Below are 72,089 nucleotides of genomic sequence, written 5' to 3'. Positions count from 1 at the left end.
TTGGTAATACTTGCGTAGGTGTTCTCCATTCCAATAGCGTGGAATGAGATCTCCATTTAAGCGTGCAAGTTTGTAGGTGCCCGGATGAAGGACTTCTTCAATCTGGTAAGGTCCTTCCCAGTTTGGTCTGAGTACTCCAGCAGTGGGGTCGCGGGTATTTAAGAAAACTCGTCATAGCACTAGGTCACCGACGTTGAATTTCCTTTCTTTTACCTTTGAGTTAAAGTACCGGGCGACCTTTTGCTGGTATGCAGCAACTCGGAGTTGGGCTTTTTCTCGTATTTCTTCAATTGAGTCTAGGGACTCCATCATCAGTTGGCTATTTTGGCTCTGGTCGTATGTAATGCGTCGATGTGAGGGAGGATCTATTTCGACAGGTAACATGGCTTCATATCCGTAGGCTAAGGAAAACGGGGTATGACCTGTCGCTGTTCGATGAGAAGTTCTATACGACCAGAGGACTTTGGGCAGCTGCTCTGGCCATGCTCCCTTAGCGTCTTCAAGCCTTTTCTTCAGGGTGTCTTTAAGTGTTTTATTTACTGCTTCGACCTGCCTGTTTTCTTGTGGATTTGCGACTGAAGAAAAGCTCTTAATAATCTCATGCCTTTCGCAGAAGTCTGTGAATAAATCACTGTCAAATTGGGTTCCGTTGTCTAAGACAATCTTTCGAGGCAAACCATATCGGCAAACAATGTTCTTGATAACGAAGTCAAGAACTTTCTTGGTCGTTATGGTTGCGAGTGGCTCAGCTTCAGCCCATTTGGTGAAGTAGTCGACTGCTACAACTGCGTACTTCACTCCGCCTTTTCCCGTTGGCAGGGATCCAATTAAGTCTATACCCCAGACTGCAAAAGGCCAAGGACTCTGCATCTGTTTTAATTCGTTTGGAGCTGCGCGTGGGATTTTGGAAAATCTCTGACACTTATCGCATTTCCGCACAAATTCCATCGAATCCTCATTCATAGTCGGCCAGAAATAGCCCTGCCTCAGAATCTTTTTTGACAAGCTCTGCCCCCCAGCGTGGTCCTCACAGAAGCCTTCATGTACCTCTCTCATGAGTTCTTTAGCCTTTTCTGGCGTAATACATCTGAGCAGTGGCATGGAGTATCCCCTTCGATATAGGACACCATCGACCAGTATGTACCTAGCAGCCTGCCTTTGAAGAGTTCTGGCTTTGTTTCTATCTGCTGGTAATACACCATTTGTGAGATACTTCAAATAAGGTGCCATCCATGTATCTTCCATTCGGATTTCCATACTAGTTTCATTTGCTCGTATGCTTGGCTCGCTCAATCTTTCCACTGGCACAATATTCAAAGTGTCAGCATATTTCGCACTCGCGAGTTTGGCTAAGGCATCTGCGTTTGAATTCTGATCCCGAGGTATTTGCTGGAGGGTATACTTCTCAAACTAAGCCAACAGATCTTTTGTTTTGTCTAGATAAGCCACCATTTTGAGGCCCTGTGCTTGATATTCTCCAAGAACTTGATTCACTACCAGCTGTGAATCACTGTAAATATCCAGCACTTTTATATTCATGTCTTTTGCCAATCTTAATCCAGCGAGGAGTGCTTCGTATTCGGCTTCATTATTTGACGCGGTGAAGTCGAACCTAATGGCGCAGTGAAATCGATGCCCTTCTGGCATTATCAAGATCACTCCTGCTCCTGCATGAGATTCGTTTGATGACCCATCTGTGAATAATTTCCACGAAGGAGCTTCATCTTGAGGCTCAGGCGCACTAGGCTTTTCACACTGCTCGCTATCTGGGAGTTCGGTGAACTCTGCAATAAGATCAGCCAAGACTTGTCCCTTTACTGCTACTCGCGGTGAATATGTAATATCGAACTGCCCCAGTTCGACTGCCCATTTTAACAAACGCGCAGCCGCCTCTGGTTTTTGGAGGACTTGCCGAAGGGGCTGGTCAATTAAGACTGTAATGGGATGGGCTTGGAAGTAAGGACGTAGCTTCCTCGAGGCCAAGATTAAACAGTATGCTAACCTCTCGATGGGAGGGTACCTCAGCTCTGCTCCAATTAACCTCTTACTTACATAGTAAACCGCTTTTTGTACGCCTTCTTCCTCTCGTACTAGTACCGCGCTAGCAGTAACTCCAGTGATCGCCAGGTAAATGAACAGAGTTTCTCCTTCGATGGGCTTTGATAAAATAGGAGGTTAGGCCATATGGGCTTTTAAGGCCTGAAAAACTTGCTCGCAGTATCCTGTCCATTCAAACTTATTGTTGCCCCTAAGTAGATTGAAGAAAGGGACACACTTATTCGTTGACTTTGAAATAAATCTACTTAGGGCTGCAATCTTCCCAGTTAAACTTTGTACATCTTTGACCTTCTCTGGCGATTTCATGTCGATCAGGGCTTTTATCTTGTCGGGATTGGCCTCGATTCCTCTTGAATTAACAATGAACCCCAAAAATTCCCTGATCCTACTCCGAAGGAACATTTGAGAGGATTTAGTTTCATCTGGTATTTGTTTAATACATCGAAACACTATTGCAAATCCTTCACATGTCCTTCTGCCTTTTTTGACTTTACCAGCATGTCGTCCACGTACACCTCCATGTTTACTCCGATCAATTCTTTAAACATGTGGTTAACTAACCGCTGGTAAGTCGCACCCGCGTTTTTCAGTCAGAAGGGCATTACTTTATAACAGTATAATCCCGTATCGGTCCGAAAGCTGGTGTAATCCTCGTCAGGGGGATGCATGCTGATTTGATTGTAACCTGAGTATGCATCCATGAAAGAGAGGATCTCGTGTCCTGCAGTAGCATCGACTAGCTGGTCGATCCTTGGGAGTGGGAAGCAATCCTTCGCGCAGGCTTTATTGAGGTCTGTGAAATCCACACAGGTTCGCCATTTGCCGTTAGGCTTGGGAACCAGCACTAGATTGGAAACCCACGATGGATAAAACGCCACCCTGATGAACTCATTCTCCTTTAATCTCTGAACTTCTTCTTTTAAGGCCCTCGACCGATCCTTATCGAGCAGCCTTCTTTTCTGTTGCACGGGTGGAAAACTTTTGTCTATGTTCAGGACATGGCTGATAACTGCAGGATCTATCCCAGCCATGTCTTTGTGCGACCAGGCAAAGACTTCCTGGTTTCTTTGCAAAAAATCCACCAGTGCATGCTTCGTGGTTGGTTCTAAGTTTTTCCCGACCTTCACGACTCTGGTCGGGTCTTTCTCGTCAAGCTGGACCTCTTCCAGGTCCTCGACGGGTCCAACGTTTTCTTCAAAATCCCCAAAGCGAGGATCTAAATCTCTATCCTCACTTTGGGCAACACCCTATTTGGTGACTTCATCACCGGATTGGGCTTGTGTATCAACTGCCATCTGCAACCTATCTGGCGGAGTGCTCTTTGACGTTCCCTTCTTCGCCTTCGTGACCGAAGCGTTGTAGCACTCCCTAGCCTCCCTCTAGTTTCCCAACACGCGTCATACCCCTGCGTCTGTCGGGAATTTCATGGCCAAGTGCCACATAGAGGTGACGGCCCGTAGATCAACCAGTATAGGCCTCCCAATGACGGCATTGTACGGCAAAGGACAATCGACCACTATAAAAGTAGCGAGTAATGTCCTGGTGGCAAGCGATGTACCTGCTGTCACTAGTAGTCTGATTGACCCTATGGGGGCGAGTCCCTCACCAGAGAAGTCGTATATAGTTTGGTTGCAGGGCTCTAGGTCCTTAACGGACAACTTCATGTGTTTCAGCGAAGACTTATATAGGATGTTCACTGAACATCCTGTATCGACTAGCACTCTCTTCACCATCATGTTGCCCATTTGGATATCTACGACCAACAGATCGGAATGTGGGAACCGGACATGTTGGGCATCGCTATCAGAGAAGGTTATTTCGCCCTCTTCTGACCGAGCCTTTTTCGGTGCGCGGTCATCCACAGTCATCATCTCGATGTCCTGGTCGTGGCGCAGAGTCTGAATGTATTGTTCTCTGGCCTTTCCGCTGTTTCCGCGAGGTGCGGGCCTCCACAGATGGTTAACAATGTGCCAGTCACGGGACCAGGCTGCAAAGGTGGCGAGCGTTGGCGTGCGGGCACTTGCTCGTTGCCACCTGGAGCTTCTCATTGGGAATTTCCCGAGGCCCGTATATATCTTGTCAAGTGTCCTTGTCTAATGAGGAACTCGATCTCATCCTTCAGCTAGTTGCAGTCGTTGGTATCATGTTCGTAGTCGTTATGATAACGACAGAACTTGGTAGTGTCTCTTCTCGAAATATCCTTTCGAATGGGAGCAGGTTTCTTATCAGGCACACTAGAACTCGTGGCCTGATAAACCTCCCCCCGAGACTCAATGAGGGCAGTATAGTTAGTAACCGAGGTTCATAATGATTACCCTTGGCTCGTTTATTGTCAGAAGTGGAAGGCTCATTGTGTGGCTGTTTCCCCCCATTCTTGCCATTGCCGTTGCCTTTGCCGTTGGGCTTGGACCCATTGGCAGCTTTGGCGGGCTTGGCAGTTTTCTTATCCTTGCTTGAGGGCTTTCCATCGTTGGCGATGGCATCTTCGAGCTTGATATAGCGATCAGCCCGTTCCAAGAATTCCTGGGTAGTTCCAACCCCATGTTTTCGGAGGCTTTTCCAGAGAGGAGTGCGGCGCTTAACTCCTGCGGTAATGGCCATCATTTTGCCTTCGTCTCCCACTGTTTTTGCTCCAGCAGCTGCTCGCATAAAGCGCTGGATGTAGTCCTTCAGTGGTTCTCCATCCTGCTGGCGTATTTCAACTAGCTGGTTTGCCTCAGTCGAGTGCACACGACCCGCGTAGAACTGTCCGTAAAACTCTTTTACGAACATTTCCCAGGAAACTATACTTGCAGGAGGGAATTTAAAAAACCACTCCTGTGCGGCATCAGAAAGTGTTGCAGGGAAGATCCTGCACCGAGCGTCTTCAGACACTTTCTGAATGTCCATTTGTATCTCAAATTTGTTAACATGAGATACCGGGTCACCATACCCATCAAAGTTCGGAGGCGTAGGCATTTTAAACTTGCTAGGAGTTTCTGCCATAGCTATCCTCTGGAAGAAAGGAGTGCCTTTCCTCCTATCGTGGTCGATGTAAGATGTTCTTCCCCCGACCAGCTGTTGCACTGCCTGGTTGAGGGCATCTATCTGGGCCTGCACATCGCCAGGAATCGTCGTGGCCTCTGGTGCCAGGGGGACATATTCGCCATGCCGCTCGCGGCGATCATTAAGGACATCTCTCAAATCCTCGTCTCTTCTCCGCTGCTCGCTAGCTCCGAGCCGGTTAAAGACGTTATTTTGCCTGGGCTACCCCCCAGCGTCCCGTCTGTCGGGTTGGTCATCTTGAGGTGGCTGGCTCATGTTTCCACCTCTTTCTTCATTCCTCCGACCGACATTCCCTCTGCCTGAGTCGGCCTCATTGTAATCATTGCCGTCTCTGAATCTTGATTGGCTATGATGGGATCGGCTGTTCCCTCGATTGCCTTCCCGGGATGAAACGTCCCGAGCGTTAGAGGGTGGTCTACGTTGGTCGTTAGGTCCCCGTGCATTATCATGCCGTGGGGGGCCTTGGACCGCAGAGCCTAACTCTGAGTTCCTTCTGTTACCAGGAGGATGCTATCCTCTGCTCGGAAGGTTCGGCTCGTCGCCCCTATGGCGTCTAGGACTGCGAGGCTGCTGCCCGGTCCTATTCTGCCTTTGCTGCGGGGGATTGCCACGACCAACGTGGGATGGAGGCTGTGCCTCAGGGTCCAGTGGGATATCGTCATGGGGCACCTGTGGCTGGTCGGGCCTTTGTGGGCTCGAGGGTTGAATAGGTGGGCTAGGATTAGGAACCCTTTGTGTTGGTCCATTCGTAGGTTGATCAAGCTACGAGGCAAGTGCAGCCTGATTCCTAGCCAATTGTAAGGCTGCCTCGAGGGCTGCCATGGCCTCCCTCTGGCAACGGTCCATCTCCGCTTGCCTTTCACTCAGCTCCAGGTGCTGTCGCTCAATTTCTTGTTGCTGTCGCGCCATGATTTCGGCAGCACTTTCTTGGCTGGCCCTTAGATTGGCCAGTTCCTCGTGCAATGCCCCTAGGGTATTCTTCAGCGTTGCGTCGTCCATTTCTTCCTCATCAAATTCCAAATGTGGCTCATCCTCAGTCATGTTTGGAGGAGGAGGAGGCGGATGAGATGGTGCAGCGCCGGCCGCCTGTCCAGTTTTCCTAGTAGTTTTCGCCATTGATCTTTTCAAGGATGCTATTATATTTCTCTCAATGAAAGCACCAGAATGTTGACCCTGATTTTGGCCAACTGACACGGAGTCAAATTTGCTTAATGTGGACAAACACGTTAAAAAGAATGTGATGATGAAATAATAAAGAACACAAGAATTTATAGTGGTTCGGCCCCAGAATCTGGTAATGACCTACGTCCACTTGAATTGTTATTGATATATGATTCAAAGGAGTGATCAAAGAATTAGGGTTCAATGAGTTTCACTAACCTCTGAAGAACAATACAACTTATCAAATAATATTACTCTAGTCTTCAATAATCCGAAGGCCAAATGCCCCTTCCTTGAGCTATCTTTCTCTATTTATAGGCTCAAGGGGGATTACATTAATTTGTTACAGATATTCTTTCCTAAATAATCGGATATTCAGGAAATCATGGGAGTCAATTTCGGGATTGACCAAGATCTTTATAAAAGTCTCATGAGGCATGCGGAACTTGCGACCATACTGGTCGCAGGTAAGCTTCGGCTGCCTGCTGCTTGTAATTTGTCTTCTGGTCGATACCCTAGCAGAATTCGCCAAGTGTCAGCCATGTGTCTGGGAATTACTTGCCACGTCATTCATGCCTATTTTTTGGATAACAGTGGGATACACTGGCAAATCAATGGATTTGGGTGCAAATGTAACATTTTCATATTCTTCTGTGAGGGCCACCAAAGTGATGTACAATTGAAGGACAAATCCTTCATACTACACGTTTACCATGTCAAAAAAATTAAAAAATAAGAAATTTTAAGATATCAATTTTGAGTCAGAGTTTGAACCCTCAATTTTGTTATATTATCTGGTATAAAATCTTACAAACTCTTGTGTTTCGGATGGAACCAATAATAACTGTTTTTTATTAAATTTTATTATTGTTCATTCATATAAGCTTAACTAAAGAAGTGGTTTGTTTTGACTTCAAAAATTAAAATGCAAACATTACCACTATTAAAAGTTAAAGAGACGAATGCCTTGCCATTATAATTTCCAAGAAGTTCCATATTATCATCACATAACCCCAATCTGGGCCATTTCTTCAACTATAGGCATTGTAGGAGTCAAAGGAGGTCACCTATATTGTTAGTTTTTGTTGATGACCTCAATTCAAATATTGTGACATTCTTCTTTATGCTCATTATCCCTCCCAGATTTGTGAAGGAAAAATATGTGCAGGAAAGAGTAAATTGTTTGTAAACAAATACTAAAGTAATAAAGTTTTAAATTTGATGGTTGCGCCTACGAAATATAGTTAATTTAATGGTAAATGAAAGTAGTGCCAAAATTGTACAAGGCAGGCAGATGGTGGTTAAGTTCAATTAATTCTTCCTCTTTCTCTTACCCAACTTGGACCAGTATTTGTCTCTAGCCTTTTTCGTTGATAGCATGGGAGGTTGCGCCTACGAAGCTTTTGGAGGATAACAAGACCGTTCTTTTAAGTCAGGGGATTTCTCAACGCTACTTAAACAAGCTTTATAATAAGTCGCTGCGTTATCTTTCACTCCCAATCGAAGCCTATTGGACTCACAAGTCAAGATATCGATTGCAATGTTGAGTCTAGCAGCATCCTCAACTTTCTACAAAATCATAACAAGGCGCTTAAAAACTAAAATCTAAAACCGCTATTTTAGGACTTATTTAATAAAGCATTTATAAAATATTAATTAACTAGTAAAAACTTACATAGGACTTCGGGGGTGATTTCCCATCCACAATCCACTCCATAAACTTCATGACAAAAACACCACAGTCATGACCATTATCTTGCTGAGGTACTTGACCAGAGGGCACTACACTAAAAAGGGAAAAAACGGGACCACCAACACGAGCACTACCCATGGTCGTATGAAGCAACACGTCAAACTTCTTTAACTATATCAAAGAAGTATATATAGATTTAATATAATGAAAAACAACATGTCACAAGACTATTAGTATACTCAGGAGACACCCATACCAGTTCGCTTAGTATATGTGTCCTGACCCGTGTCCTATATCGACCAGACACTGAGTCCTACACGCTTGCACAACCTTTCTGGTAGTGTATAACGGCTAGTATCCAATGATTGTTTTCGACATCCTTCATTGGCACTAGGATCTAACAAGAAGACAATAAAACTCAATTAGCTAACTCACTTTGAGAAGGCACTAAGTGGTAAAATAAATCTAATATAACTACCTTCTGCACTTTCTTGAGCAGCATATCAAGATTTACATTGGTACCAAGAAAGCCAGTGTTGCCGGTGTCCCAAAAATATGTACCATTATGATATCGCTATTTCAAGTTATTTTATTGAAATAAATTTTTAAATTCAAAACAAAAAAATGGAATATTGAACCCAGGAAATTCAAATTTGTATTACAACATATCAGGCCAGGCCAATAGGTTGGGAAAATCAAAGTTTGAGCATCGTCATCTATTATACCATCAGGGTTGTCTCTATATCTTAATACACACCCAAAAGCATCAATAATCTGCAAAGCATTATGAAGTGTCAAATATTTTTCTCAACTTCTTCATATTGAAGAAAAAAATATTTGGGCAATGTGCTACAAGATCATAATTTTGTTACTTCAACAAATGTGAACTTTAAATAGAACAGTATTTACCTTCATGTCCACCTCAGCTTCAGGTCTAAGGCTTCTGAAGTACCACCGCTCCAACTGTCCCATTACATTATCGACCAACACGTCTCTGAAAATTATTGACTTCATTAATGAACAAAAGTGTCCTAACATGATTGAAACAAAGGAAAAATGGTGATGCCAATAGCCAAAAAAATTATTCACATAAGAATTTATCACCTACCGCAACGACAAACTAAAGTCAAATAGGAAAAGCCCAAGTTTGAACTTGGACTGTGGTAGGGCTACTTTCAAATTGAATGCACCAATCTGCCTGCCTTTGTTATACTTAAGAATCATATCCTGAAATGATTTGTCCATTTTGCAAAGCTCTTTGTCTCTCCTTAAAATAGTAGGATCGATCTTCACGTTGTCATCGTCCTCTATTTTGTGAATAACAGGAGTGTCTGTGGTACCATACACACTGGCTTCGTATGGAATGACATCTTCTGGTACAACTTCAAAATTCAAAATACCCAAGTCCTCTTTCTCCTTCTCCTTCACTTCCATGCGAAATTTAGAAGCATCATCTTCCAAACCAATCTCATTCTCAACATCTATCTTCTCATTCCCTGAACATGATAGTACACCATCAACGTTGTGGATATCATTGTAAGGCCCAACATCAACATTGTACTTGTCTGAGGGTAAAACAGTTGGTTCATAATCATTGAAATCATTTTCTATTGCCCCTTTTTCCCCTCTCGATATTAGAAATTGAACCCTTTCTATAAGAATCTTCAAACTCATTTGGACGACCTATGCCGCACTCCAAAAGCATGGGGTCAATTGTCATCTTGCTCAACTTTGTTTTCTCATGCAAGTAAATGGTTGGCTCGATTGGGTCTTTAGTCAACTTCCCAAACTGCACACACTTAGCGGCCTCTTCCTTGCTAATATGGGGGGAAGCATTCCCGGGAACCATTGAACTTATCGCAGTATTGAAACTTTGATGTAATCGTTCGAATCCTTTGTCGAAATACAATTTCATCTCCTCTTTAAAATTGTCAATTTGAATGACGTGATGATTTGGAGTACTCAAACTTTGTTGTAAGCGTTGAAATCCCATGTCCAGTTCAATCTTCATCTCCTCTTTAAATTTATCCATTTAATTCTCCTTAGCAATCAATTTCTTCTCCAAAGATTCAACCATTACACACAAAGACGATATCGTGGCGGGTAACTTCAATTGATCGACCCCTTCTTGCAATTCTAACATGGGGATCTGAAAAAAAATTACATAATATTATTAACTCCGACATATTATAGACTTTGCCATCATAACAACGAAGAAAAAAATGACTAAATTTTATCCCATGCTTACTGTATTCGACTCAAACCCCCCTTCCTCTTCAACCCAGTCAAGCAAAGCCTTGGTATCATCATCACACCAAACACTTATAGGGCATAGGGACCTATCTACATACCCTTCCTTCCAAATAATATGGTGACAGTAAAATACCTACAAAATGCACAGACATACAAAATTATTATGCACCATTCACCAATGCCAACATTATTGCAAAAAACTAAAAAGAAAAAGTACCTGTAAAAAATAGACGCATCCTCCAACGAACTTCGATGCTTTTCCATGATACCGTCTTATGCTTTTCCATAGATGCGTATATGCCATTGACGCCCAATTAACACGACAAACAGCGGCAATGTCAGTTAGGGACATTATAGGACCCTCAACCTCTCGAGCAACATGTAGAGACGTATTAGGCAGCAAAAAAACACTAACCAAAAATAACAAAAATTGTCGAACAAAGGACATGTCGGCCAATTCACGAAGCCTCAATTTCTCCTCCAACAAACTAACAGTATTCTTCTCACCTTTCTTATAAAAAGGTTGTTCAACAGGGTTACCATGTCTTTGTAAATCTTCGACACTATCATTAACACCCATGGTAGCACTAAAAACTTTACTGTCCAGTTTGAAGTGCTTCCCACGAACATCCAAAGATCCATCATCTACGTTGAACCTACTCAACAACCAAAATATAAGATTTCTTCTCAAGTTACAATCTTTCATCCCTAATAGTGCCCCGAATCCCAATTCAAGAAAAAAAATTACCCGAATAAATTCCAAACATCAGAAGTTTCATAAATACCCAAACTCAAGATTCATGCAAATATCTTAACTAGTAATTACAAAAAGAGGATTTTTGCCAAAAAAACAAAACAACACCGAGAGAGATAACAACTTACCAGTAACAGAACAACTCTTTTCTCCAACTCCGACACTGCTAAAGGCGAAACTCACGTAGCCGAACACTTTAAACAGTAGGTAACCACGCTCCACTCACAACCCACTCCAACGATTTAGCAATGGCAGAAAGAACCAGAACGTTACTCAGTAAAACTCAGTTGAAGAGGAAGAAGTTTTTTTTTTTTTTATCTTGTTTGCTTAAACAAATTAAAAACAAACTAAAGGGTAAATGGCAATCGATACCCGGTTAAAGGGGGTCCCTAAGGGTATATGTGTATTTTTGTATCATTCAATCAACAAATTTAAATCCAACCATTCACTCTAAAAACTAGCATATCCTATGGCTCACAACAATTGTTGGACTAAGTCCTGAAAATAGCAACTGAGGGACTAAAAAACTTTCCTTTAATAGAGCAGTCATAGGTAAAGACATAAAGAGGATATGTAAATACATTTTTACTAGTAAAAAAACAAAAAAAAAAAGAATATCTTGATAAACAGTGTTTTAGTGAATATAAAGAAAAATATACGGAGGAAGTAAGAAAATATCAAAAGAAAGGAATAACGTGAATAGAAGGAAAATATGACTAATTTTATTAAGAAAATAAAAAAAAGATTAGTCAAATATTATTGGTGCAATATGAAAGTGACTTTCCATGGTTGATGGGAGAAAAGGCTTAAGATATTTTTCCCCCCTAATTAATGTATACTTTTTTAATAAGGATAATGTCATGTGACTACTGAACAAAAATAGTATACATGTATTCTTACAAGGGTTTTCATGTTGTTAAATAAAATTGAGACATCACTTAGAACAGTTGACTTCTAATAGCTAAAATTATCAAATTTAGCTCAAAATCATCACAATTATATTTTATTGGACGAGCTTAATCACTTCTCTATCTTAGTTCACTATAATTTTAACTTCACATGTAACTAAGGTTTGTCTCTCTTTCAAATATTTTTTATTGTTATTTTAGTCTTTTTTATTATTTTTTTTCTAAATTAATTAATTATTTATTTTTTTATCTCATTTTTCTATTATTTTAATTAATAAAAATATTTAAAAATATAATATTTAAATAATATAGAGAAAAAATATAAAAAAATTAATGTATGGTATAATGTAAAAATTTGAAGTAAAATAAAAAAAATAAAATTTTAGTAAGATAATTTGAAAAATAAAGTAGACATAAGTAATTGTTTTTAAAAAACTCGAGAGTATGTATCATATTTACTCCACAAAAACTCATATCAAAACATCCTATAGTGAATTGATTGAATAAAATAGATAATAAAATGAAATATATGGTAAAAAAACATGAAATTTCATCTCAAAATTAATAGATAAAATTATACATAATCTTATAAATTATATAATATTCACACAAATTTTTTATGTAGATATTTTCACAATAAATATAAAAAAACACGATAATTATCCCCACTATTAGCTCATAATTGTTAAAATTATATAACTTACTAAAAATTCAGAAATTGTAGGCTTGTAAATTTAATTTTTACTATTTGGTAAAAAATTTCCTACACATATACTAAAGTGTCAATCCATATACTCGCTTACAAACTATGCTACATTAACCCATATACACCTTTTTTTTTTTAAAAAAAAAATTACCCATATATACTTTTTTATTTATTTTAAATTTACCCATACATATATTTTTTTTAATAGTACAGTGTAAAACATATCGTGTTTATGTCGAACTTTTTGCTCATCCTGGTTTGTAATTACCCCCAAAAAAAAGTTGAAATCAATTTGTTAAAAAAATAAAAAGTCTTTAAAAAAAGTGATACAAAACAAAATAAAATAAAATAAAAATGAAGAAGGGCGTATGGGAATGAGAATAGAACCGAGAGCAGGGAATCATGTGTACGTCTTCTTTCTCCAGCTCCTCGCTTTTTATCCTCCATGTTGGACCCTTGGGCTTGTGAACCATACTTGGACTCGTAAGTCTTCATCGTCGAAACCTCTCCTCTCTCTCTCTAAACGACTTCAATTCCATTTCTCTCTCTACCACCGTACAGATTTTAGTCCCTTTAGGGTTTGGAGATTCATGATCGATATGGGCTCCGAGGGATCGAGGGTTGTCGGTGAGTTTTCCAAGACCTAGATTTCTTCTTCGGTGTGTTTCATTTGCTTTTTAATTTCTTCCCTTGTAATTCTCTGGATTCTATTATCTATATTGCTGGATGTGAATTTTCGATTAATATAGTTGTGGATTGTCCGCCGGTCTAGGTTTTCTTTTCCTGATTTTTGACTGTTGGTTAGCTTTTTTTGTTATGCGATTTTTTGCTTTTGGGAAATACCTGTATATTGAGCTCTGTTTTTGGTTGGTTAGGTGGTTGCATTTGTGATTGGGTGTCTGAAATATTATCGTTGATCATGATCATCAATTTCTGGCATTTTATTTGATTGTCAATTTTTTAGGGCACATAGAGATATATTTCCATGGATAAGCTGAAATGGGTATCAAGTATTCAGTGTTGTATGAATGTAATACTGTATTAAAAGTTGATTGTATGTTTACTGATAAATAATATTGGAAATTTAATGCCTCGATGTTACATGTTTAATTTTTGTTTATCTCGATGTTACTAGGAAAATGAATGTTCTGTAATATCACGAAATCTATTTATAATTGTCTGAATTCGCAACATTTCTTTTTCTGTCACTGGTCAATGCGATTTTAGAATGATTTTTCTTCAACCACTTATGTGATATTAGTGAGTGAAGTCTGCAAAATGCGACAATTGTGTTGCGTTTGGCGACAATCATTCGTGAAGTTGAACTGGTTTGAACTTTGAAGTTGATTTGGTGAATGCAGTCATAATGTATATCTGAGGATCTGCAATCCTGATTTGTAATTAACATAAACTGTAAGTGTTTTAGGATGTTTCACTCAATTGTTAATTAGTAGTGGTTTGACTTGAATAGTTTGTGTCAGGTGAAATCTTGCTTTCATAGTGTGGTTTTACGTGTAGATTTTTTCAATGTGGTCCGCGTCAGCCTTCACTGTGCTCTCTAATTTTAATTATGTAAGTTATTATACAATACTAGAGTAATTTAGAGAAAGAAACTCAAGTGTTGTATCCGATTAATGTTGTGTAAATGAAGTATGATACATCAATTTGGGGTTAAATATTTGAGCATACTCTTTCGGTATTGTTTAACCAAATATGTTGTTGCTTTACTTCACACACTATTTGAAGTTGTTTCTTTCGTACAGTATATTAGCTTTGTATCTTTTTTCAAAGTTAGTTGCTCCTCTCCTCCCATGAACAACTTGCTTAAAAAGTTCCTTGATTGTCACACACACCTTAATTCATACAGCTGATGAAATTCTGCAATATATATAAGCAGGATCATGTCATTCTTGCTATTATTATTTTAGATTTGTCTGATTTTATGATCACTCTCAACTTTTTGCTTAAATTTAAGCTATGCTGAATTGCCTTGTAATTTTCTTCTGGATTCTTACAAATTCCTTCCTTCATATTCCCTGTTGCTAAACTATGTCAAGTCATTTCATTTTGTGATTAGTATCATCTACGTTCTCATCCATTCTACAATTCTGAACATTCCAACTAAAATTCCCACTGCATACATTTTATGTTCATTCCAAGTAAATAATGTTGAGAAATTACCTATATAATCTGAGAGAGAAAAAACCACTCACAACAACTCTTCAGAGAAAATCCATGTATATAATGTTATTTGGTTTCATTTTATTCATAGGGAGGTGAATATAATCATGAAAATTCTGATTTTATGCTTCATTATGTACTCAAACAGAGCTGGTACTCATATCCTTTTTATTGCACAAAATGACTGTCGTGCAGCTTGTTCTGCATGATAACAAATTGAAAGCAAAGCACCCACTTTTTCACGAATTAATTGAGAATTTCATAGATTTGTTAGTTCACAAGATGAGAACTATGGTTGAATATGGTGCTCTGTGTGTGAAGAGTTCTTTTTCAGAGAGGGTAATTTTATCTTGTGGTTGACTTCTTCCGAAATGAAACCTATATCTTGTGGCCAAAATAATTGTATACACTATAGCAAAGGAAAATAAGGATTGGCTTAATTTTATGTATGTTTCATAATTCTACCCTTACATTGATAATCATATTTCGTTGTGATCTTTTATGTCTAATGGTCTTCATATTTTGCAATTTTATAACGTGTGAACAATACATAACTAGGTGTATAGTGGGTTGAAGATTGTTTGTTAATAGTCATGCATTGATATAGCATTTATGTTGATACCTCTCCCCCTTCTTCTGTTTACTTTCAGCACAAATTATGCACCTTAAACTCCTTCATAGAGATCTGGTTTAATTTATAACATCAAATTAGAGCCAGATTTTCTCTAATTAGTTTTTGGCTAATATAATATAGTGGAAATTCATTTCAGAAGTTTTTCAAAATTAAAAAATGAAATAAAGAAGGTCCTTCTGTTTTTAATGAGGGTGGTAGATGTATTCAAACTTATAGGTGTCTCCGTTACCTTTGGATATCATTAAATATTTATTATTTGAGTGAACTAAGTTGTTTTTAGTTAATGGACAATGAAACTAGCTTGTTCATTTGTTCAGCAGGCTTCAAAGGAAGATAACTTGCAAGATGTTTTAGTATTATTTATATGCAGAATCTTTAGTATCTGTTGAACTTTCTTTTTCTTGCAGTTCCTAGAAATTTCAGATTGCTGGAAGAGCTTGAGAGAGGTGAAAAAGGAATTGGCGATGGAACTGTTAGTTATGGAATGGATGATGCTGATGATATATTCATGCAATCATGGACTGGAACTATTATTGGACCCCCAAATGTATGTTCCAAAAATTACACTTTTCTTTCCTCCGGATTTCTTATGTGAAATCTGGTTTTGCTGCGTTTCTTCTAGTTATTGCATATTTCATGTCCCTTATCATCCTTCTCTTCAAACCAGTTTACCTTGTGCAGTAACAGAGAGGCTTATTGCTTTGACATTAGAGTGATTGTATGCTTTCTTTGAAGCAAGTATCTGGAAAAGTAATAGTAATGTTAGAAGCAAAGTAAATTATGTTCTTACAGACTAGATGAAATTGGAAGATATATATTTTTTTGGCTCAAGATTAAAGATGAATTTCATCTATATTTGAAACCAGAACTTGTTGCATGGACATGATTAAGAGTGACACTTGACAGGACAGACAAATATTAAGAGATTATTTATAGTTGGTTCTTACTAATTATTCTTTGGAGGATTTCTTTAAAAATAATAATAAATTATTCACTAGAGATTGCAATCACAGGGACAAATTGCAAGTATTTTGTTACTTTATGTTTGTCTTATCTATATATGGTTTTGTGTTATTCACATCACCACTGTTTCTGAAGGAGAAACTCACTGTTTCTTAATCATGCTTCTTGCTAGACTGTACACGAAGGAAGAATCTATCAATTGAAACTGTTCTGTGGAAAGGAATATCCTGATAATCCACCAACTGTCAGGTTCCAAACACGGATAAACATGACCTGTGTCAACCAAGAAAGTGGGATGGTATGTGATATTATATACAGTCAGACATATATCTCTAGTGGTTTGTTCAAAATAAGCTCATGTATGTACAAATAACCAGGTTGAACCAAGTCTTTTCCCCATGCTTGCTAATTGGCAAAGAGAGTACACAATGGAGGACATTTTGACACAGCTGAAGAAAGATATGATGTCGCCACAAAACCGAAAGCTAGCTCAGCCACCAGAAGGTTCGTTTCAGCTTTTCTTCTTTTTTTTTCTTTCCACATCCTTTCTCTTCATGGTGTATTAGTTCTATATAGACCTTGATGAAAACAATGGCTCCACAGCCCATTTGACCAATTTGTCTTGGATTTTTATTTATTTATATTCATGGTATGCATACATGTAAACCTTCGTGGAATCTGTGGTTACATGGCGTAGTAAAAAAAATACTCATCTGAAGATGGTTTCTTGCAAAGGTGGACTAATATAATTAAATTGAGTGGTAACTATGGGTTATCAAACAGCACAATGCCCCTATCTAATGTGGATTTAGAACACTTCGAAACTATCCCCTGTAGAACTATTACTGCTGCCAAGAGCATGGATTATCATCATAGTACATACCCTTCATGTTATATTTGCTTGTTTTCAACAAGATTGTAGGTATACGAGCTCTGTGGACTAAGATGCAATGAAAAACATCTATGTTTGCTAGTTTATGTGATGTGGATCTTCTTGACATCTGTCTGTTTTTCCTATGGAAGAGAGGGAAAGCTGTCAACAATTTACTCTCTAATGATCAAACCTATTCATATTTCTTGTTTCTTTGTCAGGTAATGAGGAGGGAAGAATCGATCAAAAAGGGTTGGTGATGAAATGTTGCATCATCTAAAGGTGAGGAGAACGGATTCGGATGATACTGTATATAAATATATAAACTGGATAAAACCAGTTCACGAGCATTTTATGTGCCAATGTCTTTAAATGTAATTAAGGATAATTTGCATTTGGAACCTTGAGCCGTTTGAGACATCACTCTCTCCAATTCTCACCTATCGTGTTCTTCATAATTTAGTTATTACTGCTTGTGTCTAGAACCTTGCCTTTCCAATTCAGAGACCTTATCTAGATGTTTAAATGGAATCTATTCTGTGTTGCGGGTATTTTTCATATACAAATGTCTATCTATATATATATATATATATATATAAGTACTATGTTGTATTGCATATATTAATTTCTTATAAAATTGAGATAACTTGATGGCTTCACCTTGTGGCGTTTACATACAAGTCTCCAACTTTTTTATATTTTGGCATTTAAATCTCTGAAGTTCTATTTTTAATGATAATAATTTTGAAAAACCACGTACATAATACCATGGAAGTCACTATGTTCTCATTGTTTTGCCTCGGTTAAGAAAAAGAAAAGGATAGTTTTCCACTATTTTATTATTCAAGTAACGAATCATATGTGAAAGGTTGGTGAAATTCTAGAATCATTTTTCTCCTTCAAGCTATCATAAAGGAGGCGTTTGAATAATTTTGTTTTCTGTTTGTTGTAATGGGACAGAATAGAATAGATGTTGGAGATTTCTCGTATAATATCAACATCTTAAGATATTTGATAGGATGATTCTTATCCTAGTGGCAAAGCCTAAACTACGAGTTTATTTTTAGGAGAGAAGGACAAATTTCCTATTTGTTCTGTTTTAAATTTCTTATTTCTGATTTGTCTTTGTTTGCAGTATCTTCATATTATATTGTCATAATCTAGAAAAATTCAAAAAAAGAAGACCAAAACAATTGGAGGTTAAAAATGTAATTGCCCCCAATAAGTCCAAATGGACTTGAAACAATTTCAATAAAGCTAACAGTAGTACTGTACCATAAAATGGATGGGAAATTTAATGGACCCCATTAAATGACGATGCTATCACATGTATACGTTACATATTTGTTTCCAAAAATATCTCTGTCACCATTTAAAGTTAGCGTTGTTGACATTTTTAGTTTTTTTTTTTATAGTTTTCTTTAATGATTCAAATATTAAACAAATGAAAAATTTTACTTAAAACACGAATATATACATTTTCGAACAAATTTGGGTATTATATTTTAGATTTTTGCGGTTTTTTTTTTTTCAGATCTAAAATTTTGAAATTTGCTTGATGGTTGTTTGATGAGACCTTCAAAATCAATATTTTCATAAAAATATTAACTTTTCTCAATGGTTGCTCGATGCGATCTTGCAAGAATTGTATCAAGCTTCATCAAGCAACCATCGAACAATTATCGAGCAACTATCGAGCAGCGTCTATTTTTTTCATGAAAATCTTGATTTTGAAGGCTCCATCAAACTGGCATTGAACCACCATCGAGCAACTATCGAGAATAATAAATTTTTTCATGAAATCTGTAGAAAATTGAACTTTCTTGATGGTTGCTCGATGAGGCCTTCAAAATCAATATTTTCATGAAAAAATCGACTTTTCTCGATGGTTGCTCGATAATTCACAATGGTGCTCGATACGATTTTTGTTAGAGACGTAGTTTTTCACTCGGTTGTCTGTTTGGGGTGATTTTTTTTTATTTTTGGTCTTTTTCAAGATCTACATGTTAGAGATGTTCATACACACATTTGTGAAGTTTAAAATATTAAAACATACCAAAACATGTCTTAAACATGAGGTATGTTTGCATTTTTGTATTTTTTTTTCAACCTTTACATTTCTCAAATGTGTAGATCTAAAAAAAATACCATAATTAAAAAAAATCGCCTCAAACGGAAACCCGAGTGAAAAATTACGTCTTTTGCAAGAATAACATCGAGCATCATAGGACAACCATTGAGCATTATTGAGCAACCATCGAGAAAATTTGATTTTTTTCATGAAAGTCTTGAATCTGAAGGCCTCATCGAGCTGGCATCGAGCAACCAACGAGCAATGTCGAATTTCTGTAGATTTCAGTGTTTCAAATCTGACAAAAAAATCGCAAAAAACCCAAAAATCATGCCCAGGTCTTTTCGAAATGCAGTATTTAGTATTTTTAGTGAAAGAAATATCACTATATTTGAGAAAAAAATTACTACCCATATATTTATACTCCAAGAATTCTCAAATGTATTTATTTTGGTTTTATGCCCTTATAAATCAATGTCGAACATGTAACACGATTTTATATTTTCAGTAAAAGTAGTAGAAATCATTTAATTTGACAACCTTATTGCTTGCTTGTTTTATTACATGATTATTGGAATAATACAAACATTTATAAAATCTCGAACATATAAATAGTTATAATTATAGTGATTAAATCAGTGGATTATGATTGTAATTATATGTTCAAATGAACGAGTCCTAAGATTAGATCAGTGCATTGGGTTTTCATTGATCTGGTAATCTACTCTACTTACACATTCGGGGTGTTATGTCCTATTCAAGACATTGACCAAGTAGACAAGATCGAATGTTTTGGATTAGGACCGATATTGATTATTGATAGATGAATAAGTATCGCTTTTATCGAATCTAATCATTGTCACAAAGTTGACCATAGGTCAAGTCGATCTTAATTCTTAGTGGTAATATTTTGCTAATTATATTATTTAAATCTTTTAACTTGTTCGTTACCAACTTACCCTACGGTCTAGCCCATTCTTACATCTTGAAGATTTAGTAGTGTAATTGAATGAGAGTATTATTCATAGATATGAAATCTATAACTTCTGTATGAGAAGTGAAAAGATGATTTCCATAATTTTTTGTTCAAAAGGTTAAAGATTTAGATCTCATTTCTGTGTTTAAGTTCACGGAAATAATACTTATAAGCTTAGCGGGTGTTAAGGATAAAATACTGATGAGGGGTAAAACGGTAATTTGCACCTAGCTCGTTAGTATGTCATCGATAGAAGATTGACTGGTTGTAATGGTTATAACAATGAATAACATATTTGTGGTTTTGAAAATACGTTCCATGAATTCAAGAGTTCGATCTTGAGTTTATAGTGGAGTCACGATGAATTAATAAAGTTGTGAAATTATTGTTAAATAAATTCACGGTAACTTATTGGAGTTTGATTTCATGGATCCATGGTCTCCGCATCACCTTTGAGTAAATCATCTAAAATATCTCAATTAATTGATTTAATTATCAATTAGAATTTCTAAAGTTGACTAGGTCAATTTTGAATTTTTTTACAGAAATATTAGATTTAGATAATAAAAGAGAATCTTTGGGCAAATGTATTAATATCGATAAAGTGTCAATATAAATATAATATTAAATCAAGTTTCAAATTATAATTAGTTAATTTGAATAAAGATTTAATTAATTAATTAAGAGATAAATAAATAATTTTTTTTTAAAAATAGACCTAATTGTGATTAAATTTAAAACAAAAAGATTGAGCCCAAATCCATTTTTGGGAACCCAATGCTTTTATTTTTTGTTTATTATTTTAAATTAAAATTTAAATAAAGCCCATTAAATAGCCTATATAAGAAATGATATCTAGGATTTTCATGAGTTAGTCTCAGTTGATTCATTGGGTAAGTGAAAACCTAGACAATCTAATCCTTTCTCGGCCACTCACTCTTTCTTTCTTCTTTTCTAAATATCTATCTTATATGTTGAGAACCAGCCCATACTAGTTCTATTTGATCAAAGGCTTGGTGAAAAAGACTGTGTTGCTGATCTAGTTCAATCTCTTGATAATACTCTGCTACAAAAAGGAATCATGGGTTAGAGAGATTGAAGTAAGGAGTTGTTCCAGTTCCGCTGCGTATATATAAGTTTCTGTACTTTATACTGTTTTGTATGAATTTCATAGGAGCATGTTCTAGGAATTTACATGTTTGTTTGACAATATGTAAATTATATGAAAATAAATAAATATATTGTGATATGTATATCCTAGATGGCGTGGTGGTGGCTAACGTGGGAGAAGAGAGGTGTGATGGTGGCTACTGTGATAGTGAACTGAGAGAGAGAAGAGAGAAGAGAAAATGAGAGGGGTATTTTAGGAAAGTTAGAAAAGTTTAGCATTATTTTTTAATTTACATAATGCCTAGCATCATTTTTAATTAGCAAGAGCTATTAGGCATCGAAAGTGAAATAATGCCTAGTGAAAATAAGATGTGACACATACTAAACTTTGTATTTAAATTTATTCATAATTTGAAAATGAGTAATAAAATGTGCACAAAAAATATATACTAAAATAGTATTGGTCTTTTTTTAGTGATGGTGCTGTTGTTGTTGCACTGTTTGTGGAGAGATTTGCCACTCATCGAAGGAAGAATTGTATATAATATTAGGTGTGATCAACATATTTAGTGCTATTAATATATATATATATATATATATTGTGACTTTGAGGAGATATAAATCTAGTAACTTAAGGTTATAAGATTTTTAATTTACTATGTTAATGTGCAAGAGGGATACATATTATTATTTTCAATTTAAAGAGATAAGCTCGAACTCTAAATAGTGGCCGAGTTAAACTTTACATTCTCATCCTTTTGAGATTAAACTTGATAAATCCCAAATAATATTACATTTAGTGAGAGTGGAAATAACTTCTTTCCGACAAAGCCTTTATAAACTTATACAAGCATTAATCATCTTATCTTTTCTTTTGTTTTCTTTGTATATATTTTTGGTTGTATTTCAAACTAATAAGTTTAGTATTATATTATATCTACTTTCCTAATTTGTAAAATACGTAGCACCATTGTAAAAGACAGGTGTCAAAGACAAGTTATAGTAATGTCTAACACGTATATTCATACATACATACATACGCGGACACCAACACGCCCAGACTGTTCGCCACGTGAAAGCAACGTTTATAGCCACATTGACCTTAGTTTGCTTCATTTAATATTGTCCACACATATAAACAAATAAATAAATCAATCAATAAAATCGAAGATCATTGTTTCACTTAGAAGTAATAATAATAATAATAATAATAATAATAATAATAATAATAAATCCTTGAACTGAGTGCAACCACGTATGAGATACCATGCATATCCTAATTTTTGTAATAAAATTAGTTTGGTCACAATATTATAACTTTAATGAGATTTTATTATATATTCTATTTTAGATCACACGATTTCAAAAAAAAAAAAAAAAGCATAAATTAAATTGTTATGTAGTGAGAAATATATCGAGGGATAAAATAAACAGACCCTGAGCCTAGATAATAATATTGCACATTTTTTTTAATATTATACTTAGTCACAACAAGATATATTTATCTTTTTGAAGTTATTTTGTACTGCAATTTTGATATATTTTTACAAAATAATCTCTATCTAGAATTTCAATTAGCTGTATAAATTTTTTTGACTGACTGTTTATAGTTTCGGAAATCATTTTATAAAAAGTTATTAAAATTATACTATAATATAAAATAACTTCAAAAAGTAAATGATTTTGCGAAAAAACCATATATATTTAGCACATTATTAATACACTTTAATAATAATAACAATAAATGAGGGGAGAAACTATTTATTTAATGTTTTTGGGTGAGTAACAGAGTTGTGTGTTGATAGTATTTATTATATTATTAATTAGGATGGTGAGAAAGAGGTGGGGAAGAGAATGTGAAGATATGAAATAAGATGGGATTGGTGTGTCAGATAAAAAAAAAAAAGATGAGATTGGTGCGGTGTGGTGTGGGGCCTACCAGTGAATCACTTTTGTTTTAGTAAAGTACAGCAGGTCGGCCGTTTCATTTGGCGCGTTGCGTGCTGCATTACCATCTTATCTTCTAAATATCCCACCCAAACCGGGATTTTTTATTTTTTCTTCTTCCTTCTTTTTACTTCTTTTTTGCTTTTTTATAAAAAAATTATATTTTTTTATATCCTTTATTTTGTTATATTACTAATTTATTTTTATATTTTAATAAATTATTTTTCAAATTATATTTTGTAAAATAATTTAAATAGACGTTTATATTTAATTTCAGTCAAATTTTTTTTAATCAAAAATAATTTATCAAATTAACAAGAACAAAAACATAATAATTTTGTCTAATAATTGTATTGTCATATTCAATTTTTTTTGTTCATCAAAATTAATTTTAATATTATCTATTTGAATTGTTTTTATAAAATACATGATCCAAAACATAATTTTCTAAAATATAGAGTACGAATTAAAACAAAGAATCCAAAAAAATATAAACTATTTTTTAAATATAAAGAATGAAAATAAATATTTTAACAAAAAATAACACTAATTAGAATTTTGATCCTAAAGATGTTTTATTTGCAGTGAGATTTATTCGGTTTGTAAAATGAAGGCTTATAGAAGATCATAGAATGTAAGACACTCTTTTTTTTTTGGATAAAGTTAGTAACACACTTTTTTAAATACTATATACAAAAAACGTGCAATGTGCACTTTGCTTAGTTTTATTTATTAAATTTATTAATTATTTTTATTAAATTTATATTAATGTCATATAAATTTCAAATAAACATTTTATTTTAATTAAATAATTTATTTATTTTTGTATAAGTTTATGTTTGTTCTAGTTTTTAAATTTGTGAGTGACAACAAGAAATTATACATTATATGTTTAATGTAATATTAAATATTATACTTGAATTTTAAATTTAAGTTTCTTGTTAGTTTTAAGAAAAAAAAACAATTGTTGCTAATTGACAGTAGTTTATATTATATGTTTAATATGATATTATTCTTATAAGTGAATTAAAGTTTAATTAAATTTTATTTAAGTTATAAAACATATAAATTTATTATTTTTAAGTAATTATTATTGTAAAATATCTAAAAAATATCATATTTTAATTTGTTTAATTGTTTATTATTTTAAAATAATTATCATTGTAAAATATATAAAAAAATATCCTATTTGAATTTGTTTAATTATTTATTATTTTAAAATAATTATCATTGTAAAATATCTCAAAAATATCCTATTTTAATATAATTATCATTGTAAAATATCTAAAAAATATCCTATTTTTATTTTTTATTTTATTTAAGTTTAAGTGATGTTTACAAACTACAGTTAAATATAAGAATATTCCGTTAAAATTAACATTAAAAAAATAAAAAAACCGTTAAAATAAAAAAAATTCTTTATCTACACACTTATTATATAGAAGAGATAAAGAATGAAAATAAATATTTTAACAAAAAAAAAACACTAATTAGAATTTTGATCCTAAAGATGTTTTATTTGCAGTGAGATTTATTCGGTTTGTAAAATGAAGGCCTATAGAAGATCATAGAATGTAAGACACTTTCTTTTTTTTTGTTTTTGGATAAAGTTAGTAACACACAATTTGGTATTTATACCAATATATTTTTCCAAAATTATGTTACACGCACATAGATATTTTTCTTTTGAAGTATCTCAGTAATAAATTAGACTTGTGAACGTAAATTTTGTTAGTCAAACCACGAAAAAGTTTATTGTCTTTTGTGATTGGCTATTATTATCCAAAGAGAAAACTATTATTATTTAGTCCGTGATTTATTATATATGTCATATTAATGTGTATACATAACTTGTATGTATCCCTATATATATGGTATATTCTCTACATTTGTTTGATTTAATAATTAGAATATTAAGGAGAGAGTATAGTATAGTATAGTATAGTATGAAATAGCAGAATCAATGTGAGATCGAATTGAGCATATGAAAAGTATGAACGGCAAAGAATGGAAATATATGATTCTTAAGAAAGCAAAATGATAATAGAGAAAATTTTGTGGGTGGAAAAGCAATAATAATAATTAATCTTTGGTCGACATAAATTGAGTCTTTCTCTCTCTTGTTCTCTTTTTTCCTCTCGTAACTTATTTATATTTCAAAAGGTAGGGAATTATTTGGTATCTTATATTTTTGTAAAATATTATTTTGGTATCTGTGTTTACAATAATACTCATTTGGTATTCTACATTTTAAAATCATATATATTTAGTATTTTAAATTCAAATTTAATTAATAAAATTTTACTAAGTTAATTAAATTACCCTCAATCACGCGAGCTACATATTATATATAAGTACTGACCAGTTTGATTATATTGAAAAAAAATTATCAATTAGGATACAAAATATTTATGTTTTCAAAATACACAATACAATATAAATATTATTGAAAAACAGGAGGGGCCAGAAATATACTTTAAAAAACAAAAAATAACAAAAGAGTAAATTCCCTGTTACAAATCTAAAAAAGCAAATTAAGCAAAGCAAAGCCTATTCTCTTATATTAATTAACTCTATGGAAAACGACAAAAGAGAAAGAGAGGGAGGGTTCCATAATCCATAAATAAATAAATAAATAGGATGACAGTATGGTTTGGGTGGAACCCTCATATAAACAGAATATAATATAATATGCGTTGCTTCAAGAAACGCCGCACATGCATGAATACGTTTCCATTAATTAAAACGGCAATGTTTACAAAGCCATGTTTACTTTCTATATAAAAACTATAAACTCCCAATGAATTGGGATTTTGGCCAGGTCATCGTTGCCTAATATATTAATATAATTACAAATGCATCATTATTTAATTTTATTTAGAAGATTTATTAATTATTTTTATTAAGTTTATATAATTATTATATCAATTTTAAATATTTTAAAATAATTTCTTTCTTTCAGCTAAAGATTGTTATCTTATGATGATATGAGAATAAAAAAAAATTAAATTAAAATATTATTTATAATTTTTTTTAAAATAATAAAGTTAAGAAAACTAAGAAATCGTTAACACATTAACATTATTTATTTGAGATATTCAGTTAAAAAAAACTATTAAAAAATAAATAAAAATTCTTTGAGTTGTAGAACTTAAATGTCAAAAAGCATCATTCTTAAAATAAAAGCAACATTAGAATAGGCCGCGTGGATTATCTATGTTTCCAAATCTTGTAAATTTTATAAATATATATGGACAATATTTTTTTATAAGAGCTACATTTTAATCTTTATTGGTAGAACTTTCAGTATTTTTTGACCCGTGAATAGTTTTCAGCACAATTTTTTTTATGACCGTGTATGTTGTAACTATTTAAAGCATCTGTAAATTTTCAGAAAATTCCGAATAATTTATAGTACTAAAAACTAAGTTAAATCATGTTGTTTTCCACGCGTATAAAAAAAATTAGTCACGCGTGCAACAACATGTTTAAACTTAATTTTCGGTATTGTAAACTATTCATAATTTTATGAAAATTTACAAAATGCTCTAAATAGTTACAATATACACGGTCATAAAAAAAAGTTCCGCCGAATAGCCCTGAAACTGCTATGAAACAAATTCCCCTATATATTTATATTAATTTATTATCACATTGTCCCATCTTTCAATGCCTTTATAATCTAGATAGGAACGCCCTCCAAACCCATTAAACCAATCCTTCACTAAATATTCTTCTATAGAGAACTTATTCTTTCCTATTCCACTTACTCATTAGCCTCCCAAATCTCTCAACCTCTCCAAAAAAAAATAAAAAAGAAAGGAAATTATGGCTTCCATTTCTCCTAGTAATAATATGCAACAAGGTCAGTTGCAATTTTCTTTTCTTCTTTTTCTTTCTTTTTTTTTTCTGAGTTTATAATTTGTTGTAACTGATATGTATATATATGTGTATATATACAGAAGAAAGTAAGAAGTTTGTGCCAAGTAACGAGTTTGTTCTGCAAAAACATGTTGCATTCTTCGACCGGAATGGCGACGGCGTCATTTATCCTTGGGAAACTTTCAGAGGTCTTTTTTTTAAACTTATTAATATTTTTATTTTATTTTTCTTCATAATAGATATATATTGCTTTAGGCTAATTCTTCGGTGCACCTCACCAAAAAAGCACTTTAGTGCACCTGATTTAGTTTTTGACTTTGAAAAGTATTTTTGGTGTAAATTTTTGTTATATTATAAATATTTATAACATCTTATAAATTAGTTTTGGCCCGATTGAGATGTGGAAGATGATTTGTTTAAACTTTATATTCGATGAGAATTTTTTTTAAATTTTACATAATATTTTAAATAACTTTAATGTATACCATCAATAAATTTTTTTTTATCAAAAATACTTTCTGAACCAAAAATATTAAAAAAGTGTATGGGTGTACTACTTTTTGGGAGTGCTCGGAAGAATTCTCCTATATCTTTTATTTATAATTGAAGTTGAATTTGTATAAATTAAAACACAGGATTTCGTGCAATTGGGAGTGGCATAGCTTTGTCTACTTTTGGAGCAATATTCATCAATTTGGGTCTTAGTGGCAAAACTCGCCCAGTAAAGCTCTCTCTCACTCTCTTTGATCATTTTCAGCTGAGATCATTATTTCCTTTGATTTATTTGACTAAAACATATTAGTATTTTCATATCAAGATTATTTAACTGATATGATGATTTGGTTATTATTAATACAGGGAAAAACATTTCCTCATTTACTCTTTCCAATCGAGATAAAAAATATACAACGTGCTAAACATGGGAGTGACAGTGGTGTATACGACGACGAAGGAAGGTAATAAATAATTACATCATAAAATTCTTATTATGCTAAATTTATAATTAATAGATTTACCCAGGTTTAGATATTGGATTTTAGTTGAGGAAACAAATTAAAGGATTTTGTTTTCTCTGTTTTTGGGTTCGAACAAAAAAAAATTGACAATTATTAGTTAAATCTTAGATGTAATATAATTTTATAAAATTTAGAATAATTACAAATAAATTTAAACTATATATATAAAAATATATTATAAAATTTTAGAAAAATTTCTCCATTCTTTTCCTACCGTTTTTCTTATTGAATTTTTTTCTCGGTAAAATATAATATTCAAACCAGACTTAAGTTTCTTTAGAATAAATTTATTATTCTTTGCTTTAAAAAAAAGCACGACTCTTGTACCAACGTGTTATTCCGAAATATATAAATATTCTAATTTCAAACAGAGATTATTTTTTTTTAATTGGTGCATGCATCTTATTACTGAGAACAATTTCATGAATCAAATAGAAATATATTTTGCTTGGCCCTTGGAATGTTATGAAAAAACAATGCCAAATCTAATCAAGATATTAGTCAAGATATTTTTACTTAGTGATTTATAGCTCTTTTAATCAAAGATTATTATTAATTTATTCTTAAGAAATCACAACATATATTTTGTTTTTCAAATCAAGGTTCGTTCCTTCAAAGTTTGAAGAGCTATTTGCAAAGCACGCACATACATATCCGGACGCAATGAATGGAAAAGAAGTAAGAGAACTATTAAGGGCCAATAGAACTGGCACTTTCTTGAATGGATGGTAGGCTTTTACTATTTATTATTCATTTCAACTTTTAATATTTTAACCTATATATATATATATATATATGGGATTTTTGTGGGACCTATGGAACATGTTTTTTTTGTTTTTGACACGACTTAATTTGTTTATATGACTGGTGTATGACAAGAATTATGAGGTTACATCTAAAAATTAATTGGTGATTAATAATTTTATACATGTTTTTATTAATGGTTCAATATTTTTATATATGGGACACAATAGCCTGTTAGGCAATTGGTTCATTCAATATTCTTATATTTATTTCATGTGGGACACAATAGTCCATCAGGGAATTGACTTTTGATATCATAATAAGAATCATGAGACTTCATCTAAAAATCAATTGGTGATTAATAGAGTTATACGTGTTCATATTAATGATTCAATATTCTTACACTTATTCTATGTGGGGTACAATAATCTAATAGTGTATATTGTAATCAAAGTTATATAGTGGACTTTTCATAAATTTTTCATTTAGAGATATCTATATAATTACAATATATATTGTCATATAAATCAAGGTTACAACTTAATTATGTGCGGAAAAATAAAAAAAAATTACAAAAGCGATTTTCTATATATATAAGTATAATTAGTTAATTAAAAAATTGTGAAAATTTATTAAATATTGCAGGGTGGGTGCAATGGCTGAATGGCTTGTACTATATCATGTTGCTAAGGACAAGAGGGGATTGCTCACAAAGGACACAGTTAGAGCTGTTTATGATGGAAGCTTGTTCGAACGGTTGGAGAAAGAGCATTCTTCTTCCAAAAAGAAAGAGTAATAATTTTCTTAATATGTAACAATAATAATAACTATTATGTGTATCGAACTTTTTTTAATTTTTGCTATTGATATATATATATATATTTATACCTATACGTGTTAAAAAATCAGAATAATAATTATGTAATATATTTTTTTTTTCTGTCTTAATTTCCTTTATGCAGTTCTTCTGCCTAACGAAAGGGATGCATGTTGGTTGGGTGTGATGTAATCTGCTAGCTAATTAAGCTACTGCATTTATTTATTTATTTATTAATTATGGTGTTGATTTGATTTTAATTATAATGTAATTTGTAATTGGTTTTAATATATGGGTGTCGACTGTTGGTGTTCGATTCAATTTTAGTTTCATTACATGTAAATGCAAGTCCTTAAAGGGCATTATATTGTATTATTTTTTAAAGTTAATTACAAAGTATATTTAATTACCTATATGTTGAGTCGTGCCAAAACTTAGTTTCTTTATGACTACTTCGGAATTATTTTTTGACAATTCATTGTTAAATAGTTAATATGCACACCAAATAATATAATAGAAGAATTTACTGGATGATATTTTCTAAATATGTTGTTTTTATGTTGATATATATACTAGATTAATTATTATATTTTCTAAAAAGAACAAATAAACTTTGAGCAAATAACCAAAAATTTAATGGGTATTAGAAAATTTAGTTGCAGGTCCAGTAGGTAGTTTTAGCTGAATAATTATTGTGTTAATAGCTGAAAAATTAACTAATAATATGACCAAAAATTAACATATTATTGTGTTAATAATATGTTCTTGATAATTAGAATAGATGCATAAAAAAGGATATGATTTAGTATATTTTAAGTGACATAACTAAAATATCAAAAAGAAGATGCTTAAAATGGAACACTTTTTTTTTTTTTTTAAAACATCATTTTTGTAGTGTAAATTATTAAATTTAGCTTCTGAAAAAAATTAATGATGACAAATGAACTCATTTAAATTGACAACTCTTTTGTATTTTATTTTACACATAAACTGCTAATTAATGTTTGGTGTACGTTATTAAATAATTAATAAACTTTAATTATTTTTAGATCAACAATTCTAGTTCCAAAATTCAACATTACTTGCATATCAATTATATTTTACTTGATCTCATAGTAATACTCTATATATAAAAAGAACTTCTATTTTATTATATAGAAAATTTGTCTTGAGTAAGTTATAAATAAGAATAACTTCTAAAATATAATTAGTTATATATTTTTTAAGTCTCGTATTAAAAAAATATATCTCTATATAGTAATAATTATGTATAAATATATATTATTTTATTTATTTGTACTCAAATGAGAAAATGAAATATTTATTTCACATTTGAATTACTCGAATCACTTTTAAATATGTAATATGATTTTTTTTTCACCAATACATCTATTTAGTTATATTCTCTCAATTAGAATACAATTAATTTAAGGAGTTTTTATTATTATTGTTGTTAAAGTTAATCTTTTTAGGTGATTGTAATTCTTTTTTACCAATACTTCTATTTAGTTATATCATCTCAATTATAATACAACTAGAAACTATAACCGCGCTCTGCGCAGTCTTTTGTAATTATTAAAACATATATATCTTAAAATATTTTTTGGGAGACTGTGGGGTGATGATTCATTTTGACCATACTCGTACAACATCTTCTTTATATAGACACGTGAAGACATCTTGACCATAATTTTTTATTTCATGATGGTGTTCACTGTTATTGTATAGCGAACCTCCTGTAGATTTTTGAAAAATTCTAACAAATTTTAAAGTACTGAAAACAAAGTTCAAAAAGCTTGTTGTACATTTACTTTTATTTATTATTATTATACGCTTTGCGTAGTTCTTTTTATAAAAAGTCTAAATTATGTATAAGAAAATTTATATTTTGTGTAAGATTTATTTTGGCCAATTACCTGTTTGAAGTCTTTATTTTTAAAAATTAACTTTTAGATCTCGTGTTTTGTCAAAATAATAAAAATTGGAATTGATAGATTGATTATTTGAACACTGTATTTTTGCTCTTTACCCGTTTTGACCCTATGTTTTTAAAAATGAACCTTTGGACCATGTATTTATTTAAAATGTTCAAACTTCTTATGAAAATTAAATTATATATTTATATAATTTTGGTTTTCTGTAAGGGTTCACACTATTTTGAACCTTGTATTTTAGTCGATCATCCATTAGAAATTTTATTTTTACAAATTAACTTGTAGACCTCAAGTTTTGTCAAAATATTAAAATAGAAATAGATAAATCTATTATTTAAACACTATATTTTGGCCGATTACTCCTTTTGATTGTTTATTTTTAAAAATTAACATGTGAATCATATATTTATTCAAAAGGTTAAAAATTATTTATAAAAAGTAAATTATATAAATATATATAATTTATGTTTTCTATAAGGGTTCACACCATTTTGAACCTTGTATTTTAGTTGTTTATCAATTTTGACCATTAATTTTTTTTTAAAATTAACTTGTAGACCTTGTGTTTTGTCAAAAATTAAAAAATAGGAATGTAAAGATAGATTATTTGAACCACGTATAATTTGGTTGATTACCCGTTTAAATATTTTATTGTTAAAAGTTAACATTTGGATTTTGTATTTTGTCAAAAAGTTAAAATATAAATAAATAGATTTTATTATTATTAATATTAATAATATTATTATTATTATATGTAGATATTTTTATCTATTATAATTTTTATTAAAATAAAAATGAGAAAAAAGAGAACAGACCAAATAGATAAAAAAAAATTCCTTAATAAATTAATAGCTATAAATTAAAAAAGTAATATAAAAAATGAGAAAAAAATATTGTTGTAAATATTGTTAACTTATATTTATAATTTAATTAAATAGTTGTTGTAATGAAATATCTAATCAAATTTAAATTCAAAATATACATCATTGAAATAAATCAAATTTAAATAAAATTATACATGTTGTTAATATATATTTTTGTAAAACTATTACATTTAAATTAAAAAAAACATAAATAATTTAAATAAACATTTATTATTTTTGTTGTTGTACATTATTTTATTTTTAGTAATATTATTTTTCATTCACAATGTGTTCCTTATTTTTAAAAAGAATTTTTTGTGTTTCACATCAACCTCCGCATCTTTTGTTGTAGCGGGAATGTCCACTAAAATTACAATCTATAAAATATTTATTTATTATAGTGAAAACAAATCACAAATCCAAAGAATGTCATTAGTAATATCTTATTTTCACAAGCTTAGTAAAATATCAAATAAGAGAAAAATACAATTATAACTATTGATGATTGATGATAATAATTATAATATTTTGTAAAACTATTCACTTTTGAATAAAAAATATAATTATAATATAATCAGAAAAATAGATATATAGAGAACCGAAAACTATTATGTAATTTTTAATTAATTTTTTTTTAGTATTTTTCAATGATTAAGTAGTTAAGATATTTAAGCAAATTAAATTTTTAATTAAATTAATATGTATATATATTAATATTTTTAATTGTTAAGATATCTTAGAAAATAGAAAATGAATAAAAATTAGATTAAATGAGAAAATAGAAAGAGTGCTTTGAATAAATTTTAGAGTCTCACATAATCTCATCGAAATTCTCCTTTATATATATAGATATAGATATAGATATAAAGATATAGATTTAATATTTACTGAATTACATAGCGAAAAGAAAAATTGAAAATTTGGTACGTGAGTTCTTTAAAATTCATATATACAGTGTAAATCGATATACTCAGAGTTTACTTTCTTTAGTGAAAATAATAATAATTAGAATTTTAAATAAAAATGACAGCATCAAGCGATTCAACACCTGATAATAAATTTTAATTCTCATTAATATTCAGGTATTATATGTTATTACCAATATCAAGGTAGTTCTCTTTCTAAGGAAGAGAACTGCCTATAAAAGCAACATATTTTTTTGTAACAGCCTACTTTTATGGGTTAAAACTGAAAAAATTAATAAAATATTATAGAAAATAAAAAATTAGATACATTAGATTGTAAAATGTTAAATATAAAATGATATAATAATATAATAAAATCTAATTGTGATAACTGTTTAGTTAAACCATATGTGACCATTCTCATTGATATCTCTTTCATGCTATTATTATTGGATAACTACTGTTACATATGACTATATTAGAATCAATGTATTTATAAGTATGTGTATTAATTTGGTTAATTCTGTTACATTTGTTGAAGGGTTGATGTACGTGTATATATATATATATGTATATATTTTTTTTGGACACAATATAAAATTATCACAAAATAATAAAAATAGATTGTAAAAAATATAGGATGTCACCTTCTCATTTATATATAGATATAGATATAAATATTTTGTAAAACTATTCACTTTGGAATAAAAAAACATAATTATAATATAATAAGAAAAATAGATACATAGATAATCGAAAATTATTACATAATTTTTAATTAATTTTTTTAGTATTTTTCAATAAATAAGTAGTTAAGATATTTAAACTAAATAAATTTTTAACCAAATTAATATGTATATATATATTGATATTTTCAATTGTTAAGATATTTTAGAAAATAGAAAATGAATAAAAAAATTAGATTAAATGAGAAAATAGAAAGAGTGATTTGAAGAGATTTTAGAGTGCCACGTAATATCATTGAAGCTCTCATTTATATATATATATATATATATAGATTAATTTAGTCCAAAGCTATTCTTATATAAATGTTTTACTATACCAAATTTATTGACACTCTAAAAGTAGATTTTTTCTTTGCTGAAATTTTAGTTTTAGGGGCTATTTCTTCACACATATTTCTTTATAAAATTTTAATGCTTCATCAACTAAAAAAGCACTGCCAAAATCTCTTAGGGGTTGTTTGGTTTGAGAATGAGAATCTGAATATTTTCTCATATTTAATACTAATTTTGAATTTTTTTAACCCATGAAACTATACTCTTAAGGGTTTTAAATTTTTGATTAAAGTGAAACTCATTTGACAAGTGATTTTCAAATATCTATGTGAAACACTTCAATTTAAAATAAAAAAAAAATCTTAAACCAATAATTTTTTAGTTAATGACTTATTTTGTTTTTGAAGCTTATAATATAAAAATGAATAAACATATATCAAACTATAAAATGATAAATAATGTTTGTTTATTTAAATAAATTAATATATATGTAAAAAATTTATATCATTACTTTAGTTTAAAATAATAAATGGAATAATATTAAAAATAAAGAAGGGTACTTATGTATTTTTAAAAATTTACTAGATTTTAGTATTAATAAATGTATTTTTTGATTCTGTCAAAAAATATATTTCATAACTAAAATTGTTTATAAATGAGTAGCAAATGATATTTTTTTAATTCTTTGTACTCAAGTTATAATCTAAAGAAAAAATTAATAATTTTTTAAAATGACATTTGCTATTTATAATTATATTGTTTCTTATTTTGATAAAATATATTATTATATTAATTTTATAAAAACTTGATAAATTATTATACACAACTAAATATAGAAAGTGATATTTCAATAATCATATATTAGATTTCAAGTGATGCAAGTTTCCAGACTATTAAAATACTTTCTTAACTTTCCTAATAATATAAAAATTGTAAACTCTTCGTGCTAAACAGCATCTTATAAAAATAAATCAATAGTGGATGAAACTTAAGACCACAATAATAATATTAAATTGTTTACAAACAAAAAATCCAAAACTTAGAAATGTAACTCAAGACTTCATAAAAAGTAGTTAAGATATACTCTAATAATCTGGGAATAAAGTCTTTATTGCTGTATTAAGTAACCCTTTTCAATGGTTTGCTCACATGTGCAGCACATATTTTCAAATGAAGTACCAAATTTAACATTAAATAAATATATACAATAATATAATATGACACGTATTGAATTATAATATAAATGTCGTAACTTGTGGAAGATTAATAATAATACAGACAATTTTGATCTGTAACCTATATAGTTTCAACTTTCAAACATCTGATACTCTTAATAATATATATATATATATGAGTGCATTTTTAATGGTTATCACCCATTGATAGTTACTTTAATATTAACTAGGGGTGAGCATCTAAATCTCTAAACCGCAGCGACTAACCGCACCACACCGCACCACACTACACCACAAACTGCGGTGTCAAAAGTGAAATGATTCGGTATGATTTGTTTCTAAGCTAAACCGCGTGGTGCGGTGCGGTGCGCGGTTTGGCGGTGTGAAATTTTGGTTTGCACCACACCGCACCATATACTTACAAATATGTTAAAAAAAATTAAACTTTACATATTTACCATTTTTTAGTAACTCAATCTGAAACTAGGATTCAACTTAAATTAGGAGCCCACTTAAATTAGAGTATAACCTTATTCTCTAACACATCATACACAACAATAACTCATTCATCTCTCATCTCATTTGCGCTTCCTCCCTATCATTATCTCTTTCTCACACATATTTTTTAACACACTTACACCGTAGAAAACCACCCAAACCACACCGCAAAAAATGGTTTGGTTTGGTCGGTTTGGTGCAACGAAATCACACCGCACAGTGTATTCTAGCTACTATACCGCACTTGTGGCGCGGTGTATTAAAAAGTGTACAAACCGCCCAAACCACGCCGTGCACACCCCTAATATTAATCATTAAATTAATATCAATTGTTCATATTTATAGTTGTTAATTAATATTTTTTAAAATAAATTTTGATTTTTTCAAATTTTTAGAAGGGTTACCTGATGAAAAATGTGTACTTATTATAAAAATATAATATTGTAAACTTTTCATTTTTCAAATGCATGTAAATTTCAAAATATAGCTAGTGTTTTTCATTGGTTGAAAACACAATTAATTATGACAAAAATAATAATTAAATTCGAAATTAATGTAGAAAAAACATATTTACTTGTTAGTGGCTTGTTATACCAAGTCACTATGTTGCCACATCATCATAATAGTTAGTACCCATCTATGAGTAAGTAACTATTCAGAAGTCTTCTATATATATATTTATATATATATTAGATACAAGCAATGTGCAATATGCACGTTTGCTTAATTTTATTTATAGAATTTATTAATTATTTTTATTAAATTTATATTAATGTCATATAAATTTTGAAATAAATATCTTATTTTAATTAAATAATTTATTTATTTTTGTTTAAATTTATGTTTGTTTTAGTTCTTGAATTTGGGAGTGACAACAAGAGATTATATATTATATATTTAACGTAATATTATATATTATACTTGATTTTAAATTTAAGTTTCTTACTAGTTTTTTTAAAAAAAAAAAGCAATTTGTTGCTAATTCACAGTAGATTATATTATATGTTTATTATGATATTAGTCTAACAAGTGAGTTTAAGTTTAAGTTTAATTAAATTTTATTTAAGTTATAAAACGTATGATTTTATTATTTTTAAATAATTATTATTGTAAAATATCTCAAATATATCATATTTTAATTTATTTAATTATTTATTATTTTTAAATAATTATCATTGTAAAATATATGAAAAATATCTTATTTTAATATGTTTAATTATTTATTATTTTTAAGTAATTATTATTGTAAAATATCTCAAAAATTTCTTATTTTAATTTTTTTAATTAATTATATTATTTTATTTTATTTAATTAAGTGTTTATAAACTATCATTAAATATAAAAATATTATATTAAATATAAAAATATTCCGTTAAAGTTAACGTTAAAAAAATAAAAAGTTGTTAAAACAAAAAATTTCCGTTATCTACACATTTATTATATATACACTTATTATATAGAAGAGATATTAATTTGGTTCATTGAATTTTTGTCATAGAAGTTTATCGATTATAATGTGTTGGAATAGTATAATGGACTTTTTTAAAAGAAAAAGCAATTTACCAGTCAATATAGTAATGATTATTTACTGGAAAATTCAGAAAGTAATCAGTGAGAAAAAAAAAATTGTAGTAGCATGCACCTACTATGTATAGTAACAAGAAAAGAGTGATTTATAATTATTTTGAAATGTATTTATTTCTTGTTTAGAGTATGAATTTTTTAAAGAGGAAAGAAAATGAAGTTAAGGTTTTTCTTCTTTTTTCTTTTTTATCATTTGGATTCAAACAAAATATGATAATATATTTTATTAGAAAATTTGAGAGTTGAATTTAATATAATTTATAAAAATTAGAACATTTATAAATATATATTTTTAAAAAGTACTAAAAAAGTTTATTGTAGAATATTAGAAAAATGTTTTTCTTAACTTTTTTTTGTTACTTTTTTTCTCACAAAAACTTTTTTTTCCCGCTGAAATTCGAGTTGTAAAAAAGCTAGTAAAGAAGACAAAAAGAAAAATAAATTGGTGGACACAAATATGAAAGTGCATGGTCTACAATTAATTACTTTGGTTACTTAGTTGGAAAATAATTTGACAAAAGCCAAAAGTGATTAGCCTTTTGTATAAGTAGCAGTTATAGGATATGACTTTGATCTTCATATTGGTGTGTGATTATGATGACTTGATTTCATTTCATAGTGTTTTTTCATTTCCAAGTTAGGTGACCGACAGAATCCGAAGAATCTAAACCAGTTAATAACGATTTTTTTTTTTCATTTCATAGTGTTTTTTTCTCACAAGAAAGTTGTTCAAAAAAATTCTGAAAATTATTAGAATATGAAGGGTTAATCAATTGCCTGATCACTTTCCATTTGTAGAAATTAGTTGGAAATTAAAACTGCTATGTCTCATAATGACAAGACCCACATATATATAAAAAATTTAGGTTTGGAAAACAACGACCTTAAGATATAGTATAGGCAACATGATAGGGCTCTGAAGATGACATATGAAGATTAAACAACACACCAAGAGTTAGTTTTTCAAACTATGTATAATTAATAATAAGTATAATTGCTCAATGCTATCCAGCTCAAATAGATATTGACATATATCATTGTTCCGTGTTTTAAAAGTAGGGTTTATACATTTTTAGACCTTGTGTTTTGTCTCATTACTTGTTTGGATTTTGTGTTAAGACAAATTTTTTTTTTTATCCTGTGTTTGTAAAATTGTTCAAATAGGTCCCTAAACCTGATTTTGATGAATAAAAAATTGAATATAACAATACAGTCCTTAGGCATAATGCTTATATTTTTGTTCTGAATTGTTAGTTTGATAAATTATTTGTGATTTTAGTTCAAAAAAATTTGATCAAAATCGGGTTTAGGAGTTTATTTGAACTATTTTAAAAAACACAGGGTACAAAAAATAATTTATCCAAACACAGGATCCAAATAGATAATTAGAAAAAATACATGTCTAAAAAAGCATAAACCCTTAAAAGTATTACATATGATATTATGCTAAAATCCCCTATAAATATAACATGATTTAAAAATAAATATTGTTGAGTCACTTTATGTGGTGTTTAAAACGACTTGACGGGACATAATTTTATTGGTGCAATATGGTATATGAAATAATGTTAGACATCATAAGGTATTTTATAAGAGAACTCTTAATGAAATTTTACTTTTCTTTATATAGACTAATGTTAACTACACATTCATTTTATAAAAAGAAAATACATACAATTAATATCGTACCGCTTTAATTATTTTATGGTTTAAAATACATATTCGTAAATTTTTAAGGTAAGGCACCAGTAAGCCACGATCAACAGTATTTTCAAAGATTGATTTGAGATTAGGGTATCACCAATTAAATATTAGAGAAGAGGATGTACCAAAAACTGCATTTCGAACTCGGTATGGCCATTATGAGTTCCTTGTGATGCCATTTGGATTAACTAATGCTCCAGCGGCATTCATGGACTTGATGAACAGGGTGTTTAAGGACTACCTTGATAAATTTGTAATAGTGTTTATTGATGATATCTTGGTGTATTCTCGATCCAAAAAAGAACATGAGGAACATTTGAGGTTGACGTTGGAGAAATTAAAAGAAAAACAACTTTATGCCAAATTTAAGAAATGTGAATTTTGGCTAAAGAAGGTGGCATTTTTGGGTCATATAGTCTCAAAAGATGGTATTTTGGTGGATCCATCAAAGATTGAAGCTGTTAGTAAGTGGAATAGACCAACAAATGTTTCAGAAGTAAGGAGTTTTCTGGGATTGGCAGGCTATTATCGAAGATTTGTTGAAGGATTTTCCAAGATAGCAATGCCATTGACACAACTCACGAGGAAGAATCATAAGTTTGAATGGACTGAAGCTTGTGAGAAAAGTTTTCAAGATTTGAAGCAAATATTGGTTTCTGCTCCAATACTTACTATTCCATCTGGATCAGGAGGACTTGTGATTTATAGTGACGCTTCAAAGCAAGGTTTAGGGTGTGTGTTGATGCAGAATGGCAAAGTCATAGCTTATGCTTCTAGACAATTGAAGGACTATGAATAGAAGTATCCAACACATGATCTGGAGTTGGCAGCAGTTGTTTTTGCACTAAAGATTTGGAGACATTATCTGTATGGTGAGAAGTGCGAAATATATACCGATCATAAAAGTCTCAAGTATTTCTTCACTCAGAAGGAATTAAATATGAGACAAAGGAGATGGTTGGAGCTAGTGAAAGATTATGATTGTCAAATACTTTATCATCCTGGAAAAACAAATGTAGTTGCAGACGCAGTGAGTAGAAAATCTCATGGTAATGTGTCATTTTTGAGGAAATTGACAAGACCACTTCAGGAGGACATGTGCAGAGCGGAGATTGAGGTAATCACAGGAAGATTATCAGTAATGACTATTCAGTCTACCTTGTTAGAGAGAATCAAACAAGGTCAATGTGAGGATCCTTACTTGATGGAACAAAAAGGTGAATTGGAAAGTGGGAAGGTCAATGAGTTTAGTGTGTCATGTAATGGGATGCTAAAGTTCAAGGAAAGAGTTTGTGTCCCTAATAATGAGGAGTTGAAGAGAGAAATCCTTACCGAAGCTCACAATACCTTGTATTCAGTGGATCCGGGGACGACCAAGATGTTTAATGACTTGAAAAGACACTACTGGTGGCCCAACATGAGAAAGGATGTGGTCGAGTTTGTAGCCAAGTGTTTAACCTGTCAACAAGTGAAAGCTGAACATCAGATACCTGCTGGTTTACTACAACCAATACGGATACCAGAGTGGAAATGGGAAGAGATTACTATGGATTTTGTAGTTGGATTGCCAAAGACTTCTAAACAACATGATGCTATCTGGGTTATAGTAGACCGATATACCAAATCAGCACACTTTCTTCCGGTACGCATGACTTATACTATGGATCAGTGGGCTGAATTATATGTTCAAGAGATTGTTAGACTTCATGGAGTGCCAGTATCTATAATTTCAGATCGGGATGCTCGATTTACTTCATTGTTTTGGGAAAGTTTGCAGAGAGCATTGGGAACAAAATTGAAGTTTACTACGGCATATCACCCCCAATCTGATGGACAATCTGAAAGGACCATTCAAACTCTTGAAGATATGCTTCGAGCTTGTGTCCTAGATTTTCAAGGATCATGGGAGAAGTATTTGTGTCTGATAGAGTTTTCTTATAACAATAGCTTTCATGCAATGATTGGTGTAGCACCGTATGAAATGTTATATGGCAAAAAATGCAGATCACCAATTCATTGGGATGAAATGGGAGAAAGAAAGTATCTTGGTCCAGATCTGGTCAGAAGGACAACTAAAGCAGTAGAGAAGATAAGAAAAAGAATGTTAACTGCTCAAAGTAGGTAAAAGAGTTACGCTGATCGAAAGCGAAGAGATGTGGAGTTCAACATTAGGGACAAGGTATTTCTGAAAATTTCCCCTATGAAAGGAGCAATGAGGTTTGGAAAGAAAGGGAAGTTAAGCCCAAGATTTATTGGACCTTTTGAAGTATTGGAAAAGGTGGGAAAGGTAGCCTATAGACTGGCATTACCGCCATCACTGTCAAATGTCCACGATGTTTTTCATGTCTCATTATTGAGAAAATACGTGCCAGATCCTTCACATGTGCTAAACTACGAGCCAATAGAAGTTGAACAAGACCTAACATATGAAGAAAAACCAGTGAAAATTCTTGACAGAAAAGAGAAAAAGTTGAGAAATAAGAAGATTTCACTAGTTAAGGTCTTGTGGAGAAGTTCAAACATTGAGGAAATGACATGGAACAGGAAGATGAAATGAGATCTAAATACCCAGAGCTATTTGGGTAAGAGAAATTTCGATGACGAAATATTTATAAGGTGTAGAGGATTGTAGCACCCACATTATTTTGATATAATATAGCCAATAATCACATGATTGCATTGCATTACATATCATACAATATGTATAATTTGAGCATATGCATATTCTTATAAGTGTTTTCATGTACAAGTATAAAAGTTGTGTATGTGATGTCTATATGTATGCTCAATATTATTAACATTGTGGCATTTGAGTTGTCTTTTATGGGTGTTTGATGTGCTCAAGATATAAGAAAGTATGAAAAATATGGACAAGGCATGGAATTAAGTGATGAAAGTGAGATATAGAAGGCAAAATAAGTTAAGTAGTGAAAAATAGTACAATGTCGATTACTAGTATTTCGATGTAAAATTGTGTAACGACCCAAATTCACTAATAAGGCTTAAGGGCTTTGATTAGTGTGCCAGGAGGGCATTACTGGAATAATTGTGATTTAATGAGTAATTATATGTTTAATGATGCTTACATGATAATTGATTATATTATATGATGATGTGATATAAATGTTTGAGATATATGCGAGAACCACATTATGATGTGGATAAATCTGCAGCCGGCGACTCGAGGCGATCCTAGGGCTAGATAGTGGGAAAAGTCACAACGGGGTATTATAATTGATTTTGGGCAAGTCGGAGGTATTTTAGGTATCAGGCAGTGATTTGGACTATCGGGTGATGGAAATAAATAATTGGAGATATATTTGAGGTTAGGATGTCTAGGCGGGAATATTGGGGGATTTTACCGTTTTGGTCTCGGGGACATTTCCGGCACCCTGAGCCTTGGGATTAACTTAATGGATAAGTTAGACTTAAGGAAGTCTTTAGAAGAAAACACAAACTGACTAAGTATATTTCTCTCAGCTCACTTACACGCTCAAAGGGAACCAAAGGAAGGAAAAAACACAGAAAAACAAAGGAAAAACTACTGAGTTTGAGAGGGAACTGCTGGGATTGAGCTGTGTCTTTGGGAATTGAAGGAAGTAATCTGGAGGATTAGTTCAGGAACTGATCAAGGTCTGAGATAGAGCTAAGGTAAGTTCTGAACTTTCGTTTTTTGGGGTTAGGAACTTAAAGAAATGGCTGAGTTTTAAATGGTTATGGTTTTGACATTCAAGGTGGAAATTGAGGCTAGGGACTTTGAAGATAGGTCAGGGGGCTCTTGGAGAATCAATTCTACAACTGAGGTAACGTTTAAATTATAGTTTGATGGTTGAATTTGGGGGTTATCATGGCTGGTTTTAAGTTCTTTGGGTTTGGATTTCAGAAGTTGGAAGGAAGAGATTGAAGTGTGTTGGGTTGTGTTTTCTGGGGAATTATGTTGCCTAGGTCATGTTAAAAAGGTTGGGAGTTAATAGGTTTTGGTTTGGGGGCTTTGGGATAGTTTTAGGTGAGGTTTGGAGGTTGAAAATGGTGGTTTTTTCTGGGTTCGAAGGGTCGGGCCGCGGCATGGTTCTTGGAGAGCCGCGGCCCTTCAAGGGTGTTGCATGCTGAGGAAGAAGGGCGGGTCGCGGCATGGTCCAAGCAATGTCGCGGCCCTTACCTGTTTTTGTGCCCTGGATGGCTCTGTTTAGGGGCCATGCTGCGGCATGGGTGGCCTATGCCGCGGCGCTTAAGGGATTTTGGGATTTTGAGATTTTAGGCTTGGAAATTTAACCTAAGGTGCTCGGGGTTGAGTCTTTTACTATATTTGGTGAAGTTCAATGTTCCGAGTACTAGAACTTGGCTTGGGAGCTCATTTAAGGTTATTAATTGTGTCTTCCCTTTTGGTTGTGACTAGGTAACTAGCTAGGACTCGAGGATTGGATCGCGCTCAAGGAGTGACGCCCATAGCTAATTCATCTGAAAGCTAAAGGTAAGAAAACTGCACCCGGTTGTATGTTTGTGATGGGACTAAGTGCTCCCGAGAATTGTGTCATGTCAATGATGATATTACGCCATGGGACATGTAAAAGCGGCCTAAGAGTGCCATACATGATGTTAGCGCACAGAGCGCAGTCAACGGGATAATAGAGGGGGTAGCCTGAGGGCGCCAGCCCTAGTTATCACTTGTAAACTGTAAATGACGTGGGTTGATATGCTTATTATTTGATATACCTGATTATACCGATTGATGACATAGTTGAGATTATGTAATGTGATGTGAGATATTGACTTGTTGCTAGTTGCTTATGCTTTGTTGTTGTTGTGTTTTCTTGCTGGGCCTTGGCTCATGGGTGCTACGTGGTGCAGGTAAAGGCAAAGGCAAGCTGGACCAAGCCTGAGGTGGAGAGCTCCGAGGTGAAATGTACATAACCAGTTGTTCGATCACCATGGTCTAGGAGAGAGTCAGGACAGGGATTACCTAACTGCTCGTTTTGCCTTCGTATGGCTGGTTAATGTATTTGAACCTTGTAACTTTTGTAGATGGCCTTTAAACTAATGTTTTTGGGATCCCGTGTAAATAAACAATGTTTCCCAATGAAAATGTGATTTTTGAGACCAAAACGCTTTTAACCTTAGCTCCTTTACAGTTTTAGTAACACGATTTTATACTAATGGCTTGGTTAGCAAGTCTGGCACTTTACAAACACACAGAGTAACGGTCTTGGCTATCCAGGGCGTTACAAATTGAGTATTTATGGATTTACCAAATGTAATCGAGGTATGATTAAGGTCTCATTGATGATGTAAAAATGGTTTTAGAACCATTAGATCAATTCTTGATGGGAGGTATACATAATCAGTGGTATTGATGCAAAGTCAAAACGAGCTTAGCATAAGTGCGCTACGCTCGATCGGGTAAACATAACTATTGGGTATGAAGTCATATGGACCTAAGGTTTGGTGTGAGTGTTTTACACATAAGGATAATAGGCCTAGCAGGTGATTAAGTCGGAATTATTGAAGTGATAAGGTTTTCATAAGTCAAAAGGTGAAATGATGAGATGAAAGGTGTCAAATTTTGATACAATAAGGCTAAATCATTGAAAATAAGGAATTTTCATCAACCTTATCACTTTGCACGACCATTACTCTGAAAAACAGAGAGAAAAGAAAACCAAAAACCATTTCTTGGCTGGTTTGAAGAAATTCTAAGGAGATCCAAGTGAAAGCAAAGCCAAAGAAGTAGATTAAGCTTAGTTCTAGCATTTTTATGGTAAGTTCTTGTACTTGGAAGTTAAACTATGTTTTTGAATTTTGCTGAGAGCTTATCTATGGTGTTTTATCTCTTGTTAAGATATCTCTTGGTGGTTTCCAAGTGGTTTGAGGTTTAGAAAAGCTAGAAGAGATTGTTTTCGCCGAAAAGTTGCTCAGTAAGTGAAATTTTGTGTTTTATGAGATTTTTGGGGTTCTTGGAGTACAAACTGATTTTTGGTTATTTGATTGAGTTTATAAGAGAGTATATATGTTTATAAATGTTTGAATAGATGTGGAGACTCATTTAATTTGGGTGATGATCTAGGAGATAAGAATTTTATCAAAATCGGTATATTATAACTTTAAGATGAATCATGTTGGTATTTGGGATATATGGTTATGGCGGGTTATTTGATGTTCATTATTGGTTGATTTTGATATTTGAGGATAGCTAAAATTAAGGGGAAACTCTGTCAAAATTTCTCCAAATGTCTAAGATAAATCTAATGCTCGATCTAGGTGGTTTAAGGCATTTTAGGCATGTTTTGGGTATGAAATTTGATATGATGTTTTATGGGTATTTTTAAATGAGAGTTCAATGTATTACTGCCATCATTATGATGAGAAATCCATGCCATTGTCAGGATAAGCACATCAATACCTAAGACACCACTTGTTACACGGTGAATTATATTTTGGACAGAAGGTAAGTAAAGTACTCAACTGCAACACAAGAATTACATGTTATGTGAAAGTATGCATTATATGAATATTTTGTGAGTAAGTGGTATTAACATACATTGACGCTTCATCATAAATTTGTAAGCATGGCATAATAGTGATATGGTAAATTATTATATGATATAAGACCATGCCTGATATTATGATGATTAATTATATGATGCATTTGCAAGTTTTGTGCAACATAAAAGAAAGTTGTAATAAGAAGTTTAAGTTCAGTGCCACTGTTTTGAAAAGGCAAATGAAAGTGTTAATAAGTGTAAACGGAGGCCTATAGTAGGCTTATAGTGGCTGCCCAATATTTTGGGCTAGGTTTTAGTGAGCCAATTATATTGTTTGCCATGTTTCCGTTTTTATTTCTCCTCCATATGAGTTATTGTTATATGTATTGACACCACAGTGTGTGGCTGCCTTAACTCTTGAGCCCGACGAGGCAACGATGGAATAAGGTATTTAATGTGCCCTACTGTGGTGATGGCTAGCCGGAGGAGAACCCATGGGATTTTATATTATATGTGTAACAAGCCCTGCAGGCATTGACCAATTCAAACAGTGTGCACAATATTAAGGGGCCCAAAATTTAAAAAGAAGTTGTGTATGTCCATTGATATTGGGCAATCATTAGCATTGCATGCATTACTTTGCTTACTGAGCTTTAGGCTCACAGTTGTCTTGTGTTGCAGGTAGAGAAAGAAATTTGTGAATGACATGAGGAGAACTGAAGCATGGTCCTGACCCTGATTCGTACATATGAACATATCGACATTTTGTGGGTTATTTCAGTTATCAGTGAGATGTTTGTAATAAAGTGTGAAGTTATGTTTTGAAAATAAATTGGGTTATTTAATACTTATGTATAATATGTTTGAGACATACTTTATGTTTAATGTAAATAATGTGAAATAAGTTTTCAAGTTTAAAAAAAAAATGTCAAGACTTCCGCAGTAATAAATTATGATATAGTTTTAAAACGTAACACCTCAAATATGGTTTTAACTAAAATAAGTGAGGGTCTTACAGTGTGAGATCCAATATTAGATTATACCAATAATACTATGTCACATTCTTATGGTGTTAGGCACCACTAATACCTCTTAGCAATTTTCACAAAAATTTTTGTTTTGGAAAACAACGAACATTAAATATACATAGGCAACAAGATAGAGCAAGATTAAACAACACACCAAGAATTTGTTTTTCAAACTATGTATAATTGCTCAATGTTATCGGTCAAATAGATATTGACATATACCATTGTCAATGGAATCCTTGTTTTAAAAGAATTGCAGGTGATTTTAGGCTAAAATCACTATAAATATAACATGATTTAAAAATGAATATTGTTGAGGGTCACATTATGTGGTGTTTGAATGACATGACGCGACATAATTTGATTGGTACAATATGGTATATCAAATAATGTTTGTTTGACACCATAAAGTATTTTATAGCAACACTCTAATATTACTATTTATTTTCACTTTTATCTCTAATTATAATTATTCGGCTAAGATTTTATGAATCTAATTACACATTCATTTTATCAAAAGAAAATACACAATTAATATGGTCCCAATTTAATTATTTTATGGTTTAAAATACATATTGGTAAATTTTTAGGGTAAGACACTATGATAAGACACCAGCAAGCCATGATCCACGGTAAGACATGATTCAATTTTAAGTACGTAAATCAATTTTTGCCATAATTTTTTTATGACAGTGTTGATTATAGTCATAGGAAATCTCTTGCAAAATTTTAGAAAAAATTTAGAAAAATTTGAATAATTTATGGTGCAGAAAAAATGGTTCAAACAATTTGATTTCTCACGCGTATAAAAAAAAACATGCAACATACTATTTGAACATTAATATCAATACCGTAAATTATCCGAAAGATCTCAAAATTTCAAGGAATGCTTGCTATGACTACAACTAACACCGCCAGAAAAAAAGAACTAGGGTTAAAATCGATTTACGTACCTGAAATAGAATATTGCCTTACTGATGTCTTATTGTAGCATGCATTTTTTGATAATTTCCCAATACTTATATTGTGTTTATTTTGTATATATAAAATGAGTGTGTCTAACATTACTTTATTAATAATATTCTATTTTGTCTTGATTTCTCTGCTGTGTAAACCTGGTTATAATATAAAATAAAAATATAAGCATGGTCGAGTGTACAAACAATCACAAAGTCCATCGAAAACACAATTAAAATTTAAAATCCAGAAAATAAAACAATACAAACAACTTTGGCATAATAATACATATGACCAAGTCAATTAACAAAATTACACTCTACTGCATCAATAATTAAAAGATTTTTTTTTATGATTAGATTCCATCCTCCACAATAATTATTGCTAATTAATCCCAACCAATCTCTTAACAAGCTAGCCTTCCCTTCTATATCCCAACCAACTCTTTCTCTTTAGATTGATTAAGATTTTTCGAAATTATGGTTTTGTCTCCTAGAAATATCCAACAAGAAGGTAAGTTGCAATAATTTGTTCCTTTGTTCTAAAAAAACAATACATATTTGGATTTATTATTTTGGTTTGGTTATTTATTTTTTTAATTTTTTGTAATTTGTTGATGAATTTTGAATGGGGTTGATGCAGAAGCAAGTGAAGAGTTTGTTCTGCAAAAACATGTTGCGTTCTTCGACCGGAATCATGATGGCATTATTTATCCTTGGGAGACTTTTCAAGGTAATTATTATCAATTTCTTTTATTATATATAAATAATAATTACTCCATTAATTACTTTGTTATTTCTAGATTAATATCAATATGTGATTAAGGCTTCGTTTTGTTTTTTTTTTTAAAAAAAAAATTATAATATATGTTTTAAACAGGATTTCGTGCTATTGGAAGTGGTATTGCCTTCTCTACCGTAGCTGCACTCCTCATCAATATTAGTCTTAGTGCCAAAACTTGTCCTGTAAGTGCTCTTTAATTCTCTCCATTATTATAATTAATGCACAATAATCTAAATTAAGAGAAGATTAAACAAATTAATGGAAAAATAGTTTAACAATTAATACAAGTCCCACTAACTAATTATATAAACTAGACCTACAATATTATTCGAAATCTGTATTCTCGTTTCTAAATTTACTAACGCTGATTATTATTTGTTTCTGAAAAATATGATCACTAATTAGTTAAGTTGTTATAAACTTGTTAAATCAATTTTTGTTTTTTCATAATATATTTCCAATAAATAACACGGTGGAGCTAGAACTAGGGCCTAAGTTTTTTATTTATAAATTTGTATGTAATAATAATCAAATTGAATATCAACTTAAGAAGATCCTAGATAATATTTGCTAATCCCTTTTTTTTTTTTTTTGAAATGACAATAAACAAAAATTAAACAATTACACATATTTTGAGTTAAGGCAAGGCCAAAAAAATAAATATCACTATGATATCAAATTATGATCAGAAGTATATATGAGTGAAATAATTAAGGAGGTAGGTTTGAGCTGGTTTATTATATGGTGTGGTAATGGTAAATGGTAAATGGTAAATGGTAATTACAGGGGAAATGTTTTAGTCCACTCTTTCCCATTCAGATAAAAAACATACATCTGGCTAAAATTGGCAATGACGATAGAGGAGCCTACGACAGTGAAGGAAGGTATTTAAACTCTGCTGCTCTACTTTACTTTATTGAGTAATATTGACCATATAAATATATACATAATATATATATATAATTATATATAGCAATGTAGAAATTGAAACAATGTCTTTAAACTAAAGAAACCTAAAATATAGAAATGTGGTTACAACAACAACTATTAAGTCTAAATTGATAATGCATTGCTAAAATATAATTCACTTTGCAAAAACTTGCTTCAATAGTGTCAAAAGTTGTGCCAAATTTGGCACATACTAAAATTTGGGCCAAATTTGACAGACAATATAACATAGTGCATATGAGAATTACTAAGGAGCACCACGGGTGCCCAACACTACAAGGAGGTGGCATACTGTTATTAGTGCAATCCAATATTGAGTCTCACTTATTTGAATTTAATAAATATTACGAGTTATTGTAGATAAAAAGAATAAAAATTGTATTTAATTCTCTCTTAATATTTTATATAACTTGCTCAACATTCACAGAGGTAATTACAAGAGTATAAATAGGGTAAACGGTTACAAGAGAAATGCTCTGATTGGTTGAGTTTTACAGCAAGATATACTCCAGTACTATTATTTTCCTGATTTGGTGCAAAAGGTATATACAAGGACACCTTGACAGCACACAATCAAACGGTTATATTGATGAGTCATGTTTGGTTTTTATCATCAGGTGTAGATGAGGTGTCCAATTCTTCTATTTCAACAATAGCTACCAAATTATGTGTTGCCACCTCATATAATGTTAGATACATTAATGTGTTAAATAGCAACACTCTGGTGCATATTTTCTATCACCGTAAATGTTACATGTTTTTATTTACTTTTATGCAATTTTTTTTGTTATTATTATCATCTATTTGTACTAAATGTTATACTTTTATTATTATTATTATTATTATTATTATTATTATTATTATTATAATATTGAATAATGAGTATTTAAAAATAAAATAATAGATATTTAATTGTAACATTTTATTTTGAAGGTTCGTACCAACAAAGTTGGAAGAAATGTTTACAAATCATGCACACACACATGAGGATGCTTTGACGGGAAAAGAAGTATGGCATCTGTTGAGGGCCAAAAGGGCTGGCAATTTCATCAACGAATGGTGTGTTTTTTTTTCTTCTATAATTTTAATTATTTTTACAAAATTAAAATAGATAAAATTATTTTTAACAAAATCGATCTCGTTGTACAGATAATGCTGCATATTATTGCATTGTGCAACGAGATCGGTTCCAGAAGAAAACTACACATCCAAAACCATAATATCTTTTTATTTCAGGGTCGTCGCCTTTGTTGAATGGATCGTGTTATTTTCAATTGCGAAGGACAAGAATAGTCTGCTCCAGAAGGACACATTTAGAGCTATTTATGATGGAAGCTTATTTGAACGAATGGAGAAGGAACGTTCCTCGTCCAAAAAGAAAGACTGATTTTCTAATTACAATAATGGGATCTCAATGATCAAGTTTAAGAATTCTAAATGTTAAATTTAAAATAATAAAATAGTGATATAATTTGTGATTTCCTTAAGTTGTTATGCTTTTTTTTCTTCTTGTTCATTTATTTATTAGTGTTTATAATAGAGAGAAGAAAAGTAGAGAGAAAATGGAAAGGATCTTATTGAATTAGAATTTTAACAAACTGATATGAAATGGAGGCCTATATATAAAGGTTACAAAGGGTAACTAGTTTCCTCTATGACAGACTTATAACTAACATTGGTAAAAAAAAAAGTAATTAACTAAGCTAACAGTCCTAATATAACTGACAGTAGGTACATCCTATTAGTGTGTCCCACATGTAAAGTGTGTGAGTACTTTTAACAATACATAAGAGCATGACTTACTCTACTCTTCTCCAATTTATTTTGAGATGAAACACCGTGTTACTTAGATTTTTCACCCCTATGCTTATACTTTCTATAATAACTATCCACATCTATTGTTAAAACACTTTGACATCTTTCTGTCTAAACTACGTTCTATTATACATTCACACATGGCATCAGAGTCTAAAAATGCTCTAGCAAACTACTCGATAAAAAAAACACATAAATAAAGTGACCCAAAAATAGCCAGAAAAAAAAGTGCCACAATCCATAACTGTTCAAATAAATAAGTCAAATGAGCCACAACCGGCCAAAAGAGCCTAAAATATTATCCAAATAAATGAGTTGTACGAGTCACAATCGGCCAAAAAGAGCTCGAAACACTATCCAAATAAATAGTGAGTCAAAAGAACCACTAATGTTTCAGCAGTTCAAGATTGGTGAGCATAAATAGTCACAATCTTAACGGTAGATATTAGTGTGTTTTCAACAAGATATAAGAACATGTGTTACACCACTCAAAACTAATTTGTTTTGAGATATCACGCAAAAAAAAACGTTTTTTATAAATGAATTACAAAATACAGTATAATTAGATATATATATATATTAAATCAAACAAAGAGATATAAATGTAATTCACTTAATGTACAAAAATAAAATATATAAATAATCGATAACTTTTAGTAAAAAATACTGATATACTCGATAACTTTTTAGATTTCTAAATGTGGTTGCGTATATAATTACATCTATTTTAGCATACTTGATTGTTTAATTTCTACCTATAAGATACTCTGTTTTTCTTTAACATACAACTAGTGACCACTGACAATTTACTGATATCCTTAAGTTATTATGTAATTTAATGTGTGTATTTCAATATAATCAATGTTATGGTTATTAGAAGAAGAAGAAGAAGAAGAAGAAGAAGAAGAAGAAGAAGAAGAAGAAGAAGAAGAAGAAGAAGAAGAAGAAGAAGAAGGAATTGAGTTTATAGGAATTATGATATTATTAAGGAACGATCAAGTGTCATTTTCTCTTCTAGCAATTTGCCTCTAATTTAAGAAAAAAACATAAGGCCTACGGGCATTCTTTTCTTGTTTTATACCATCTTTGTTGCCCATTATTGTTCTCTTCATCATTAATGTTTGCTCTTTTGTCCATATTATTAGTTTTTGGATAAGATTTGAGAGCTACTTAGGTAAACTCCATAAAATATCTCTCATAACATATATTATTTCTCTTCTTACAAATTTATAGTTTACCTACTTAAAATAACTACACTACCCCTAAAATCATATTTTAACACCAAACACACAAAAAAAAAAAAAAAAAAATACATCTAAAATTTGAAATCACTCGGTCTTTCTCAATCTCATCTCACAAATTATCACGCTCACACTCTAAATCACGAAGAGCTCCATACACAAATTTTGAAACTCAAATAAACTCACATTGCGAAGCCCGTGGAGCTCTTTGTGATTTAAAATATGAGCATGATGATTTGTGAGATAAAGAAAATGGTGAATTTTGGGTTATTTCGAATTTTTGAAGAATTTATGTGTTTTAGTGTTAAATTGTCTTTTTAAGGGTAGTTAAATTATTTTAGGAGTGTACACATTGTATTACTATGTATAAAAAGATATTGACAAGAGTAATCACTTAATATTTGTTTGTCTAGGAACTTTTGCAAAAAGTAAGAGTGAATTATTAAAAAATTGTCTTTTGTGTGACATAGAAAAAGAGTATATAATTATTAAGTACTAGACATTGAAGTGTGCTTCAAAGCTACTCAGTTTTATGCAAATGGGTGATGACTCATACGCCGTCGTCCGACCTAGCTAGTCGGGCAGATGTGGTGTGGTGTCACACATTTTTTTGAAAACTTATATAACAACCGTGTGTTGTGAGCGTAAGGCTTACGCAGCACTCTATTCTATTTTCTATCATCTTTGTTGCCCATATTATTGTTTTCTTCATCATTTGCAGTAACCGTTTGCTCTTCTATCGATCTTATTAGCTTTTGGATAAGGTTTGAGAGATAGTACCGTTGCAACTACAATATTAATTAACATTGCATAGCCATATATACATATATAGGTACTTCCCAAAGAGTAGCCTAAGATTATTAATGGGCAATATAACCATAAAAAGTAAATTGAAGTTTAATATATTTAGATTCGAATATATATATATAAAAAAATCCATGATCAGAAAAGCCACCCACTTATGATATAACTTTAATAAAATACTTGTAGCCAGGGATGGGGGCACTAAGGATATTATTAGGGCTCCTCAAAATTTGGAGAGTTTTATAAAATATATATAGTATTTTTTTTTTCTTCTTATAATTTAAAAAAAAATTATGATTCTGCCCCCTTAAGATTTTATTTTATTTTTTTATCTTTTTTGTCTCTGTAAACTTGACTCTTACAACAAATTTAAAAAAAAAACATGAAAAAAGAAATCATTTCTTTCTTAATTATTATACATACTTTGATTGTCAACAACAATAATAATAATAATGATGATAATAATAATAATAATAATAATAATAATAATAATAATTCCTTGATAGGTGATGATTGGAACAAATATGATTTTTCCCTCCAAATTATTGGCCTTGGGTAGATTTTTCCCTCTAAATCATTTCGCTTTGCAAATCTAATGAAACAACTAAAATAAATAATTCTTCAATTAACTAATTCAAAGGTCTCAACTTTGCAAGGATGATAATTTTATGAGGAATTTTGGCTATGCAAAATAATTCTGGGCATAACTCTCACCCTTTAAATTTAAGTAGAGAGAAGAGGAAACATATTTTCTTTCCTCACTTCTATTTTCAATCCTCATTATTTTTCTTTCTTTTTTTTTTTCAACCAAACATAAGGTAAATGATGATAATTAATATCATCTCTAGTAGAATGTGTAAATTTTATGTCAAATTTGACTAAAAAAAATGAGCAAATGTCATATTTGGCTCAATTTTTATAAAGTACAAATTAATTTAAAAAGTCAACAAAGTCATTCAATTTATATTAAAAAAATATATAAAACATCATCAAATAAATAAAAAGTTATAGAAAACTTTCAATTAATATAAAAGATCTTAATTAGTGGCAAAATTTGGTACACCTTTTGCAACACTATTGGAGCTACAATTTTTTTATATGTGCTAAAATATAGCAATGTACCACTTTTATAGCATTCCATGAGGGATGAACTAAGAGCTAAGAGTGCTTTTAGCAACTCATCTTACTATTTTCTTCAAAACACATTAGTAAAACTCCACTTTTTTTTATTTTATATTACACCAAATATTAATTTCTTTATATATATTTTTAAATCATTTAAATATTATATCATTAAAAAAATTTATTAATTAAAATAATAAAAATGAATAAAAACCAAATAAATTTGGAAAGAGAAAGAAAGAAAGAAAAGTGAATAAAAGAAAATAAAAAATGTTTAGAGTAGCTCTAATAAATCTATAAATGTGGCAAAAGATGTAAAGAACTTAAAGAAGCTTTATTTTAGATCATGGGTCTAAACGAGATGTTGTAAGACTATTTAGTTATTATTTTTCAAATTTTTAAAGAACGACGAAATGACAAAATGAGATAATGTTGGTGTTCTTTCATGAAAAAAATTCACAAAATGACAAAATAACATTTGTGAATTATTAGGTGTATCAAATTGACATTTAATTTCTCCGAGGATCTGACAATTGATTTTTCAATTTTATAAAATATAAAAAAGAGACACAAAGTAAAAATTGGTATATTTTTTTTGCCAAGGATAAAAATTGGTATTATTATTCAAGCTAGGGAACAAACTAATTCAGGAAGGTTAAATAGTAGTTGAAAAATGTGTTTCACATTAAAGCTAGATAGGTACTTTAATTAGTGGCCTTTATAAAAGCATCTTATTATAGAATACCATTTGTAGATTAAATCAAACCAACCATAAATAAATAATCCTTTCCTCTCTTCTCTTCTTCATTTTCTTTCATAAATTTTATACCTTAATATTTATATATGGCTTCCTCTTCAGCACTAATCGGCAACAATACCATCCAAGAGGGTTTGCCTGCAATTTCATAATAAATCAATTTCTTCTAACCAAAACAACAAAGTTTATTTTCTTTCTTTTTTCAATTTTATTATTGAATAATTACTTAAATGTTATATAAAATGCAGAAATTGTTGGTGGAAAATTTATACCAAGTGAAGAGTTTGTTCTCCAAAAACATGCTGCATTCTTCGATCGGAACCATGATGGAGTTATTTATCCTTGGGAGACTTTCCAGGGTACCTTCTCATTTACCATATATATTATTATTATTTTTCTTTATCTTATTTTGTAAATTAACGTTTCAATAATAAAAAAAAAACTATAATATATATATATTTTTTTTAAAAATTGTACAGGATGTCGAGCAATTGGGTGTGGTATTGCTTTGTCAACAGTAGCTGCAATCTTCATCAATGTTGGTCTCAGTTCTTCAACTCGACCTGTATGTTTTTCTCTTCTTTTCAAGCCCACAAAAAAATTAGAATTTCTAGTTGTAATTAAAGACATTTTTTCAATTTTTTTTCTTGACAAAAAATTATTAATTTTGATTTTGGTTACCTTTCTTGACATGTACTCAATGTTATTATTCTACCTTTCCCCTCTTCATTTCATGAACTTGTAGTAGTTTTTTTTCTTCTTTTTTTTTTTTTTTTGTTGAGAAATTTGGTCTTTAAAAGTTTGGACTACTTGTTTAGGTAGCAAATTATTTGAGTAGAAATTATCACTTAGTGTGGCAAAAAAGTATTTTGTCTTAAGAGGTTGACAAATTTTGATGTGGCACAGGGAAAATTTCTTAATCCACTTTTTCCCATTGAGATAAAAAACATACACCTGGGTAAACATGGAAGTGACTCTGGTACCTACGACACTCAGGGAAGGTATATATATATATATATAAATGCATATTTGTGTATACATATATATATATATATATATATATATTTATAGTTGTATTTGAATCAAACAAACTTTTGTTCATATATTTAGTATCCCTATGTATATATGTTTCTGATTGGAAAATAGTCCGCATTATCCATCTTATTATTAGTTAGATTAACATTCGAATTAATTAATATGACAATTTATTATTTATGATCATAAGTCACCCAATGTGAATTGTAAGTCGTAAAGATCCATTTGAGAAATCGTTAGGTTATTAACACGGTGATTTGTCTAGTTTGTAATAAGAAACCATAAGATGAAAATGAACTTGTAAAGCTTGTTCGAATTTTGGGATCTAAAGAAAACTTTGATCTAAAATAAACATTTCTTTTAGAATTTTTACGAATATTATTTGGTACCTAACACTACTTAAAGTGGTATATCAAAAATATTATAATTTAATAATATCAAGTCATAGTAATTTTTTTGGAGTTAGGTTACGAATAAATTAATTAATTGCATCGATGAGATTAGAAAAATGACTTAAAATTTCATTTTGTGTCCAGCCCTTTATGGAACACATGATTATTTGACTTGATTAGAGGTTGATTAATTCTCTTTTAGTTTATTATAATATTTATATTTAGTTTTTTTTTTTTATAATTAAGGTTTGTTCCTGAGAAGTTTGAAGAGATTTTCACAAAACATGCAAAAACACACCCAGACGCATTGACATCAAAAGAACTGGATAACTTGTTAAAGGGTAATAGGGTCCCCAAAAATTATCCTGGATGGTTGGTTTTTTTTTCATCACTCTTTGATTTTATGTATTTATTTATTAAAATGTATTTTGATCTATACTTATAATTTATTTAAAGGGTATATATATATATATATATATATATAGGGAAAGACTACGATGTTAACTGTGTTACAAAAGTTGGTTTCGTCACGTGGATTGTTATAAATTTTAATTTTTCACTATTACAATGTATATTGTAGTCATTTAGAGCATTCAATAAAATTTTAAGAAATTATGAATAATTTACGGTGCCAAAAATAAGTTTACAGTCGAATTTTCCACACGTGCCTGTTTTTAAATGCACATTTACAACAAGCTGTTTAAACTTTATTTTCAGTATTGTAAATTATTTGGAACTTCTTAAAATTTTGTGGGATGCTCTAAATAATTACAATATACACTATCATACAAAAAAAAAGATAAAAATTAATTTATAGCTATCGACAGAAACCAACTTTTGTCAACTCAACAATGTAATCATACCCTATATATAACCTATATATATTTATATATATATTTAAAAAAAAATGTTATATTGTAGGATTGGTGCCTTATCAGAATGGAAGTTACTATATTTGTTAGGAAAGGATAGGAATGGTTTGCTTCACAAGGATAAAGTTAGAGGTGTTTATGACGGAAGCTTGTTTGAGCAGATGGAGAAGGAACACTCAGATTCCAAGACGAAGAAACTATAATAAAGTATGTAACTACGTATACTCATTCCTTTCTTAATTCCTTGCATTAAAATTAAATTTTTAATTCATATTATCTTGATTTTCCTTCATTTTCTTCTGTCGGTGATTATTAATGTACGTTAATTATAACACTTCTTTTATTGATATGATGATAATATTATAACATTTATATATATTTATATATATATATATATACTAGATACTGCATGTTTTGTTAGTTTTATTTATAAAATTTATTAATTATTTTTATTAAATTTATATTAATATTATAAATTTTGAAATAAATATTTTATTTTAATTAAATAATTTATTTATTTTTGTTTAAGTTTATGTTTATTGTGGTTTTTGAATTTGACAATGCAACAAGGGATTATATATTATATGTTTAATGTAATATTAAATATTATACGTGGATTTTAAATTTAAGTTTATTTCTAATTTTTTTTAAAAAAAATAATTTGTTGCTAATTCACAGTAGATTATTTATATATTTAATATAATATTATTGTAATAAGTGAGTTTAAGTTTAATTAAATTTTATTTTAGTTATAAAATGTATGATTTTATTATTTTTAAATAATAATTTTTAAAATATCTAAAAGATATCATATTTTAATTTGTTTAATAATTTATTATTTTAAAAAATTATCATTGTAAAATATCTGAAAAATATCATATTTTAATTTGTTTAAATATTTATTATTTTTAAATAATTATTATTGTAAAATATCTCAAAAATATCATATTTTAATTTTTTTAATTATTTATTTTATTTAAGTTAAAGTATTTACAAATTACCGTTAAATATAAAAATATTCCGTTAAAGTTAACATTAAAAAAATAAAAAACCATTAAAACTAAGAATTTCCATTATCTACACACTTATTATATATAATAGATATACTAGGTAAAAGCAACGTGCAATTCATGTTTGCTTAGTTTTAAAATTGTTAATATTATCTGTAATTTCAAGAAAAACTATTTCATTATTTTTTGTAAATATATATAATAGAATAAATTATAGTTTTATAGTATATATATATAACGTTGATATAGATATATATTTACATGACATATATATAAAATACAATAATATTTAAAAGAAATTAATTATAGAAATAAAATAAGAATAGAAAAAGTCACAGTGTAGATAGTAGCATACATGCATCAACTATTTTTAGTTTATAATGTATCTTGCAATGTCCGTTGTGAATTTGATGAGAAAAATAACTCCAACCACTTGATAAAAAACAAACTATCACACAAATTTATAAGATAAAAATAATAATATGTATGCATTTATTATTTTTAAATAAATATGATTTAATTATTTAAATTATCTTAAAAATATCTGATTTTAATTTATTTATTTTTGTTTAAGTTTATGTTTGTTCTAGTTTTTTAATTTGGAAGAACAAAAGATTATATATTATATATTTAATATAATATTAAGTTTAAGTTTAATTAAATTTTACTAAGTTAAAAAAATGCATAATTTTATTATTTTTAAATAATTATCATTGTAAAATATCTAAAAATATAATATTTTAATTTTTTTAATTATTTATTTAAGTTTAAGTTATGTTTATAATCTACCGTTAAATATAAGAATATTCTATTAAAATTAACGAAAATAAAATAAAAAACTGTTAAAACAAAAAAAATTCGTAATCTACACATTTTTATATAAAAGAGATATATAATGAAATCTCATTGCGAAAAATAGTAAGTAATATAAGTATATCGATGGTTATTAATTATCATATAAATTACTTGCTTAGTACCCGAAATAATTAACTTAAAGATATAAGCATTGATTTGTGACACTCAAATATTGGTATTATATGTATAAATATTTCTTTTACTTCATTGAGTATTATACTTTTATTAGTTATTGCAACATAATTTTGACTAAAATTTCGTACTTTTTACTTAAAAAAAATTCAACAAAAAATATAATTTGTTATGGCTAAATATATATATTTTTTTAGTCACAATAAAATTTATCATTACATAAATGATAAATTATGACTAAAAATGTATTATTTTTTCGTCTTAATAAAATTTTAATTGTAACTAAAAAGGGAATTTACTCATTTGGTACCCTATATTTTTCCAAAGTATCATTTTGGTATTCTCTGTTTTCAATAATGTTCATATAATACCATGTATTTTAAAATCATACATATTTGATACCCTAGACTCAGATTTGATAGATAAATTTTTTTTAATATTATTAAACTGTCATTAGTTATGTGTAATTAAGTAATTAAATTTAAATTTAGACCTTACATAATTGATAAAATTTTATTAATTAAATTTGAGTTTAGAGTACCAAATATGAATGATTTTAAAATACAGAGTACCAAATATGTAGGATTTCAAAATACTGAGTACCAAATAAATATTATTATTAACACAGGGTACCAAAATAATACTTTGCAAAAATACAGGGTACCAAAGGTTACCTACCCAACTAAAAATGATATTTAGTTACAAAATAAATATGGTGGACTAAATAATTTTTATGTGTCCTAATACTATCTTCATCTTCATCATCATTTCTTATTTCATTAATAAATTTTTTGATACAGATGTGCGTAGCTTCTGGTTTTGGTGGTGGTGCATGATGTGTATTTGTGTAATAATAATGGCGTTGACATATAAAGAGTGTTCGTTTGCGTGTGGGCTCATGATGTTGTTAAGTGATCGATTCATGTGTTTGTTTGGTTAACTCATACTAATGTCCTCAAAAAAATCATGTCTTCTATTCTATTATTCACTCTACCTATAATTATGTTATGTAATATATTTGTTTTGTTAAAAAAAAAAAAATTATGTTGTCCCTTTTTCAAGAGAGATGGGTAGGTATTATTTTTCGGGCTGCCGTTTTTATTTTGTTTTATATATTTTTGGTATATAGTTATTTGGTATTTTTTTTTTGGTTGAGTCATGTTTCTGTATTTGGTACTTGAATAATTATCGTCACAATTTTTTTAATGATAGTGTACAATATAATTATTTAGAGCATCGATAAATTTTTAATTTTTTTTTAATAATTTATAGTTGTGAAAACAGAATTCAAACATGCATATAAAAAACAGTCACGAGTGCAACAAATTAATTAAAATATATTTTTTGACATTATAAATTATTCAAAATTTATTGAAAATTTGCAGGATTCTCTAAATAACTATAATATACATGATCATAACAAAAAAAATTGCACCAAAAATCATCCAATAAGTATCAAAAATGAGAGGAAGTGTACCGATACACCAAAAAAATAGGTGTGTTGTAGAATTTTCCTATAGTTATCTACTTTAATAGCAATGGAGAAAACAATGCCCATAACTGTAAAGTGGAAATTCCTTTAAAAAAAAAACTTAAAAATGGAAAACTATGTCATAGCTTATGTACTCAACTTTGAATTTGAAGTTTTTTCAAAATCAACCTTTCTATACAATATACAACAAAAAAGCTTATCACAACAACGATTTATTACCTTGTTCATTAAATTTGAACTATCTTAGGTGCATAATTATCCACTCAAAATAATAAATAAATAAATAAATAACCTTTTAACACGATACAGTTTATGACTATAACTAAATATATTAGTCACATAAAATATATTTTTAGTAAAAATAAAATTTATTATTAGATAGAAAGAATTTTGTGACTAAAAAGCCACAAATTATGACTAAAATGTTATTTTTAGTCACCATAAATTTTTAATTATAACTAAAATTGACATTTAACGATAAAAAAATATATGTTGTTGCTAAATTATTACTATTTTTGTTTATCTGTGATCACTTAGATTTTAAACCAACATGAAAATTATTTTATGTTTTAATATATATACTTTACCATGTAAAATTGCTTATTTATTTTGCATATACTATATAAGTAAACACTTGTAAGTCTAAAAGACTAAAAAATATTACAAATTTTTTGATGTGATTAATATATACACACTTTAAGATAATTAAAATTCAATTATATGAGCTTATTATTAATCTAAAAAAATAATCCTACCAAAATAAAAAGTGAAAATTACACCTAGTAGCTAATTTAAGTTAATTTTTTTAATTTTTACTCACTTTTTAAAACTCTTAGATTAATACACAAACTATTAATGACTCTACCCATTATACAGTGGTCCAGTGGAACTGACAGTGAAATATTATTTAAATATGGAAGTAAATGACACGACAGAAGCAAAGATTGAGATTTTTACATTGGACTTCTAGTAGTGTTTTAAGGGTAATATGAGAAATGTGCTTAAAAAAGTAGGTAATATTCAACTAAATGTTATTAGTAACTATTTTTAGTTAACTAATCCTAAAACTGAGTATTTTTCAAGTTATCCCAAATAAAAATGATGCAATCGATCTATGCACTTATCCTGTATTGGATTCGTTTAATTTTATTTTTTTACGAACTGAATTTTCTCGTATACTATTTATGAAACCTGAGAATTTATAAGAAGCAAAAAAAAAAATGTAATTATTAACTGATGGAAATATATTTTTATAATTTTAATTTTCGAGGTGCTCCATATTTAAAAATTATTTCGAACAAATAGCCTGTCACGTAACCTCAGTCGAGAATAATTCCAACATAGTTTTTTTTTTTTTTTTCACAAAAACACATTTATTATTATCTATTTATTGTAAAACACGCCAAAAAAAAAACCAGTAATAAGAAGAAAATATCATGCAATAACTATTGTTTATAATTTAATAAAATCTAGGTTAGCAAGTGCCCCCCCTAAACTACTAATTATTTTATTGTATTCTTACTAATAACTTCTTGATAACGTAATATTAAGTATAAACCCTTTATAAAATAAACATGCTTATTATGTCCTACACGTTCTTCTTAAGTATTAATGAAAATAATAAAATATGTATAATTTATTTATGAAAATATGTGTTATCTTACTTGTACACATATTCCACACCTTTTTTTATTCCTATATTAAAATGTTATACTTTTTATCTATTTGAGAAGAGAATATCAGTACTATTATTTATTCTTACTTTGGTGGGCGCGTGTGGACCAACAATTGCTCACTTTTAAATAATTAAAGTTGTTGTTGTTTGTTTTGATTAGTGGAGTGATTTTGGAAAGTGTAGATTGACTTAAAATGGAAGTAATATTAAATGTAAATGTATAAAATGATTTATTTTACCCTTCAATATATATGGGGTCCAAGAAAATTATTAACTTTATTCTTTAAAAATTTGAACCAAACATGAGAAGTGTTTTAAATTTTTATTCTCATCTTCACTTTACCTCATACCAAACACCCCTAAAGAGAATTGTTAAAAAACATCATCGGTGTCTAATAGTACAAGGATGTAGCATACAGATGTTGATGCAATCCAATATCATCAAGTCCCACTTATTTAAATTTAATAAGTATTATGAGGTATTTCTAACCAATTATGGAGTATCACCTTATGCGGTATTGGACACCTTAAGATCTCAAATAATAATACTCATAATTAAACTTAACGAACCCGAACTGCACTTGTCTCCAAAGTTTTCCAACTCAAAAATAAAAAACATACAAAGTAATAATAATATTAATAATAATAATATAAAAACCAACACACCACCATGTATTCAAATTAAGCTTAAAGGGAAAGTTAATTAAAGAGTGAACGTTTTGTTATATCAGGTAATGTTTATTTTGGTGTGTTGTCAACTTTAAAGTCATTGCATACTGCCAGACCACATGTGAATTAATAAGAAAAAATATTTAGCTTTTTGGAATAACAATAGAAACTACATGTGAATTATTAAACTAATAATTAAATACTGCCTTCTATAAAGCTAGACTTATAATATTTGTGCATTCGAATAGTCAAAATCATAACAAAACTTCACTTAGAGGGTTGATCATGCTTGGCGTATAGGATTTGAGAAGGACTAAAATTGGTCGTTCAACTTCAAACTATGTATAACAAATGTTTTTTATATTTATATATAGGGAAATTTTATGGTGGGAGCGTCACCTCTGCTCCTACTGGTAAGGGTGTCTCTATTTTTTGTATGTGAAAAAATTATAATCTAATTTTTTTTATATGACGGTGTATATGATTGTAGTTATATCAAGCATCCTATCAATTTTTTATAAATTATGAATAATTTATGGTATCGAAAAACATAGCTTGAAATAATATATCAAAATAGTCAATTACCAACAGGGCAGAAGTGATGCCCCACTAGAAAATTGCCCTATATGTACATATAGGGAGATTCTTAGGTAGGGACATCACTTTTGCCCCAACCAGTAGAGGTAAATCTATTTTCAGCATGTGAAGAAATTACAACCAAAATTTTTTATATGACAGTGTACATTGTAGTTATAGCAAACATCATACCAATTTTTAAGAAATTCTGAATAATTTACAGTGCCGAAAACAAAATTCAAAATACTAGTTTGCACATATATAAAAAAAAATAAGCACGAGTGCAAGTGACTGTTTGAACCATGTTTTTGATATCGTAAATTATTCAAAAACTAGTGGAAAATTTACTATGACTAAAATGTATATTGTCATAAAAAAAATTAAGGATATGATTGGTTCGTGATTGAAAAATTGCATTTTCAAAAAATGTGTTTCTAAAATAAAATATGAATTTATAGTTTGAAAATATATTTTTGAAAATGTGATTGGTTCAGTATCTGAAAACTATTTTTCGGTTTTAAAAAACTGAATATGTGATTGATATGGAATCTAAAAATATAAAAAAGTGATAGATTTGTAGGATTTTAGGATAAAATGATTTGGAATAAAAGAAAACGTGATTTTCTTGTTTTTGATTTTATAACACAAAATTATAATACTGATTTGAATTTTTATTTTAAAAATATCTTACCAATCGCTTATTTTTGTAGGTCACACTACTTTTTAAATTTTTAAAATAATAAAATTGAATTTGTATACTGTACCAATCACCACCTAAGTTCCCAAAAACAGATTCTTTCAACTGGTAGAGAGAGAGAGTTCATTTAAGTATTTTTGTTTATGTAAAAAGCAAAAGGATATAAACCCCACAATCTCCTTTGCTTTTTTTGGCTTTTGTCTTGGCTTGCATTCCAATACTATCCAATTAGTTTTGCTTCTCTCTCTCTCTTTATATACCAATATCTGGCTAAGCTGTGCCTTACACGCTTTCATGCATTGTCGTTGTATTATAAGCCTCCAAAAGAATATACAAAGTTTAGGAGTGAAGCCAATCATACATAACATGACATTAATTTTAATAATTATTCCTCATCTTTCAGTAGCTTCCTACATAACACAATTTTTTTTTTAAACATATAACACAATATTTTTTAATATTCCCACTTTTAATATTCTATTTGCTTTTTCTTATTTGTATTATTAGTGTACATTATTTTTATCTTGTCATTTTAAAATGTTGATTGTACAGTACATGCTTGATACCATGTTGGACAACATCGAACCATGTTACATAATTTAAATAAAGAATAATTATTATTTTTGTCCCCTCTCTTCTCCCCGAACTTATGACACTACTAAATCGTGTCATTTAAAATATACATTTTGTTAAAAACTCCTCCCGCACTTTTTCATTTACAGAAACATAATTTTTCTATTAGAATCCGTTTCATTTTCTGTTTAAACGATGACATGGCATTGCCACGTCATTCCCGCAGGTAGAATAATTAGTATATTTGCTTCCTTTAACTTTGATTACTACCAAATTGTGCCACTTTTTATTAAAAAATAATAATTTAAAATGAAAAAAAAAATCTATTTCTTTATTAATTCTTTTAAAAATAATTCAAGTCTTAATGTAAATCTTAAAAAATTAAATAAAATTCATTTAAACTCTAATCAAATCTTTAAAATTCACTCTAGATATTAAAAAATCAAATAAATACCAAATATGAATGAAAAAAAATCAAATATCAAAGTAAAATTGACTCTAGATATTAAAAAATCAAATATGAATGAAATAAACAAATTAAATATAAATAAAACTCTAATTAATTCAATAGACCTGTATTAAGAACCTATTTATTTTTGTTATAAATTAAAAAAAAATGGTTCATTCATGTTGGGTTTTGGGTTTCACGAATCCAATCGTTTCATTTTCTTATAATTTTTCTCTTTTTTTCTTTTTTTTTCTTTTTGGTAAAAGAAAGAAGATATGTATAATTTGATTTGAATTTGAATGTATATTTAGTGTTTTTTACAAGGAATGTAGATTTTGCATGGTATTTAGGTTTTAGTTTCATTTAACATTAGATTTTTTATATATTAAATTATTATAAATTTGAACTAATACTAAGGATTTTTTTCAAAGATTTATCATTTTTTAATGTTATTGTTTTAATTTTGTTTTGATTTAATTTTTGAGTTATTTTTTTTAAAGAATTAATACAAAAAGATAGATTATTTTAGAAATTTTTTAATTAATTTTTCTAATAAAAAGGGGCACGTTTTAGTAATGGGCAAAGTTTAAGGGGTAAAAATATTAATTACTTTACATGTGGCAATACTATATCAGAATTTACAATGTAACATCAACGTTTAAATGGCAAAATGAAATGGAACCTAACGAAATGACTAGGCTTCCGTAAATGATAAAATTCATAGGGAGTTTTTAAAGGGTCGTATATTTTAGAGGGCACGATCTGATAATGTCATAAGTTCGAGGGACAAAAATGCTAACTATTCTAAAAAAAACAACAATATTAAGAAAATACTTTAATAATAATTAAATTAAATAATTTGTCAAGCATTGTAGATTGGACATGATACTATATAATGTCGAACAATACTTCTACTGGATACGTAGAACTCTATTTTTTAAATTTAACTAATTATAAAGAGTCGAGTCAAATAATGTTGGATACTATAAAATAAAGGCCATAGCAATATTCTTTAATGAAAGGGAAATATTTGAAAATCAGATGACAAAAATGAAATATATAAATTTATTTCCAATGTGTACATATTAGACTTGCTTTTATGAAATATTCTCTCTTTCTTGCACCATTTTCAAATACCGATGGAGGCATGTTGAAACCTTCGCATTCGTGTATCCAGCAAGGTGATCCTAGCACAAACCGGTAAGCCTTTTCGTCCATGATGGGTGAGGGCGAGGCGAATAGCCCCAAAGTGGATGTGTCAGCCCTTGGTCTATCCATTGTTGAGGGAATTCCGGCGGGATCTCTAAGGTAACGAGCTGTTCCTGTTCGGTGGCAGGGAGGTTACATTGGTCAAACTTTGTTGATTGGATGTATTCTTTTACTGACTTTGGTTGTTGGCGAATGAGTGTTTTTATGGATCGAGTGAGAATGCCTTGTGGTTTTGAGAAGGCATGGTAAGGATTTATGAGAGGTAGGTCGGAAGGAACGATCTTATCATCATCAGAGATGTAACAGAGTTCATACATATAGGAAAGTATATTGGCTGAAGACTTTTTGAGGGACGGAGTGCCAGAAGAGGCCATAGAGACAGGAGTAGAAAACATGGAGAGCTGAGATGTTGAGGAGCTAGGATTTTGAGGAATGAGAGACATGTGTGAGAGGTTGGGGTTTCTCTTTAGAAGGAGCTGAGAGGAGTCGACCTGGGCTCTGATACCATTAGTTTATATAGATTCTAGATTCTATGGTGGGTTTCTCTCTCACGTAAGCCATAAGGTGACCAAACTCAGTGACGAAATCTCAAGGGTCGACACAACTATGAGCAGACTAGTCTACAGAATCTCGGAGGTACACGAAGAGCTACTGACAATGGCAAAATCCCAGCATGCTCCACATGACATCTTTCGGGCTAAAGAAGCAGAACTTAAAAGTCTAAAAAGCCAATATGTCGCTATGCAAAGTCACCAAAAAGAAGTCTCTCTATCCCCAGGCGTAAGTCCCACACCATGGATGTTTTCAACAATGCCACAACATTCCCAACCACTAGCAATGCCTACAAAAAGAGGTGATCAAATACTTCGCCTCAAAAGAATCCTTGAAGAGGAAGACCAACTAAAGAAACAGCAAAAAGAAAAGCAAGTAGACGACGGTCAGACAAAACACCAGCTCATGGTCCAAAAGACAAATCGCCTTACTGAGCTAATCCATCAACATTGCTTAGACAGTCTCCCGCAAATTAATCTTAACGAAGAACTCGATGGCTCAAGCGACGATACGCAATCTTCCTCCTCTGACAAATCTGAATTATGGGAGACCGACGATGACGACAGTAGCGACGAAGCCCCACATCAATTCATGACACACCACACCCAAGCTTCGGGGGTCGAAAGAGAAACAGGGTTTCCTCCAACAGAGCCAATCATAGAAGAGGAGGCGTCATCCTCAGAAGAACAAAACACCACCAGGCACAACTTTGCGACAAGCGGAAAACCTCATACCTTCACGTTAGATGATTTACCACCAAGTCAATGGAGGTCTCGCTTTCAAGAATTCAAAGCCTGGACCTTGCTCGAAGCCCAAAAGCCCAGGGCAGAAATAAGAGACATCCTTCTGCAACTTGTATCAAGGTTCACTGGAATACTGCAAGACTGGTGGCAATGTCTAGGAGAATACATGCAACTTCAATTCCTCCAAGCAGAATCAATTGAAACAGCTCTAAACCACCTCTATGTCGAATTTTGTGGGCAAAATGCCCAGGTAATCGAGAGACTCCGAGCAGAATTCTTCAAAATGAAGTGCTGCTCAATGGATAATAATGACTTGGAGCTACACTATCAAAGAATGTCCAAAAGATTCTACCTAATTGGGGGAGTAGATGATCCGAACCTAAAGCAAGCCTTCTTGGCGTCCATCCTAGAACCGCTTGGCGAAGAGACGTTCAGACTCCTCTCAGCAAATGGCAGAACATTACAGAACACAACTCTTGGTGAGTTATTCCAGACAATAATGAGAGCACTAGAAAAAATGTGCTGCCAGAATAAATTCCTACAGGAATACATGAAGCAAACGAAACAGCTCGATAAGGTGTGCAGTCCAAGAGATCTAACAATCAAATGCTCAACTAAGTCATCTTGTTCCTGCGAAAGGCCAAGCTATGGTGGGAAGAGATACAAAAGCAAGTCATTCAAACCAAGGACTCCATGGAAATTTCTCCGGAGGAAAAACAGACCAGGCAAGTCTTCTAATAAATGTTTCTTGTGCGGACAGAAAGGAAACTTTGCCAAGCAATGTCCAAAAGGCAAAACGGCGAAGATGATTGTAACGCCCTGGCTACCCCAGAACAGTTACGGAGAACGGTGAACCGGAAATTTGACCCGCTACCCGAGTCCTTTGGTTAAAAACGTGATCTAAGTGTTATTATCAGGTTAAGGTAGAAAACCAGTAAAAAGGAAAGGGTATATTTCATTAAGTAAATAAACTGCTCATGAGCCTATTTAAAATGTTTACAAGTAGCTCGTAATACAAAAGAGTCACCACAGTTCCAATATTTACAAACTCCGCCGGCTTAAGCGGCAAAAATAGGGTACACCCCTAGTCCTTCTGAGAACTCCTTGACCGTGGCGGTCAAGCGCCCCTGTATGTACACCACACCGCCCAAGCTCTCCACTCAAGGCTGGCCAAGCTTTTCCTTTCCTTTACCTGCACCACATAGCACCCATGAGCCAAGGCCCAGCAAGAAAACATGATATAATATCAACAACGATCACAATAACCATTCAGGACTATCAGTCCAACAAATAGGTGACAATAGCCAAAAGTCACAATAATGAGCATCGCTCCCTCTAGCCATGTGACGATAGGGCCACCAAGGCTTAACTGATAGGTGATTGTTTCATAAGCTTGTTCAGGACAGGTGCATGGTGATTGGTCACCAACATAACCTTCCTCACGACTCTAGAGTCGAAACTATGGACAACGTCCCTTAGCCTTGTGACAAACAGTCACCGGGGTCATATACCTTGGCTATAATCATCTGGTCGTAGACCAGGCAAGCGCTTGTAAGTTTCTCGACCCTAGGGTCGGTCTGGCATTAATGCTATAGAGCCATTCAATGCATGATTCTCGACTTTAGAGTCAGTCCCTGACTAGTCAGTGTCTCAAGCAGATAATCAGCGTTCAATAGCATTTAATATGCAATCCATGTCCACATATATCAACCAACATGCCTCAAGTATCAAACCACGCATGTCATATATCTATACAGGGTGCAACTGTACTAAAACACCGTTTTCTTACCTCTGGTTCAAGTGAGAATAATTATATGAACGACCCCTGAGAACGATCAACCTTTAAATTCCTCGACGGTCACCTGGTCATAACCAAAATATAGGATTCATCAATATAAATGATAACCGGGGTTTCCCAAACCAAATCCCAGCCCCCGAGACCTCAAAAACTACCCAACCGGGTACTAGGTCCAACCCCGAGGCCTATGGTTTGAATCCCTAAACTAAAACCCATTTTCTAGCAAATTTGGCCTCTTGGGCCGCGGCCCCAAAAAGTCGTGCCGCGGCACGCCCCTAAGCCTCATCTGCCAGACGCACCTGGGCCGCGGCACACAAAAGCCGTTCCGCGGCACCCAGCCCAGAAAAGCAAGAATGCCCAACACGAACCAGTTTTCAACCCTGCGTTTTCCCTCTCAAACCAGACCTTCAAACCATCACAAAACCTCCTCCAAACTTGTAATTAAACCCCCAAACCTTACCTATAACACCTCCTCACCAAAACCCAATCAACTAACACCAAAAACTCCCTTTAATCCTCACTCCCCACATCAAAATCCATGAGTTAAAAACCAAAACGAAAACAGAGTACTAACTGAAATTAATGGCCAAAACTCACCTTGAGACTAGTTTTAAGCCTCCCACACAGGCTAACACAAGTGCTCCAACCCAGCCTTGAGTTCCTCTAGCTAGAATTATCACCAAGAACACAAAACCCTCAAAGAAGCAATGAAGAAGATGGAGCAAGGAGGATGTACGGGAATGGAAGAGGCAAACTCTGTTTTTTACTCTGTTTGTTCTACAGCTTCAGCCACTTAACCTTATATAAATCCTCACTAAAATGACCAAAATGCCCTTATACCATTTCAAGCCTCTTAAACCAACCCAAGGGCAAAATTGGTACTTCTAGCTTAACCCGTTAATCATAATTAACGCTTCCCAATTCCCGCTAACCTCAAAATCCTCAAACACCAATATTCCATAACCCGTTACCCTAAAATCCCTGGTAACGCTATAACCTTTAATATCACCCCGAGACTCACCCCGAGCCCCGAGCTCCAACCTGTTATGACCAAACCGATAAATCATGTTTAACGATTGTCTCACGTCGAAATTCTCGAACCAATCCACATTATAATGTGGTCTCACAATATACCATTATCGCACATAAAAATATACAATTATACCCTCAGCGGGCCAAATTACCATAATACCCCTGTAAACAAATGTGGACTCACATGCATGCATTTAACATTATATTATAATATAATTCTCATAAACATGCATAAACACATTTAATGGCATAATTAAACAGTTATGGCCCTCCCGGCCTACTAATCCAGCCATTAACCATAATAGGGAATCCAGGGCATTACAATGATATCACACATCCAGGATGTAACAGGGGTATCCCTCTCAGACGATGATGTCGAATCCGTGTTCTCTATAGAAGATGAAATCTCCCCGTATACTGTTTGTGCATTACGACCATTCTCCCACTCAGACGACGATAGTGCAGGGGGCATCTTCAAAATGAATGCCATAAATTCTGTTCAACCCATCCCTATGGCAAAAATGCAAATCATCCCAACAAAATACTCCAAGCCAATCAAGGTGGCTGCCTTCTTTGATACTGGAGCCTCCTACACCATCATGAATCCTGATATTCTACCACCAGAATTTTGGAAGAAAAAGAAACAGTACTTCCACGCAGCAAATAACCAAATTTTCTGCACGGAACTAATCAGCAGGCCCATCAAGCTGCAATTTTTTCCAGGCTGCTCAATCGTCCACAGGATCATCGGCTCCAAACTTCCGGGAAAGGATTTAATTATAGGTTTCGACCTCTACACGAAGAAAAAAAGGTCTGAGAATACTTCCACAGGGGTTGGCGTACAAGCAATACTTCACTCCATGGGAGCAGGTTCCGAATTACTTCCACATGACTGAAGATTGTCTGACATCAATCAAAGAGCG

At 31.0% G+C, this 72,089-nt stretch overlaps 5 protein-coding genes and 1 long non-coding RNA gene across 9 annotated transcripts; 5 read left to right on the top strand and 1 right to left on the bottom strand.

Annotated features, from left to right (window-relative positions):
* Positions 1 to 7,439: 7,439 nt before the first annotated feature.
* On the bottom strand, positions 7,440 to 12,111 carry LOC133822007 (uncharacterized). Of its 3 annotated transcripts, XR_009887787.1 has the most exons (10): positions 11,093 to 12,111; positions 10,626 to 10,866; positions 10,428 to 10,488; positions 10,206 to 10,343; positions 9,066 to 10,106; positions 8,867 to 8,951; positions 8,436 to 8,731; positions 8,214 to 8,354; positions 7,940 to 8,128; positions 7,440 to 7,833 (listed from the first exon to the last, which is right to left on the bottom strand). XR_009887787.1 is itself a non-coding variant. In XM_062254201.1 (7 exons), exons 2-4 carry the CDS (start codon positions 9,629 to 9,631, stop codon positions 8,537 to 8,539), a joined length of 846 nt encoding a protein of 281 aa, XP_062110185.1. In that variant the 5' UTR covers positions 9,632 to 10,106; positions 10,206 to 10,417; the 3' UTR covers positions 7,440 to 7,833; positions 7,940 to 8,128; positions 8,214 to 8,354; positions 8,436 to 8,536. The 3 variants fall into 3 exon arrangements, 1 of the variants encoding a protein (XP_062110185.1); XR_009887786.1 differs by having other exon boundaries at positions 10,428 to 10,866; XM_062254201.1 differs by lacking the exons at positions 10,428 to 10,488; positions 10,626 to 10,866; positions 11,093 to 12,111 and having other exon boundaries at positions 10,206 to 10,417.
* A 912-nt stretch (positions 12,112 to 13,023) lies between these two features.
* LOC133822006 (ubiquitin-conjugating enzyme E2 variant 1B-like) lies at positions 13,024 to 17,778 on the top strand. The gene is made up of 5 exons (XM_062254200.1): positions 13,024 to 13,205; positions 15,801 to 15,940; positions 16,529 to 16,654; positions 16,734 to 16,860; positions 17,449 to 17,778. The coding sequence occupies exons 1-5, from the start codon at positions 13,169 to 13,171 to the stop codon at positions 17,505 to 17,507; spliced, it is 489 nt and encodes a 162-aa protein (XP_062110184.1). The 5' UTR covers positions 13,024 to 13,168; the 3' UTR covers positions 17,508 to 17,778.
* Positions 17,779 to 27,002: 9,224 nt separating this feature from the next.
* On the top strand, positions 27,003 to 30,111 carry LOC133822005 (probable peroxygenase 5). The gene is made up of 7 exons (XM_062254199.1): positions 27,003 to 27,196; positions 27,294 to 27,401; positions 27,849 to 27,934; positions 28,072 to 28,169; positions 28,832 to 28,957; positions 29,619 to 29,765; positions 29,936 to 30,111. The coding sequence occupies exons 1-7, from the start codon at positions 27,160 to 27,162 to the stop codon at positions 29,946 to 29,948; spliced, it is 615 nt and encodes a 204-aa protein (XP_062110183.1). The 5' UTR covers positions 27,003 to 27,159; the 3' UTR covers positions 29,949 to 30,111.
* Positions 30,112 to 44,962: 14,851 nt separating this feature from the next.
* LOC133820919 (uncharacterized) lies at positions 44,963 to 46,874 on the top strand. Its single transcript, XR_009887222.1, has 4 exons — positions 44,963 to 45,227; positions 45,309 to 45,384; positions 45,853 to 45,914; positions 46,633 to 46,874. It is a non-coding gene; the product is annotated as an uncharacterized LOC133820919 (long non-coding RNA).
* Positions 46,875 to 48,297: 1,423 nt separating this feature from the next.
* On the top strand, positions 48,298 to 51,148 carry LOC133820918 (probable peroxygenase 4). Of its 2 annotated transcripts, none has more exons than XM_062253482.1 (6): positions 48,298 to 48,449; positions 48,579 to 48,668; positions 48,816 to 48,901; positions 49,539 to 49,603; positions 50,601 to 50,726; positions 50,904 to 51,148. In XM_062253482.1, exons 1-6 carry the CDS (start codon positions 48,416 to 48,418, stop codon positions 51,052 to 51,054), a joined length of 552 nt encoding a protein of 183 aa, XP_062109466.1. In that variant the 5' UTR covers positions 48,298 to 48,415; the 3' UTR covers positions 51,055 to 51,148. The 2 variants fall into 2 exon arrangements, with proteins under 2 accessions (XP_062109466.1, XP_062109465.1); XM_062253481.1 differs by having other exon boundaries at positions 48,299 to 48,449; positions 49,506 to 49,603.
* A 4,237-nt stretch (positions 51,149 to 55,385) lies between these two features.
* LOC133822003 (probable peroxygenase 4) lies at positions 55,386 to 60,652 on the top strand. Its single transcript, XM_062254198.1, has 7 exons — positions 55,386 to 55,538; positions 55,655 to 55,765; positions 55,886 to 55,971; positions 56,313 to 56,407; positions 57,080 to 57,205; positions 57,755 to 57,912; positions 60,503 to 60,652. Exons 1-6 carry the CDS (start codon positions 55,493 to 55,495, stop codon positions 57,906 to 57,908), a joined length of 618 nt encoding a protein of 205 aa, XP_062110182.1. The 5' UTR covers positions 55,386 to 55,492; the 3' UTR covers positions 57,909 to 57,912; positions 60,503 to 60,652.
* The last annotated feature ends 11,437 nt before the right edge of the window (positions 60,653 to 72,089 follow it).

Source organism: Humulus lupulus, chromosome 3, assembly GCF_963169125.1.
Source record: "Humulus lupulus chromosome 3, drHumLupu1.1, whole genome shotgun sequence".
Lineage (NCBI taxonomy): Eukaryota > Viridiplantae > Streptophyta > Magnoliopsida > Rosales > Cannabaceae > Humulus > Humulus lupulus.
This window is presented reverse-complemented; position numbering and strand designations above follow the sequence as displayed.

Excerpts from the sequence above, each read along its gene's own strand:
- LOC133822007 (XM_062254201.1), bottom strand. The coding sequence starts at position 9,631 with ATGAGTTTGAAGATTCTTATAGAAAGGGTTCAATTTCTAATATCGAGA. Across the intron at positions 8,952-9,065 it reads GACTTTAGTTTGTCGTTGCG|AGACGTGTTGGTCGATAATG; the intron begins GTAGGTGATAAA and ends AATAATTTTCAG. Across the intron at positions 8,732-8,866 it reads AAGCTGAGGTGGACATGAAG|ATTATTGATGCTTTTGGGTG; the intron begins GTAAATACTGTT and ends AATGCTTTGCAG.
- LOC133822006 (XM_062254200.1), top strand. The coding sequence starts at position 13,169 with ATGATCGATATGGGCTCCGAGGGATCGAGGGTTGTCG. Across the intron at positions 15,941-16,528 it reads CTATTATTGGACCCCCAAAT|ACTGTACACGAAGGAAGAAT; the intron begins GTATGTTCCAAA and ends GCTTCTTGCTAG. Across the intron at positions 16,655-16,733 it reads TCAACCAAGAAAGTGGGATG|GTTGAACCAAGTCTTTTCCC; the intron begins GTATGTGATATT and ends ACAAATAACCAG.
- LOC133822003 (XM_062254198.1), top strand. The coding sequence starts at position 55,493 with ATGGCTTCCTCTTCAGCACTAATCGGCAACAATACCATCCAAGAGG. Across the intron at positions 55,539-55,654 it reads CAACAATACCATCCAAGAGG|AAATTGTTGGTGGAAAATTT; the intron begins GTTTGCCTGCAA and ends TATAAAATGCAG. Across the intron at positions 56,408-57,079 it reads ACCTACGACACTCAGGGAAG|GTTTGTTCCTGAGAAGTTTG; the intron begins GTATATATATAT and ends TTTATAATTAAG.
- LOC133820918 (XM_062253481.1), top strand. The coding sequence starts at position 48,416 with ATGGTTTTGTCTCCTAGAAATATCCAACAAGAAG. Across the intron at positions 49,604-50,600 it reads GCCTACGACAGTGAAGGAAG|GTTCGTACCAACAAAGTTGG; the intron begins GTATTTAAACTC and ends TTTATTTTGAAG. Across the intron at positions 50,727-50,903 it reads GGCAATTTCATCAACGAATG|GGTCGTCGCCTTTGTTGAAT; the intron begins GTGTGTTTTTTT and ends TTTTTATTTCAG.
- LOC133822005 (XM_062254199.1), top strand. The coding sequence starts at position 27,160 with ATGGCTTCCATTTCTCCTAGTAATAATATGCAACAAG. Across the intron at positions 28,170-28,831 it reads GTATACGACGACGAAGGAAG|GTTCGTTCCTTCAAAGTTTG; the intron begins GTAATAAATAAT and ends TTTCAAATCAAG. Across the intron at positions 28,958-29,618 it reads GGCACTTTCTTGAATGGATG|GGTGGGTGCAATGGCTGAAT; the intron begins GTAGGCTTTTAC and ends TAAATATTGCAG.